The 72,089-nt window shown below is 41.5% G+C and overlaps 3 protein-coding genes across 9 annotated transcripts in view; 2 read left to right on the top strand and 1 right to left on the bottom strand.

Moving 5' to 3' along the window:
* Nucleotides 1–867, bottom strand: part of lman2la (lectin, mannose-binding 2-like a) — a 6,455-nt gene extending 5,588 nt beyond the window's left edge. Inside the window, exon 1 of the mRNA XM_079524121.1 lies at nucleotides 677–867. Within this exon, the coding sequence (XP_079380247.1) occupies nucleotides 677–800 (124 nt within the window). The 5' untranslated portion in view covers nucleotides 801–867. The remainder of the gene's footprint in view (nucleotides 1–676) is intronic.
* An 11,169-nt stretch (nucleotides 868–12,036) lies between these two features.
* Nucleotides 12,037–26,772, top strand: mtfp1 (mitochondrial fission process 1). Of its 3 annotated transcripts, none has more exons than XM_079525145.1 (5): nucleotides 12,037–12,196; nucleotides 15,116–15,243; nucleotides 15,967–16,199; nucleotides 22,967–23,053; nucleotides 24,091–26,772. In XM_079525145.1, the coding sequence occupies exons 1-4, from the start codon at nucleotides 12,127–12,129 to the stop codon at nucleotides 23,031–23,033; spliced, it is 498 nt and encodes a 165-aa protein (XP_079381271.1). In that variant the 5' UTR covers nucleotides 12,037–12,126; the 3' UTR covers nucleotides 23,034–23,053; nucleotides 24,091–26,772. The 3 variants fall into 3 exon arrangements, with proteins under 3 accessions (XP_079381271.1, XP_079381270.1, XP_079381269.1); XM_079525144.1 differs by having other exon boundaries at nucleotides 23,889–26,772; XM_079525143.1 differs by having other exon boundaries at nucleotides 22,967–26,772.
* Nucleotides 26,773–47,145: 20,373 nt separating this feature from the next.
* LOC306939277 (mediator of RNA polymerase II transcription subunit 13-like) overlaps nucleotides 47,146–72,089 on the top strand; it is a 147,252-nt gene continuing 122,308 nt past the window's right edge. For 3 of the 5 annotated variants that reach the window (XM_079523843.1, XM_079523844.1, XM_079523842.1), the window contains exon 1: nucleotides 70,753–70,867. In XM_079523843.1, the coding sequence (XP_079379969.1) occupies nucleotides 70,757–70,867 (111 nt within the window). In that variant the 5' untranslated portion in view covers nucleotides 70,753–70,756. Of the gene's footprint in view, nucleotides 48,700–70,752; nucleotides 70,868–72,089 lie in introns of those variants that run through there. The other 2 variants (XM_079523846.1, XM_079523845.1) reach the window with 1 other exon arrangement.

Raw genomic sequence — 72,089 nt, 5'->3', positions numbered from 1 at the left:
GAGACGGAAATTAAATGGGCTTACAAACACAATGGAATACTGGACGCCTTTTTATTGAACACACATTCGAAGCGAACAATGTATTGTGTGTGTGTGTGTGATCAATCTGATCATATAAGAGCCTGGTTTAGGATTGCATGATTTAGGGAATTTTAGGCTAAATGGACTAGGCCTACTGTCTAAATCGCAAAGCAGGGCAGAGTTAGTAGTCATTAGAATATATTAATGTTACGGGTCAATGGGTTAACAACATTAACAAAGAGAAAACAACCCGAACTATTTATCCATCCAGAATTTGTTCCCTTTTCTTCTGTGGTAACAGCTGGGGGAGATGGTGAGCAAGGTATCTGTTGTGGTGTATCATGTATGTTTATGTAGGCTGTTCGTGTTTTTCTTTACATTTCTGTTATTTTGGTAAGCATACAAAAATAACAAATGTGGGGGAAAAACATGAGCAAAAAAACAAAACATAGGTAACTGTAGAAACCTCTCGAAAAAGCGATTCTGCATCTCAAGGGTCTATAAAGCTTTCAATACATTCTGAGCAAATTATGAGAACAAATAACGCATCGTGCACATCGTGAAATGCATCTTTCTCAAATACATACCCCGTCCTCGCTCACATCGGTTTGTCCCTAAAATAGCAGCCTGGGATATTAGTATTATATGGTCATACCTTGATAAGGCTTCGATAGCGAATATTCCCTCTTCAGGAATTCTTCCATTTCATGATGGTCATCGTTGGAAAAACATCGAACAAAAGCACAAACAAGAAACGCTAATGTCCGATATGATTTCATTCTCTCAGACTCGTTTAGAAATAAAAGGAGATTGTATCCTGCAGCCTATTCCTCCTCGTAATGTGTGCCTAATGGCGGCGGCCATCGTACAGTAAAACTCCGCCTACAAAATCTTCAGTGTTTTTCTATTGGCTGAATATATTGCATGCCGGGTTGGATCGGGTTACATATAGGCTTGACATGTACTAAGTAAAAGTAAGTTACATTTGAAAAGGTCAGGGTCTACTTGTAAAATAAAATGTGTGCCTTTGGTCTACTCTAGACTACTACTGCAAAACCAAACATTTAAAAATATTTCCCTTTTTACACACAAAAACTGGAGTGATGATTGCTATTGGTTTTGATAGCACGCAATTGGTTTTGATAGCACATCAGTGAGCTATGCAATCCTACCTGGAGGGGAGAGAACAGATGGTGGAGGTGAAGGCTCCCATGTGGCGTTCCAAGACCACAAGGATCATACTACTAGGCCCTAAACAAGGCTCCAGACATCCCAAAACAAACTGGTCAGGCTACTACTTGGCCTTACTCCCAGACCCCACCTCACCCCTGCTCATTTTGATAGTCTGAATGGCTTAGGGTTGATGACAGAGTTCAGCAACTTGCAATGGGCCTGGTCTACAAGATCCGCTACACCACAATAGTCATGTACAATTTACACAATTTAGGCATTTAGCAGACGCTCTTAATCCAGAGCGATTTACATTAGGCAAGAACAAAAGCATGGGAATACATCACATATATAAAATGCATTTATCATGAAACATGCGTAAGCTAAGAACGTAACTAGAACATATCTATATAATGACACTATACATATAAACTATACATATATATACTATGCTATACATATACTATGAGGTGCTATGACTACATACAATGCAATTATTGTGCTGCCTACATGACATGTTATAAGTCTGTTTCAAATGCTATCTAAGTCTAAAAAGTGCCATCTAAGGCGGTAGGATAAGTGCTATGGGCCATGATGGAGTCTGAAAAGGTGGGTTTTCAGACTACGGCGGAAGATTGGGAGTGATGCTGCAGTTCTGATTGCAACGGGGAGTGCATTCCACTCCTGTCTAAATACTTCCTAAATGTCAATAAAGTCCACAATCACAACACCAGAGGGAGTTCAACTGGTGCCACGTGCAACCCAGATTCAGCTCAAACAAAGGGTTAAATTAATTTCGCTACTATGCCACTAAAATGTGGAACACCCTACCAACAGCTGTTAAGAAATGTGAATCCCTAGTCTCCTTAAACCGCTCTCAGAGAGCACTTATGGGTGGCTGCAATTCGAAACTGGCCCCTCTAAAAAGTTAAAGTCCCCCCCACCCCCACCCCCCTTTTGAGTGGTGCAACCACTCCTATATACAGCTATGTGTGTCCCTGGGTCCCTGGGACTGTCCGAGCACGAAAATAGCGTTATAGCGTTTGTTCACCACCAAGTGTCACTGTTGCACAGCCTAACACACAGACACAGACACACACAGGCCGGTACAGACACAGTACAGTACAGTACAGTACAGTACAGTACAGTACAGTACAGTACAGTACAGTACAGTACAGTACAGTACAGTACAGTACCACTAACTTCAGACGGGTCTGATTTTTCACTTAAACTGTATATATGATGATTTCCTTTTATTCATGGAAGTGTATATTTGCACGTCTTTAAATGTTCTGATGAATTGAAAATGGAGGACCCTGATGTAGGCTAAACAAGTCTTTTATGGCTTTATCCTCATAGCAGTTTTTGAGTGGTGTAAACCACTCAAAAACAACTGGCTTTGTACCCGTGTCTGTTCGTACCAAAAAAAGCTATGTACCCGTGTCTGTCCGTACCAAAACAAATGAGCACGGTTGCTATGATTTCATTACGTCAGACATTACGTCAGACCACTGCTGATCAGTCTATATAAGACCTTACACTCAGTTCACACAGGTGTGATTTTTGTATTGACCTGTGCTTTCGTTTGAAATGTACCCATTCTACATACTGTGAATACAATTTTCAATCAATCAATCAATCAATCAATCAATCAATCAATCAATCAATCAATCAACAACTGGAAATGTGTGTGCAGTCAGATCTCCGTCAGGCTGAGTTGTCTACAGGCAGCCCCTTGCCCTCTTCTGAGTACTCTGATATATAGCCAATATAAGGCTGTGAAAAACAGGGGCCTATATGGCCTATCATCAGTCCACGAAAATGTGTTTTATTCTATTGGAGGTAAAGTGGGATAACATTCCCCTTGAGATAACAATAATAATATTTTTGTGATCCTGAAAAAGTTACAAGCACAATGTAATGACATAATAATTGATCATTTATTAATTATTAACCCACATTGTAAAATATTTACTTACATAATGTGGATGGATATTTTATATTGTTGACATTTCCTAAATTTTGCTCTAGTACAAACAGGCTCTAAACACAGCTTGTGCAGATAAGTGAAGAACTCGACTGACCTCACTGTACTTAACCTCACCTGAGCCCTAGAAAGTCTGCCTTTTGATTATTTATTTAGTAATTATTAGCCCACAATGTATATAAAATTGTATTTATACTCTCTGTACTAACATGGGGATGGATATTTGATGTTATTGTCCTGTTATTTGAACTAACACTAAAACAGGCTCCAGTGTAAACACAGCCCTCCACTATGGTTTGTCTGGCTAACTGTCGCACATTTGGGCAAGGCTTCAGCCGTCCAACGGCCGACTTCCATTATAAAATCAAAGTTAAATCATCATATCATGAATAACAGTAGCCTATAATTAGCCTACTGCAGGAAATAATAGTGACATGATGCGCAGCCTGATTTACATGATGCGCAGCCTGCTTAGCTAGTTCAGGCAGACAACTTGTGAGCGCGCCTACCTGTTCAGGTGACTATAGTCACGTGCACTCTCTGCCTGATCAGAGCGGCTTATTTAAACTGCTTTGCCTACCTGTTCACCATGGCTTCTCTCTCCTGCTGTGCGGTCGTCGCTGCTGCCTCTGCCTCGCTGCTCATGAAGTTTTGCAAATCCCACTGCCTCCCCAGCATCCACCTGTAGGCTCTGTTTCGGATCCCACAGGGGTCCCACAGGGGTCCTAATTAATTCCCTGTAGCTTAATTTTATTTGGCTTATATCTTATCTAAAAATCACACCTGTGTGAAGTGAGGGGTGCTCTTATCATTATACATCATCATACATCATCTCATGAACAACTGAATTTATGTGATTGGTTATAGCCGATTTGCTCGTCTACATATGACGTAAATTTTCCCTTCATTGTCAATGGCATTTAATGTTTGTATTGCCACACCTTTACGTCATATTTGGCGGACATTTGACCTAATTTCTCCTTTCATTGTCAATGGCAAATAAGAGATGTGTGGGGACAAAAGCTGTATATAGAAGGGGCTAGCGCCCCTCAAAAATGTATATCTACAGGAAATGAATGGGGACAGAGTCCTGACGCCAATCTATGCTTCATATATCTATGCTCAATTATGCTCAATAAATGTATTGATAGTTTCAAGTGAAGACTGACAGGAAAGAGGGAGAGAGAGAGGGAGAGACATGCAGCAAAGGTTGTCATGAACGGGACTCGAACACGTGACACGCTGTCAGACCAGAGCCTATATGTGGCATGGACATCTAATACCTTCTAAGAGTTGTCTGACTGAAATGTGGTTATACGGTTATTACTTGCACAAGCAGAGCGCGCAAGTAACTGTGATTGGCTGTGTATGTCGGTCTTGTCCACCAATAAGGGACCACCATTCTTGATGACATTTCTAAGGTACGTTTGGTGATCGGCTGGGTAAGTACAGTATGTAGCCTATGTATGTATGTCGCGGTAACAATTGGCTGTTGATGGCTAAGGTACGTTTCAAGGTTGGTATAAGGTCAATAACGACTCGAGTCTAAAGGATTTAGAACATCAGTTGTAATAGACAGTTAGTAGCAGTACTTGCTCGCTCTGCTTGCGCACAAAAAGGCCATGTATGGCCTACTTGTTGTGTGCAAGGCGCAAGTTGGCACCTCGACAGAGTGCATTTCTAGTTGTCACAGCCAACAAAAGAGAACAAATGTTTCTAAATGATGGAATGATAGTAAAATAGTAAAATAAGTAATGCACCAAAAAAAATCTAAAGAACTTCACTGTGTTCTGTGAGAAAGGAGGAACTTTATTTTATTTTTTTTAATTTTAATTTTAAGTTTGTGCAAAGTGCGTTTTGAAGTTTGTGCAACCTGCTTTTAAAGCACAAAGCAATGTCCTGTGGTACTAAATGGTGTTCTTCTGATTGAATATATATAGGGTGGGCTTCACACATATCAAGTAAAAGGCATCTACACTTAAAAATAATGAATAAAGTTATCATCTTCATATTTAATCACATTTGTTGCCAGTAGAGCAACTGCACAGGGCTCTGCCATCACTTACAGTACTGGTTGAATGCCAGGAATTGGAAAAAAACAATACTGTTGAACACATTCAACCGAAAGTTAAAACAACTTTCTTTGCTTTCTTTTGCTCTCTCATTTCTATTATCTCTCTTGCCATCTCTACATTTTCCTTGGTGATCATACTGGGCACCTATACTAGTCTGGTGAATTCACATTGTCATGTGTCTGCTACCTCTAGGGCTGTCACTCTTCACTAAAGTCTTGCAGGGACTCGGGTGCTCATCCAATTTGCTCCAGGATCTCCAGTATGGTCTGCACGCGACGGACTCCATCACCCCTCGCCTGATATACATCCACATGCCCCTCTGGGTCTACAGAGTCCAGCACTAAAAGCTCTTCGGTTAACAGTCCCTCCAATTGCAAGTATTTCTTATCATTCTTCTTCCCATCAAAACATTTCACCTTCTGTTCCAGTTTGGCAACTCTTTCTAAAGTTTCCTGCACTTTTGCCAAGCCTGCAGGGTGAGTTGAGCACTGAGCCTTTGGTTCACCTTCGACCTTACCAGTTGGGAGTGGAACAGTTTCTGAGTCTTGGGTATCTGTTTTAGGAGGCATTTGGTCTGTGATGTCCACTGATAGGTGCTGCTGTGATTGCTGGAACTCTTGTTGATGTCTAAATGTCTTTTCACGTTGCTGGGGCTGCTGGAAGTGTTGCTGCAGTGGAGACTGTGGCTGATTGAATGGTTGGGATGGTGGGGACTGTTGGAATGGCTGTTGGTGTTGGAATAACACGTTTTGCCTTGGGTCATTCCAGGTTGTGGTGCGATTATTATGATCTACAAAGTATGGCCATCTTGACCGTGGGTCAATTTTTATTTCCCAACCAGAGGGTAGACTGTTTTCGGCTTCCTTCAGTGACTTGCACCGATACTGATAGTGACTACCCATTGTAACTATTAATACATTTGCATTGCCAGAAGGCAGGTGAGTTATAGGGGGTTGTGAGAAATGTCATAATGATGTGATGCCGTAACCCCATATAAGGAAATATCACGGTATAGTAATAGATTAAACCAGAAACACCTTGCAGTGATTTCCATCCTTTTAACCTGAGACCTTCTACTTCCCGCTGTGTACCCCAACACCTCACGGGAAGAATAAACAAGAATGACTCATGCAGTCATAACTGCCAGGTGCAGAAAGCTCTCGTTTATGAACATCTATAATCAGTTTGTGTGCCGCAGCCTTTGCCTCAGCTCAGGGCATCACGTTGCGGCATTCAGAGTATGGGTTTTATGCCATTCAGACTATGGGTTTTATGGGTAAGTCTCCCATTGGCTTAGAGGCAACCAATCATGAAAAAGTGTCTACGGTCACTATTAGAGGCAGGTGAACATGTAGTCCAGGCGCTTTTCAAGCACCTGGCAAAAATCACACTCGTATGATGTGAGGGGCGGAGGCTAAAGACAGAAGACACCTATGCACCTGTAAGTAAGTCCAGGTGGGCTGGGCACCTTTGGTGCATGACACAGAAATAAATAAATCTATCTTAAAGTTATCTTAAAGTGTTGAAACTTTCAAAGGAAGTGGTGTCCCTGTGTCAACTCAAGTTATTTAGCTCAATGTGCTTCTGGTGTAGTGCAATTAAAGGATCAGTTCGCCACTATAGCATGGCCTTTGTCATGCTTTAGTATGATATCCGTTCATGAAAAAAATATAAATATTTTCATTTGGCGATACAGTGGCTGACAACGGCTCATTTAACGAGCCGAGGCACGGTGCGCTCATTTCCTACATTACCCACAGTGCATTGCGCGACAGACAGACAGGCAGCCCCAGGCCCCCAGGAAGCTGAAAGTTTCTCGTGTTGTTGTTGTTTGGAGTTGAAAGCGATAGAAGTAATAATAATAGCTAATATTTAGCGGTAGTAATAGTAACAGCAGTAGCGGTGGTATAGTAGTTAGTAGTCTCTGGTAGTAAGTAAGTAGCGTAATAGTAGTGATTTTGAACGTGCGCAGCGTCGGACTCGAAATTCCACTGGTTGGCTTTGTTTTTAGAACTCGAGTCGTTATGACGAAAATACAGATGCAATCGTCCAGCTGTACTGTACTCGAACCACTTTGGGTGTGCAGTTAACATTTCACCACCGCAGATATCTTCCAGTTCGACCGCAATCTAATGGAAGAATTGACCGGATCATCATCATCGAAGCAGAACAGAGGTATGTCGTAATAAACTAAAGCTACGACCACATGCATTTCCTTTCAAAATACATGGTTGTTGTTACACGTGGTTGTTGTTGTGATGTCTATAAATGAATTTGACATGCCGAGTGTCTCTGATGCTTACAGCTAAAGACCTTTTTTGCTGTTTGTAACTGGAACACCCTCCACATAAACACCACCATTTTTCCTAGCTCTGGTCCATAGCCCTGCAGAAGGCTATGGACCAGAGCTACATTTTTCCATATCAAGCTTCAAACTACAAACCAAACATAAAAGCATTTACAACCGGGAAAGCATCTGTATTAGCATTGGCTATTCAAAAATAGCAGATATACAAGCTCAGTGCGTCACTTGGTGCCGTGCTGCGAGCTTGTATACATTTGCTATTTTTCAACATTTTTGCAAAAATGAAAAACCTTATATTGTTTACCATATTGTCTCATGATTGGTCAGATAGGCCCATAATTGCATAATACTTTATTTGATGCAGGAGCTGAGGTCTCGGTGGCTGTCTTCGACTCAAGAGATGAAGAAGTGGCTTTCAAGGAACTCCCATGAAGTATACAGTATATTATATAGATACAATTTACTTTGTATGTTGCTGTTGTACACAATCTGGATTGATAAATCAATGTACTACTCCTAAGCCTTTACCAATATTGTCGCGCTTTTACTGAAGTACATTTTAAATTCTGGACTTTTACTTGTAACAGAGTATTTCTATATAGCAATATTGATACTTTTTCTTCTGGGATTCTTGCACACTGTCTGATTTTTGTAATCTGAGTAGAGGACAGACTTTGCCTGTGTGGCCTTGTTTTTTAAACCTTATGTTACAGTACAATAAAACACATTCACTTATTCACTTATTTCCATTGTGGTCTTGTTTGCATTCAGATGTGAATGAGTATTAGGAATTGGTCAAAATGTATAAATACCATACGCCTACATGAGATAAAATAAAACAAACTTGTCATCAAATCAACTATCTTTTAATAGTACTGATTTACATAAATCTACAGATATATATAAAAACAGGGGTCTATGGTTGAACTGGAAACTAACAAACTAGATGTTCTATAGTCAGAGGTCACTGAGGCAGGTGGTTTTTCAGGCTTTCTGCATGATGACACATCACTGGAGCTGCTTCTGGCCGGGACAGGACAGGAGCAGACGCACATGCTGTGGTGAGAGAAGACGTAGAGTCAGTAATGGTGAAAGCACTCAAGGATTACTGGAACGATTGAGTGCTATGTACAGTATGTTTCTTTACTGATCAAATTAGTAGGTAGGCTACAACTGAGTATCACATATCAATCATAATAATAAGCAGACTTGGCAACCTGACTGTAGAAAGTAACAGTACAGTAAATAACTTGGGGGTCATTATTCTGAATTGAATTTTAATTCACACAATCATGTTACCAAGATTGCCTTTTTCACCTTTACAAATATTGTATGAATCAGAGCCTGTCAGTCATTAGATGATGCAAAAACACTGATCCACGCCGTTGTTTTTTCTGGGCTTGATTACTGCAATGCACTTTATTCTGGACTGCCAAAGAAAACTACTGACAGATTACAACTTGCGGCAGCCAGAGTTTTAACTAAAACTAAGCGTGTCACGGCATTGGCTTCCGGTTGTTTTTAGGATTGATTTTACAATTATTGGTCTGCATCTGTGACCTTCCGACCTACATGACTGCCTGCCTAGATATGTCCCAAACCACCCCCTCAGGTCCTCACAGCTGGCTTGCTCGATGTGCCTAACAAATGGCAACAAAAAAACACAGTGAAGCAGTTTTCAGCTTCTACGGGCCGACGGCGACACGGCGTGGAACAAACTCCCACTGTACCTTTGACAGGCAGTCTCTAGACATTTTAAAGCACAGCTCAAGACCACCTTATACACTCTTGCTTTTAGATTTATTCATGTCCTCACTATTGCATTACTGCCATTTCAATGTTTTATGCCTTGCGTTTTTTTTTTCACCATTGCTCTGTAAAGCACTTTGAGCTGCATTGCATGTCATGAAAGGTGCAATACAAATAGTTTTATTATTATTCAGTGCAAGGCACTTTGCTTGTGTAATTTGTACAATGTTGTCATCAGTTTTATAGTTTGTTGATTACTTTTGATGCAGTAATGATCTTTTTTTTTCTTTTGAGATATTACAAAAGGTTAAAAGTAAATTCACCGTCATCTAGTGTGATTTACAGATACAATTCAATACTACAGTGTGAAACCGTCTGTGTGAGACACAGTAGGCCTATAGTATAAATGACAGTATATTTACTACATTTTACAGGACTTTGGTTGACCACTGACTGGTCTTTGTAAAAGCATATATAAATATATGAACCTTTATTGAAAATGATATGCCCTTGAGACGTGTCATCTAGTTTTCTAGGGGGTCAAACAAAATACAGCAAATACAGTAATGTGCTTTATGTATAAAGTTTGAGTTGAGTATGTATGGCTCACCATCAGTCCATCAAAGACATCTTCAGCTTCATCAGCCTTCTGTACCCATCTGGGCTGACCTAATGGACACAGGTATAACACTTGAATGTTTACATTGCTAGCCCTGAAACATACGAGCCCATGGCTAACATTGCTTCAGATGGCATGCCATACAGTTTTGAATTGAATTAATGAATAGTTGAACGAATAGAAGATGTTTGGACCGAAAAGTTGTAGGCTGAAGCCGTGCCTAGCCTCTGACACTTTATGTAAACAATACGGTGTGGCGACACACACGTACACAAATAAGCTGTAAATACATTGAACACTTACTTCAATCTGAATGTCCCTCTTCGTCCATCGGGCTTCGGTTGCAACTTCGAGTTTATTTAGGCATCCTGAACGCAGGTTCCCAGTAACACAGTCAACAAACACTATCTGGGCAGAAAAAAACTTTTCCTGGGCAGAAAGGTTTGCATGTGCGACGCACTGGACCAGGGAAAGCTACTAGCTAGGTCGCTCCAGCAGGCAACAGTCCACACATCCAGATGCAGCAACTAGCAGCTGCTCTTGTCCCCGTCACTGCATTTCTTCCTCCGTATATTTCTGGTTCATATAACGACCCTAACGCAGATTCTGCCATTATGTGTAAGGGAAAAATCCCCTGGAGCAGCCATACTGACTCGTTGTTTTCGTTTGTTGTTGTGTAGACAGGGGTGTCCTTCGCGGCTAGGCTAGCTACGGCAAGCCTACCTGTCCATTGTCCCTGTAGTTTCTGAAAGCCTACCGAGTGTCCACCACCTACGTCATTTTTGGACAAATACGTACATGGTGGACAGCTTTGGAAGTGCGCCCACGGAGCTACAGAACACCAATGATAATAAACGGGCGCATTTTAGCATATATGCTAATGATTAAAAACACACAGACTAGGTTGAATAGTGGCGAAGTGGTCCTTTAATGCCAATTATGTATTGTGTAGAGCCTGGTGTAGAGCACTGGTTCCCAACCTTTTTATACTGAAGAAAATATCAGAAAATATTTGGCTCTCCAAGTACCACCATAATAACAGGATATTTCTAATGTGATTAATCCGTTCTCAAATCTTCTATTAACGGCTATGTGTGCTGTCATGCTCATTTCAGCACGTCTGGATAGCCTATTTCAACCAATTGCTTGGTCAGAAGAACTACTGGTAGCGACCTCGCCCTTGTGCACGCTTCCTCCTGGGTGACAGCAGACTGTCGGGCGATCGCTGGCGGTTTGGCTTTGGGGCGGGCCCGTCTAGAGTTTGAATGGACAGGTATCAGTCAAAAGGGGGAGCATCGAAGAGGAAGGACGGATGGGGAAGGATCAACATATGGAATGTCAGAACAGGTCAGCTCCAATTATGGAGATCTAAAGGTTTGAGGTCAGATGTAGAGTTGCTGGCCGCCTCCATGTATGCAGATCTAGGTGATGACCCAGTCTTCTCCATGTATCCAGGGTTCATCACACCTTGTGATGTCACAAGGCGTGATGGACTGACAACTATATATGGAGGCGTGACCGACTGACGGACAGACGGATGGAAATATTGTGTAAATATTTCATTACACTTTTGTCTTTTTTCTCCTTTTTTGGGTGACTACTCTGTGTACAGAGTAGTCACCCAGTGGTACTACCACTCAAGTACCACCATGGTACTCTAGTACCAGTAGTTGGCAACCTCTGGTGTAGATAGAGTACAATGCAATATAATATACGTTAGAAATTGTCAAAATTACAAAATGCTGTAAAAATACAGTAACATATATACTGTTTTGTAGTAATACAGTTGCTGTAACTGCATTACACTTTCTGAATTATTTTGAACGATTAATTCAATTTGAGTATAGAGGACCCCAATGGAAACAAGCCATGCCTTGTTTTCCTGGGTTTGTATTGAACTTAACTGTACTTTCCTCAGTTTTTCTTTTGCAAACTGCTAATAAAGTATTCAATCAATCGATCGATCGATCGATCAATCAATCAGTCAGTCAATCAATCAATCAATCAATCAATTCAACAAAATTAATCTCGAGAAACCAAAACGTGCACTACACTGCCGCCTTGTGTGGTTTTGTTGCTCAACAGGCCAGGGAGCTTGGCTGCAGTCACCCTGACAGACCCCGCCCCCTGCCGAAACTCGGCACAGCAGCAAAGCAGCAACGGGGGATGTGTTGTCACTGGTGGTGACTGACGAGAAAGCATGGATCCCACTGAAGAGAAACCGAGCCAAGCTGTAGACATTTATCGCGACACATGGGTTCGCTTTTTAGGTACGTTACTGAGGTTATTTTAACATAATGTGTGGCCTCCCAGGTTTAATAGATACAAACCAGAGTGCAGATGCTCGCTAGCTAGTTAGCATAGTTGGAAACCCCAGTCTTAAACCAAAGACAGCTGCTGGGGCTGTTCAAGGACACCTTTTGGTCTTTTTAGAATATCACGCGTATGACAAGTTGAAGCAGGACTCGGGAACAATAAAATGCATTACGCCGCTCTGTATCTGTGTTGACAGTAAGCTAACTATATGGTTATTACTTATATAAGGTTAAGTAAGTTAAGTAAGATAAGAGCGTGTTCCGGGGTTATGATTTATTTAGCGTGAGTCATTCATAAAAGAAACGCCCGGATAGATTCATACACATAACACAACATACCAATCTTTACTGATTGATATATGTGCGCACATTGGTCTGCTGCCAACATACGTCTAGGACGGTACTCGCGAGCTAATGTTTGAGGACTTTTGTCAAAGCTTGTTTTAAGTATTCACTTGGATGTTGTGCTGACTGAATTTACACAATCAGTAGGTCATGCTGACTGACTGCGGTAATGATCAGATTTAAAATTTGTAAAACTTCTTTACACCTGTAAACTTTTGATGTGACAAGCCATTTTTTCTGGATGTCCTCCTATGTTTAGCCTAAAGCCATTTCTTCTGGATGTCTAAAGTTTAGGCTAAACATATGAGGACATCCAGAAGAAATGGCTTGTTCACATCAAAAGTTTAGCAGACATACCTTGTATTGAACTGTACTTTCCTGTGCTTTTTTGTTGTTGCAAAACAGACACTGTCGAGGCCTTAACTCCCTTAAGACCTAAACTTTAGGTCGGCGTAGCCGTGTGTTGCGCCAGAATGACTATTTGGATTACATTTATATATGTTAGGTAGTAAGTGTATTGGAGTTTTGGGGTGCGGATAGATATTCTTCTTTTTAATGGACAGTTGTCACTTACTTGTTTTAAGTGCATTTACGATTTTCTGTAAGAATAGATGTGATGGTCCACTGACTTCACAAACTGCAGTTGTTGTGCCTAAATATAGAGCTGGTCAGCTGTAAAAATAGATGATAGAGCTGTCATGTTTGAGTTGAGTACAGCTAGGGCAGGATTTGAGTCGGATAATAATGTATTGCCTGAATTTGCCTCACTGGAGATAATCTTGTATTTATTATTTTAGACATTTTAGACACAGTTTTACATGAGCAGCAGTTGATTAGGATCATGTGAATGAATACAGCATTAATTAACGTAATTTGCCAGAGGCAGAGGACTTAGCTTAACAGTTCATGTGCAGTCTTTATGACAGACCCATGGTCACTGCCAGAGCAGTCCTTTAATAATGACTCCAACCAAAATAATACAACTGAGTTAATTTGACCATTCATTCACAATTCATTATTTATTTATTTTGATGCATGGCCACGTGGGGCACTAGTAGCTCCTGGAATGCTTTAATGACAGACCAAGGGCATTTTAGTCATTCAACCCTGGTGGAATGGACAGTGCATATTTATCTGCCAGACACATATATATTTTGTATTAGTAGAAGTGAAGGTCAACTGCATCATGTGTCAGGATGATATATGCAATATACAAAATAGTGCTAGACCTGCTCAATAGAATAAAGGCAATGATTGGTCGCGAGTAATTCAAAATCTCTTTTAAATACTTGCAACTAATTTAGTAATTGTCTGCATTTATAATAGCACCTTTCAAGCATTTGACAAGATATGCATTGCATTCATACTTTCACCTATTCACTCTCTGATGGCAGAGGCAGCCATGCAAGGCATATTGCCGTCAGTGCCTTACTCAAGGACACTTTGACCGGGACACTGCACCTCTAGAGCCACTGGAGCCCATGTACACTACAGTAATAGTATGCAGATCTAAATATCAGTTAAAGAAAATCTAAATCATGATAGGAGTTTTAAGAACTTGGAGACAAATACAGGTAGCGTCTTCCAATCATGCACTGTATGAAATGTACTTTTTGTGAGGGCCTCTGCCCCCTCCTATGCATTTACTATAAAATTGTGCATTTCCCGTCAGTCAGTCACAACTTAAGGCATGACCATTATGGTCATGCCTTGTGACATCACGTGTCATCAATATTAAGCCCATACTGTATATGGAGATCCCTGATGTCATCAATATTGGCCAGCAACTCTACATTTGACCTCAACCCCTTAGATCTCCATATATGGAGCTGACCTGTTCTGACATTCCATATGTTGATCCTTCCCCATCCATCCTTCCTCTTCGATGTCTCCTTTTTGATACCTGTCCATTTAAACTCCAGATGGGCCTGCCCGGCTGCCCTAAAGTTTTTAGTGCAGCCGCGCCCAGCAGCCGGCAAAAACTAGAGTTCTCAACAGGCCAGAAAATGTAGGCCCGGCCCTACCGGGGCCCTCATCAAACCCTGTACACTCAAGACACTGCCCCTGCTGCCACTCTTAGATCTCCATATACTGTATGGGCTGACCTGTTCTGACATTCCATATGTTGATCTGACCTCATCAAACCCTGTACACTCAAGACACGCTCCATATGGCCAGTACAGAATCCATTCCATTATGTTGATTCTGACCCCTATGCCAAAGCGCCAGCACTCGCCCAGCAGTCTGCCGTCACCCAGGCGGATGTTCATTGTTGATCTGACCCCCCATTCCAAAGTGCCAGCTTTGCCCAGATCCGTGCACACGACCAGGCGTCTTACTGGGTGTTACTGTATATACATACTCACTCTACCACACATAAACTAACATCAAACTAACACCAAGTTCTGGATTGCAGCTCCATGTAAATTAAACAAGAAAATCAATAGTATTGTTACATTCAAGAAAGTAGGCTGGATATAATATGTAGATGTATCTATGTATCTATGTATTGATTTGTTACCCACACAGGATATGCCAATGAGGTGGGGGAGGCGTTCCGTGCCCTGGTACCAGTGAGCATGGTATGGGCCAGCTATGCTGTGGCCACTGCCTACGTTTCTGCTGATGCTTTGGACAAAGGGAAGAAAGCTGCTGCGGTAAGATATTTGGAATATTTTGTCTACCTTAAAATCCTAGACCTTCAAATCCTATCTGTAAAAATGTGACTAACATGTTAATATTTAGAATGAAGTTGTAGTTCTGAGGTAAATTTTGCCAAAACAATTTTACTGAACATGATTCATAGATTACAGTTAAGCAGATTGAATAGTTGTGCTATGAGTCTACGACCAAGCTACACTTAAGGCAACAAATTACATAGTGGAAGTAATTTATAAACTGAAATTGTTAGAATAGTAGTGTCTCTGAAAAGAATGGTGGCAAAATGGAAACGGAACAAAGCAATAGTTTAGTTACAATGTCTCCATGGCTGACGAAGGTATGCACAAAGGAGATAACAACCATTGTAGGTGCAGAGAAGGGAAGACTGTCACAGTTTGAAAGACCTTTAATTGCTAGTCAGCCCAGGTTCATTCACTAATATAATGTGTAATGACTTTCTTCAGCGTGTTGTGTAGTATAACTTGTGTGTTGGCAATAAAGACATTTAAAAATAAATACATGGACAATAATGCTACCACTGTGTTCAAAAGTAGATCAAAAGTTAAAGTTAGTATAATATAAGTGCTATAAGTCTTGCTGTATGTCTGTCTGTATGATAATGCTATTGCACCACCAACAAGATAGAAAATATTATTTTGTTTGTTGAAAGATAAGCTTCTATATTTGGACACTTACTCTGTTGACCCCTCTGACCCCAGGCTCATGGTGACAACCCAGGGAAGACGACACGGGTAGCAGTAGCAGTGGTGGACACATTTGTGTGGCAGGCTCTGGCCTCTGTAGCCATTCCTGGCTTCACAATCAACCGTGTGTGTGCGGCCTCGCTTTACCTCCTGGGCAGAACTACCCGGTGGCCACTGCCCGTTCGCAAGTGGACAACGACGGCTATAGGCCTCTCCACGATCCCCTTCATCATCTCTCCCATAGACAGGTATGAATGAATTATTATGTATGTGCCTTTATACGTGCTGGATGGTGCTTGTCTTGCAAACAACTACAGTACAATTTGGGGTGCTGTGTTAGTGTGTTTGGATCAAATCTATGCTCAGAACGGCAGCTCTGTGCATACACAGCTTACCCAAAGTAAGACAAGGTCTCAAACCATCAATATAGACATACACCTGCTGTGCTGTGCTGTAACTAACCTATTTTAACACAATCGGTGCCGGAAGTCCTTCAAAATAGGAGCTCTGGGGTGGCGGAAAGACATGGCCGCTTTTACTCGGAAACCCACGACCCGGAAACAATCCACTAAAAAAAGTTTACTTTACATAGCTAGCTTACATTGCGATCGTTTTAATTTATACGATATATGATCCAAAAAGCGTTCAAATTTTGCGGGAGAGACGGATGAGGAGCAGAAATGAAGCGCCAGTATATCGATCCGTTCAACACCACGGAGAGCGCCCTGGATTAGGAGAGACAAGTCATTCTTTCAGCTAAATCAATGGTAAGCTAACAATTGCCTAGAGTGTAGCATACAGTAGCCGAAAGGCGAACTGACAAATAAAAAAAAGGAAAAAATTCAGAATATTCTTATCTCGCCCCGTATCATTGAGGATGCGCTAGGACCTGTGAGGACGTCGGATGTATGCGTCGATTGGGACCCCTAGGATGTGTGGCGATGTCCTATGGACGGAAACGGTTAAACCATTTAGGCCTGACTTCGAAATAAATAAAGTCTTCTGAAAGAATATATATTCAAAGATTTGTGCCACATTTTCACGATTTTTCAAAAATAGCAGACCTACAAGCTCGTAGCGCGCCACTCGGTGGCGCGCTATGAGCTTGTAGATCTGCTATTTTTCAATAGCTAAATAATGCTTAGTTAAAACACCAAAACGGGTTCCCGTCCAGAATGGGTTAATTACAGTTTACAGTATTAGAACTGTATTACAATTATCTAGTGACTACAAAAGTGGAAGGTTGGAGTGGTTTCAGAATTTCCATCCTGTTCTTTCCGTACATATTCAGCTGTTCTTTCATGATGACAAGGAAGTTACCGCCAGCACTTGAGAGCAAAGGTCTTTCAACTTGATCACACCAAAGCATCAAAAACAGCAGATCTACAAGCTTGAAACAAGGCATGAAGCAACGCGCTTTGAGTTTGTCGATCTGCTATTCTTGAATTTTTCACCCAACAGAAACTATTTCCACGTCGGCTTGGAAGTCCAGGACTATTACAGATTTTAGCTACTCAGTCAGTGCAAGTAATTGACGATGATTTGTCATTTGGTGAGTGGTGACGTGTGTGGTATATAGCTATGAGTGTCACCTGAAGATAACTGCTTGGCTTATTGCAGTGCTCCTTAATTGTTTGCTGTTAAATTAAATCCACTGATGTGATAATTTATGGCTCCCGTTTTATGTTGGTCGCATCCTTAACTAGAAAAAGTGCCCTTCTGGGCACAGGTCTCCACCAGGAGGATAGGAGTGTGTGTGTGAGATGTTTGGCAAAATGTTTAGGAGCTGTGTGTGTGTGTGTGTGTGTGTGTGTGTGTGTGTGTGTGTGTGTGTGTGTGTGTGTGTGTGTGTGTGTGTGTGTGTGTGTGTGTGTGTGTGTGTGTGTGTGTGTGTGTGTGTGTGTGTGTGTGTGTGTGTGTGTGTGTGTGTGTGTGTGTGTGTGTGTGTGTGTGTGTGTGTGTGACACGGCTTGGCCTGTTGTAGCGCCACCATGAGGCTGATTTGAAAACTGTCAAGTGGCATTTCTTCCAAAGCCTAGTGGGAATATACATGCACAGTTTCACCACAATCGGACGCTGCGTTGAGTAGTTGTGGCGATTTGTACAAAACGGGTACAAAGCGGGCTACTCCTGAAAAGTTTAGAAGCCAATCGTAGCCAATGAGGGTGGATTATGAGAAATCAAACAAACCCGTCTTGATCACATGACTATGAAGAGCATGTGTACCGATTTGCGTGAAATTTGGATAAAATGGAGTAATATTAGAACATGTGTTTTACATATGTCGGCCTCCTGGTGGCGCTATAAAGAGCAGATGTGAAAAATTCCAGGCAAAGGTTTTTCCTTGGCCTCTAGGGAGTTGGCATACAAAGTTATCCACAGATCCGTGCAGTTAGAGGTAAAACACTTTTCGGCCAGTTATAGCGCCACCATGAGGCTGAGTTGAAAATGTTCATGTGGCATTTCTTCCTTGGCCTAGTGGGAATGTGCGTGCACAATTTCACGGAAATCACACGATGTGTTCATGATTTGCAGCATTTTGTTTGAAACTGAGCACTCCTGCGAACTTTGGAAGCCAATCTTAGCCAATCAGGATGGAGTCTGAGAAATCTGAAAGACCCGTTTCGTTGAATGGCTCTAGAGAGACTGTGTACCAATTTGCGTGATGTTTGGACAAAATCTGTAGGTGTACTGTCCAAAAACCAAAGCGGCCTCCTGGTGGCGCTATAACAGGCCGTTCTGGAAATGTTGGGGCAGAGGTTCATCCTTGGCATCCAGAGAGTGTGTGTGCAAAATTTGGCATCGACCGGGTTAACGGTGCCGGAGATTAGCTGTTCACAGACGGAAGGACGGACGGACACACACGGACGGACGGACGGACGGACGGACGGACGGAGTGCAAAACATACTCTCTCCCCATGCCTTCGGCCTGGTGGAGACAATTATAATTAATAATTAATAATTCTATTGGTCTTGCGCGTCAAAGGCCGCTGTGAGATTGTTGAAGCTGTGTATTGCATGGGGGTTTTAGGTAGTCTTATGTATTCAGGAAACCATGCACTTTAAAGGCACATTCACTGACATTTTATTTCTTATACATCTTATTATAGTGTATATTGAATTATCTTTTTATTTATTTAATAGACTAATACAAATTAAATAAATAAATAAAAACAAGGTGGCCATCAATATTTAAACAGACATCTGAAATTCTAGTCAGCCAATGGTCAGTAAATGCCAGCCAACCTAAAGGGATTGATTGATTGAATTTTTTATTCACAGTTTGTAGAATGGGTACAGTTCAAACGAAAGCACAAGTCCATACAAAAACTGCTACGAGGATAAACCCAGAAAAAGCACTAAGACTTGTTTACATCAGGGTCCTCCATTTTCAATTCATCAGAACATTTAAAGACGTACAAATAATATACACTTGAAATGAGAAATGAAAAAATGAAATCATATATACAGTTTCTAATAGCAGCCGCCCGTAAGTGCTCTTTGAGAGCGGTTTTGAAAGAGTCTAGGGATTCACATTTCTTAATGGCTGTTGGTATGGTGTTCCACATTTTAGTGGCATAAGAGCGAAATTAATTTAACCCCTTGTTTGAGCAAAATCTGGGTTGCACATGGTTAGTTGAACTCCCTCTGGTCCTTGGTCTTGGGGGAGAAGTGCTGGATGTGAGGCTGACAGTAATTTGGCAGCCGGCTGAGCTTCTGTACATGCCTGAAGAAGTATAATAAAATAGTGAAATAACATCAGTTAACTAATGTAATGGGATCAAATAAACTATTAGAGCGTACAGTATTTATTTTGGCATATAGTGATCAACATGTTTAGTACTCAGACACTGCCAAGTATTCTTTTGTTTTGTTTTTAAGATTGATGTTGATGTCTGTTCTAATATACAGTATTTGATAGTGATGGGTGTTTGAGATCGTAGTAATTGGCACCTCATTCATCACAATGAATGAATAATTGATTGAAGAAAGTAAATAATGGCGGTGAATAGTGCTACATTATGTGAGCAGTAACGCTTTCTTGAACACAGTTTTGACAAACGGCACTGCTTAGACATATCCTGACTGAAAGGTGTGTGTGTGTGTGTGTGTGTGTGTGTGTGTGTGTGTGTGTGTGTGTGTGTGTGTGTGTGTGTGTGTGTGTGTGTGTGTGTGTGTGTGTGTGTGTGTGTGTGTGTGTGTGTGTGTGTGTGTGTGTGTGTGTGTGTGTGTGTGTGTGTGTGTGTGTGTGTGTGTGTGTGTGTGTGTGTGTGTGTGTGTGTGTGTGTGTGTGTGTGTGTGTGTCATAGAAAGTAGGGACACAGGGGTTAATGATGTAGTTAGAAATGCACATCAGACCTTAAAGGTAACTTCTGAACAACCAGCCAGGGTTTATTGTGGTTTATTGTGTATTATAAAATGGCTAGCTCAAATCATCAATCAATCATCTGATTGCTGTGATACTGTATAATCATAAAGCACTGCTATGATTCGAATAACTAATCTGTCAGATAAGCCATTTTAATTTATTTAATTTTCATTGTATGTTATGCAATGTCATTGTGTAATGTTTTGTTATTTAAATTGGTTTTATTTATTATAGCTATGACACCTTTTCGTTTGTTTGTGAGAGGACAATCATTCCTGGACTTTATTGTGGGCATCGAACACATTTGGCTTGGTACGAGGATGTGAATCCTGCAGGGGAGAACGATCTGTCATTGCACTAGTGATTCCCACAGGTTGATCTGTTGTCTGTTCAGCAGGTTGTCTGTTCTGTTGATCAGGATTTCTAGAAGACAACATAACATTAGACCACACTGTGTCCCAGCTCCCATAATTAGAATCTAATACAAATGCATACAGACTTAGAGAGTGGAAACAAGACCTCTTGATCTACTAACATCACAGATAGGTCTATGTAAATGCCAAATGGTTAAGTTTCCCATTGGCTTAGAGGCAGCCAGTCATGAAAAAGTGTCCACTACGGTCGCTACTAGAGGTACGTTTAAATGTTGTCCAGCTGCTTTTCAGCCATCCGTGTGTGCACACTCGCGCACACACGTCCTACATTATAATTCTTAGGACATCATGGAGACGTCTTGGGCACAAATTGGGTTAATTAGCTGTGTCTCTAGGTGAGCATGTTTTCATAACCCCAAACACTGTTTCTTTTGGTTGATATCTGCACGTTACTGTGCACCCTCCCAATTCTGGAACACATTGACGAGGAGAACTAATCTAACTACTAACGTGGAATTGGCCCATGTGGTTCAGATACAGTATGTTTTGTTCTATTCCTCCTGCCATTTCACAAGAAGTCACAGTTCCACAATACCATTCCTCTACGTTTCAGTCCAAAAACAACGTTGCAATCGACAAAACCACTTTGCAATCTTCCAGATACGCTCGTAAAAATATGCACATAATGTGTAGCTGGCTAGAAAGGAGGAAGCAGACTTTTACAGAAATTATAAAAGATCTTTGGAGAGCTTTACCTTCATTTGTGCATTTGTGTTTAGCATTAAAAGTAAAGAGTATGCAATGCAAATGCAATATCCTAGACCAGATTTCCTAACCATAACCTCTAAAAGTTACACACAACTAACTGCACCGGTTAAAAAAATATCTTTTTTTGTATTATTATTTTTGTAAGATATTTTTGGGGGCTTTTTGCCTGTTATTGATCACAGTAGGTTGACAGGAAACGGCAGAGAGATGGGGGGGAAGACACACAGCAATGGTAGTCGGGACTCGTCCCCGCGACATAGGCCAGCCCAGGTAAAAAATAATCACTTATTAAGCCTTATCTCTACACTGCCAGGGAGTATAAAGTAAACATACAGTAGGAAAGAGATGCACTTATTGTGTCACAGTTACTCAAGAATGGACTGACTTGATGTAATTATCTAATCTTACTCTTGCACAGCAGGAAATACAAACGAGTGTCTTTCTTCACGTTGGCATAAAATAGGTGTTTGTCACGTGTACAATATGTGATACACAGTTGTGTTATTCTTTTGTATGGTGGTGACTTCAAGTAGCTTTCTTTTTGTGTTTACATCCCCTGGTTCTATGGTGCAGTCTACTTCTCAGTCAATTAGTCCTGGCCTACATATTATCTGCTTCTTTGGAGGGAATGCTCTAGACTTCCCACTAAACCGACAGTATGCCCTCGCTTCCTCCCTATAGTGTGATACTTAGCTCTGATGTTAACTCGGGTCGGTTTTATGTTGTAAATCAATTTTAACTTGTTTGAGGTGCTTGTTTATAGCAGTTTGAGGACTTGTACAGCTGTGTTCCATTCCTTTCATGTGTCATTTATCTTAGCATACACAGAGGTAGAGCAGACAGCTAGGGTTTTATTTTGTTCCTTTCAGCCGATGGCAGCTGTAGTGAGTTAGTGGGGAGCTTCTGGTTTAGGTAGTAAGTTCTGTTTTGTTTGTTGATTTAGCGCCACCCGCAGACCTTACAGTGGATTCTGTCTCATCTATTATGTTGGCTATTTTCATATTTAATTATCGACCAGAGACAGAGAGTCCCTCCTTTTCTGTTTGGTTATATTTGTACTTGAATTGAATATCGTTCAGTATCAGAAAGCTTTGTGTGTCGTTTTGCGTTTAACTGTTGAGCTGACAGCTTGTAATTTCTGTTAAATTGACTGCTAAGCAATAAACGGCAGCGATTGCCTGAATACATCGACAGCTGCTTGCTTCCCTTATTGCTAGACACCTGCAGGGTTTTAACAATCTGTTGGAAGATTGTGTTTTTGGATCATCAGAATTCACAGTGGAACCTTAGGTCTAATTCACCAAAACATCTGTTATTATTGGAGGAGACTTCCAATTGATGTCACAACCCAATAATAAGGCGTTTTCACATTCCCGTCTTTCTGTAAAATGACCCAAATGGATTGTAGTTATTGTATTTATACATAAGTAGTTCAATGATCCATTGTTTCTGAGCCTGTTTTTTTTTCTTCTAAAATATTTTGTTCCCTCTCTGTTTTCTATAGGTCAGTGGATTACCTGCTGGACTCAAGCCTTAGGAAAGTCTATGGTGGGGATGAGAAGCAGGATTAAGGCGGGACCATCCATTAGAGGTCAGTTGTTCCCAGGAAGGAATCCCATCCTGTTCCCTTGGAACTGCGCTTATTAATCACCCCCGTAAGCACAATGATATACAGCAGAGGTGTATTTCACTAAGCAGGGTTGTAATTAATTACCTACTAAGAAATGTACTCCAATACTGTCTCCAAGGAACATCTTGCAGTCATGGAGTTTTATTTTGTAATAACAAAAGCTCATAGTTATGCTATTAAAATAATAATTCTGCTTCTTGAAATAATCACAGGGGAACAGAACCTCTGGTCAGGGCAACCTGGGTTTGCTTTCAGAAAATAATTTATAAATAAGTAAAGTAAGTAAAGAAGAAATATTTAAAATGTAGAAGTATACAAGATAGAATATTCCACTACAACTGGTGGAAATGGCCAAACAACTACAGTAAATTACATTGTTGATCACATTTAGGGCAATTTCCTTGAAAGCAATAGCTTCAAACATAGAAGGTTTTGGCCTGTCACCGACGATATCTAACACATGAGTCATGACCTACATATTCTGTAAGGAACATGCCTTCAATGGTTGCTCTCACCGGCATGTCAACCACTTTGCTGACCTGTAGAGCCTCACCTTAAGCCTGATTCAAATAGAAAATCTACAAATTTGTAGATTGGCTATTTTCGGTTAAGTATAAATCAGGCTTTATGCCCATACCTCCACCAGAGAGATTCAGTGAAACTCACACTTGCTGTGTTCCTTAGCAATATCCTGAGGTGCTGTAATGATAGGTTAAAGTTGAGCATACACTCAATCCAACCTACTTTATTTTTGACCTGGTTCACATTGTTGTTTAATTTCTATATTTTACTTCAGGTTAATATTGTTGTTTCATTTCTGCCTCCAAATGTCACTTTTGGACCAGAGGATTTAAGAGGATCGTCTGATGCACTTTTGCATTGTTTTGTTCTATATGTTGTGTTCATGTTGTGGGGTTGGAACATTTCCAAGGGAAGTTAAACTCTGGAATTTTGGAAAATTACACACAGTTTCATAATCACACCTTTTTATTTTTTAGCATACTGTTTGTGTGGAGGGGGAAGATACATCAGCAGGTCTTGTGGTAATTGTTTTTGTTAAAAGTATGCCTTTTTATTTGAATTATGCATTCAGCAGCTCACTCTACCATCACATGAACTGATAATTTGCCAGCATTCGCATTAAATAGGAATTCAGTAAAATTACTTATCCCTCTGCTATCACGTGTGCACTGTACAGCCCACACCACTGCCAACAATAGGTCACTATACAATAACAATAGGTCACTGTCTGTCTGAGCCAGCACTGTCTGAACCAAAGGACTACATATATTATTTCAAGAACGTATTGTTTATATTACTGGAGTACATATATTTTATACCTATTATGATAGTTAACCAGCAGATTATGGGATTCATTCCACCCTTATCCCTAAACTTATTTGCCCTTTTTTCCTATTTTGAAAATAATTTTAAAATAGTTCAACTAGCCGATCTACATCTACAAGTTGTGAGCTTGTAGATCAGCTATTTGAACTATTTTAAAAGGTTTTTTTAAATAGTAGAAAATAGGTTTAGGGATAAGGGTTAAGGGGTGCCGCAAGATATAGCCCAGTATCCAAATGCAAAGTACTCAGTTTATAGCTTGTTAACACCATCTTTGCTAGCTAGCTGCAGCTTGATTGAGCATGCTAATTGATGGGAGTTTTCATGACTACATCTTTATTGTAGAACATGTCTTTAGTTTCTTTTCATTTATTTTCCCTTTAAATCCATAATGTTTCCATAATCCATACAGCTCGTATTATTGACTTGGAATTCTAAAGTACATTCGTTAAATTGCTGGCTCGATAACTCACCACATGCTACATTTCACATTGTATGTATTTGACAATTGAATGGATTTATTTTACAAAGTAATGGTCAAGTTAATGAATGGAGTTGTATCTATCTGCAGTTAAATACAACCTCAACAAACCCCTATATTTCCATTATTGTTTGTTAATTCCCATAAATTCCCATGGAAAGCTTTCAGATTGAATATTCCCGGAACTTTGCAACATTTTTTTATTGAGGTTTGCATTATTTCACAGCACTCTATTAGTAATGGTGTACAATTGATGTTGAAAGTGAATGTTACATTAGTACTATTAATAATTATTATAGCATTGATTATTATTTTACACTGAGCTCCAAAGTATTTGGGCAATGTCTTTGTTGGATGTTTTGACTCCACTATGTGGTAATATTAGGTTAAATGTCAGCGTACAACTATGCATGGTTTACTCAGTTGAACAATGGTCACCAAGTGTTTGGACCAATTAACTGATTTGGGCATGTAATTATAGGCCAGTTGTTTTCCAAAATATTGTAAAGAAATGTTCAAATATTTGTCAAAAATAGCAGCTCTACAAGCGTGTAGATGGTCTATTACCACTATTTCTGAAACTGGGCTCAATTAGTTATGTTCCATATAGACATCTTATAATTGTTTGTTTTTTTGTTTTTGTTTTGCCATTACCAGACTTCTTCTTCTGTAAGAATCTTGACACACTATTGTGTTTTGTAGTTTAGGTACAGTAGCTACTGGCAAGAAGGGCACAGTGTAGGATAGACACACAGCAGGGATTTAATATCAAGCCAGCTCAGGGTACGTGCGTCTACAGAATGTATGGGCAAAAATACTAGACCATCTTTGCAAGATCTCATTGCACCTTTGTACATTTCAGTGTGTTTCTAAATCTACCTGTGAAACTATTTTGCTTTGTATTTCCAATTTCTCTAAACAGTGGTTGACAATGATAACAGTCTACATGTAATGCAAAATGTATTGCTTGATATTTGTAGTGCAGGATTAACATATGGATGAAAAAGATGTGAATCTGTGCATCAATTTAATAAAAACAAAAATAGTAGTAGTCTCATCACAACAGTTAACACTTGCTGCTGCCCAAAGTTCATTGAATATTGCCTGTGCAGAGAATCTTGAATGATATTAGAGTCTAATATCATGCTCTAAGAATAGCCTTATCAAAAACAGTCTAATTATTAGACTGTTTTTGATAAGGCTATTCTTAGAGCATAAAAAGTACTGTACATTATACTATATGTTTTACTGCACTATGCAAGGGAGACGAGTCATATTCTACACAAACCAGACCTGCAAATTAAAGAGATGCACCAATGTGTTCACATACTGTAAAAGCAGGTCTAGGATTAAGGGAAATCTTATTTTTTAGGCAAATTGTCCCTTTAACTCAAGTAGCATGAGTTAGGAACTATTGATATTGCCAATATTTGTTTACTTACTACACCATTTTCCATAATGGTTTCAAGTAATCTTTTGTTAAACGCTGCTGGATAAGGTTTACTTTTTATTCTCCACTGATTCAAAGGATTGTGCACATTTCAGGTTTTCCATTGCCTGCATGCTGGAAAAGGGAATTTTGTCACAAATCATAATTGTATTAGTGTGTTACATTATTTGCCATAAACTAAAAACGCTGTATTTCATTTTTTTAGTTCCCTGAATGGGACTAGAATTTTGGGACTAAAGAATTTTGAAATGTGAACCTGATATGCTGTGGGGTGTTAAAGCTCTAATGTAATGGGAAGCTATTGTTCAGCTACCCTCCTTCTGAAATGTTTGTTAAACACTGTCAAAAAAGGAAAAAAACATATATAAATCTATATTGAAATAAAATAAAGAATTGTAACAGTTATTTTTGGGAATTTCAAATCTATAATATAGACGGGTGTCTATATTGTGTCGCAAAGCTCTCTCGCTGTAAATTGTCTGAAATGTTGCAGCGCTTTCTGTGTGAGTTTTCTGTCAAGTCGAGACTATCTTTATCTTGAGTAATTGTTTATGGAGTAATCATAGTTTTAATTGAACAGATGTCCAGTACTCTCCAGACACGCATGCACACACGGTCTCACACACACACACACACACACACACACACACACACTAAGCAATATTTACTTTTATTGGATATAGTAAGTACAGTCTACAACAGTCTTGAGTTGGACTTGAGTGCAAACTAACTGAAAAGTGTGTTGCTTTCTCTTTGAGCACACCCAGCATTTATTTTTCCCTTTCCAGCATAGGGAGAGGAGATATCACTCTAGCAGAATGGATATCTAGTGAATAGCCAGTAGTCAAAGCCAATTACATTGAAGAGATTAGAGAGTCAAGTGGCAGTAATTCATCTTGATTCAGTTTTAGGGTTATATCATATGGCTGACACCAATTCTATTGATGAAGTGCATTAACCTACATAAACTACCGTAAGGCAGTTTTGATAATGCGTATAGGCTTATGTTTTTGGGGGGCTTTTTATTAATTTTTATCCCACGATTTTTGCAACCCATTTTTTCACCCAGTGTCAATGATCTAATCATGTAATCCTGGGCTCTACACGTCCTCTGCCAATCTGGGGGGGCAGCGGACTGACCTCATGCTTCCTTCTATGCATCTTCCATGCAGTCCTAGCTGCTTCTTTTCACCTGACGGGAGAGTTTCCCCAGCCGGACGTAGCGTGTGGAAGGAACACGTTATTCCGACCAGTTCCTTTCCCCTCCATCAGGTGCCCCGGCTGGCTAGGGGGAGGTAGTTTAGAGACCAGGATTACTGCATGTTTTTTTGTGAGGGTACCTCTACCCTAGGGGACACGGGGAGAACATGCAAACTCCACACAGAAGGGCCTTTTCGCCAATCCCGCCTTGGGTATGGGCACTGATGACGCGGAGGAGAGAACACGCCCACAGCGTCCCCAGCGGGAATCAAACCCAGGACCTTCTAGCTGTGGTAGCACTACACGGTGGCACGACTGTGCCACCGTGCCCCCCTTTTTGCCTTTTTATTGATAGATTACAGTATAGTCTGACAGGAAATGGGGAGAGAGATGGGGGGGGTGACACACGGCAAAGGTCGTCAAGATCAGGACTCGAACCCACGGATTACCAGCGCAGTGCCCGGGCCAGATTGGCCCGGACAAAGAACGATGTGCGACACCGTTGTACAGCAAAGTAATGTTGTGTTTTGTATCTTTTTAATGACACGGCTCCGCTTCCTTTTTCGACTTGCTTTCCCTACATAAATCCCCACCCCCCCCCCACTTTTTTCTAATACAATTGTTTTTATTTTGTTCTGTAAAGCGACTTGAGTACCTTGAAAAGCACAATATAAATTGTATTTATTATTAGTAGTAGTAGTATTATAAGGGGCTCAACACTACATCCAGAAATGTCCACAGTACAAATACATTAATAAGCAGTCTCTGTAGAAAGATAAGAATAGCATTGTTTGCCAATACTTGCCAACTGCCTCTTTGGATCCATATGTTCTGAAAGAAACCGGGTAGAATATAATCTTTTTTGGATAAACTTTTTTGATTTAATATGAATAAAAGTATTATTGTTTATTTGTGATTATCTTCCACACTGGGATTGTGGCCTTTGATGTTTACATGTCAATCAATCAATCAATCAATCAAAGGCTGAATATAACTATTTTATACTTAGCTGAAAAGGTGTGACGTGTCACTCAACAAGTGTTTATAATTTGTCCAAATCTTTATTACCGGTAATTTATTTTTTACATTCATTTTCTTTGCCAAATTTTGCCATTTGTACACAAATCATATCAAAACGAGGCCATATACTCTCTCTGTAACACTGTAAAGTTTCTCAACCCATTTTTGTCTCCACCAGGCCGAAGGCATGGGGAGAGAGTATGTTTTGCACTCCGTCCGTGTGTGTGTGTGTGTGTGTGTGTGTCCGTCCGTCCGTGTGTGTGTGTGTGTCCGTCCGTCCTTCCGTCCGTCTGTTACCAGCTAATCTCCGGCACCGTTAACCTGGTCGATGCCAAACTTTGCACACACACTCCCTGGATGCCAACGATGAACCTCTGCCCCGCATTTTCCAGAACGGCCTGTTATAGCGCCACCATGAGGCAGCTTTTCACATTTTTTACCTAAAACTGCACCGATCTGCGTGAAACGTTGCATGCACACTCCCTAGAGGCCAAGGACAAACCTTTGACCTGCATTTTCCGCATCTGCCTTTTATAGCGCCACCAGGAGGCCGACTTTTGTAAAACACATTTTTTGATATTACTCCTCCAGATTCTGTCCAAAAATCTCACAAATCGTTACACAGTATCTCTATGGTCATGTGGTCAAGTCGGATCTGTCCGATATTTCATATTCCATCCTAATTGGCTATAATTGGCTTTCACAGTTTGCAAGATTGCCCCGTTTTGAACAAAAGCCTCAAATCATGAACGCAGCATGCAATTTACGTGAAATCTTTCACACATTTTCTTACTAGGCTGAGGAATATATCCCACCCTTTTCACATTGGCCTGTTATAGCGCCACCAACAGGTTGATTTTTGCAAAACACATTTTTGGAACAAAATGCCTCAAGTCATCCAATTGCCATCAAAGGCAAACATGTTTATATTACTCCTAAACATTTTGCCAAACATCTCACACAGTCCTATCCTCCTGGTGGAGACCTGTGCCCAGAAGGGCACTTTTTCTAGTTCATGCTGTTTTTTATAGTTTAGAGTTCCATATTTCCACAAGTAACGTGGAAGATTTAAAATTAAGGCCCTGCAGTCAGTTGCATGTCATCGCCACTAGAGGTCTGCACTAGCATTGATATTTGCTTATTAAAATTATGTTTTTAAATTTCCAACATGATATTGATATTATATTATATAAGTATGTGGCTTTTAGCCAGTAATTTTTAGGGGGCTTTCATGCCTTCACTTGGATGGGGGCAAATATAGAGAATAAATACTACAGTTAGATTCTATGTTACTAGGAGCATTGTTGATATTCTGGGACATACTGTACCTAGGCCTAAACTGTGAAGAAGTTGTAAGAACTTGCATTTGCCAGGAAAATTCATCAGGTCATGTATTTTCCTCTGTAACTGCCAACCCCGTCCTATCACTAAACCTCCCTCTTTCGAAACCACCGTTTATGTTCATGTTTTTTGCCTTCAGCAAATACTTTCCTCTCGTAGCAATTTATCTTGATTGGAATTATGCCACAATTGGCAAGCAAGTTTGGAAGACCTGTATACTTCTAAAGAATTACGTTTTAATTCATTGTCAAGATGGGCAAGTCCTGATTAAATCAACATACTGCAAGTCTGCCTTGAGCAATATATCAGCTGTCATTAAGCCTGACGTATACTTACTTACTGAAAAATGTCTGATATACAAGCTCATGAGTCACATTTGCAATGCGTTATGAATTTGTATATCGGCTATTTTCAGTGAGCGACACTGTCGTACGATGGAGCATAAATTAAGCATTAGGGGGCCCAAGGAGACAAAGAGCTGATGAATTGAATTAATCTCTCCTCCCGTGATGGATGGGCCTGTTCACAGGGGGTGGGAAAATGGGAGCATTGTTCATCTGTCACTCTGATTGCCACGTCCCTCTTTGATTTGTGCTCGGGTTCTGAAGGCCACAAGTGGTCAAAAGACCTCCCTCCTCTCCCTCTGTCTTTTCCAAGAATTTTCAGTCCGTCTATAGCTTGCATTCCCATAACCCCCAATGATAGTATAGTATAGACCAGGAGGAGCATAACCATTTGCACAGTTCGTTTTAATTAAATTGTTTAATTGTGATATGATCAAATATAGAAATCATTTCCCGAGAGAGGGGGGGGGGGGTGTGTGTGTGTGTGTGTGTGTGTGTGTGTGTGTGTGTGTGTGTGTGTGTGTGTGTGTGTGTGTGTGTGTGTGTGTGTGTGTGTGTGTGTGTGTGTGTGTGTGTGTGTGTGTGTGTGTGTGTGTGTGTGTGTGTGTGTGTGTGTGTGTGTGTGTGTGTGTGTGTGTGTGTGTGTGTGTGTGTGTGTGTGTGTGTGTGTGTGTGTGAGATTCAGATGCAGGGATAAAACATACCCCCACTGGTGATGGAAAATGAGTGACCAGAAGGAGTGATATCAAAGGCATGAATCCCAGCCCCATCCCCTCTAGCAAATAAAACCCTGAATATTTGTCACACAATATTTCTACACCTTGTGTTACATCTTTCATTGCATGTATTTACAATTGAATGCAGTGTCAGTCGGTGTGAATTCTCAAGTTCCATGTATAAAAGGGAAGCTATTTGAATGGTGCAGAAAGCAATACTGTATTTGAATGACAATACTTTAGTCAGTTTAGGAGAAAATTGTTTTTGGAGAAAGTGCGAGTTATTCTCTTTACACATGGAAACTTGTGTTCCTTGCACCCAAAATGAGTAGCTGCATAAATGAATTGTAACGATACAGAATTGTATTTAAAAAAATATATATATCTACAATAAAATGTCTTTGACGTAGTAAATGGAGCATTCTCTAATAAATAATGAGTAAAACAGACCTGAGCTTTGAGCGAACTCAAGTGGATTTAGCTGGTAGATCTACTATTTTGAGCATGGGATGCCAACTTCATGTTTTCTTGGTTCTGAGTAGAGAGGGACGGAGTGCCATTCAGAATAGCGGGCTTCGGAATGCCGGTGTGTAACCTGAGTAGAGCACTACAAGGAAAATTCCCTTCATCAAATGTAATGACTAATGCACAACTCCCTACAAATTGATGCTACCCAAATCCCTCAGGATACAATCTTTGCTTTTTAGTCTCATGGCTTTCAGTGCATCGGTGTGCGGTTCATTTTATTGTATTCAGTGCATCAGTTTATGAAAGCTTATTCCTTTCAAGAAAATAGCAGATCTGCAATCTTACAACACAACACAGATCTATTTTTGGCATGCACCGTGTCATACAAAGAAGTATAAATCAGGCTATGCCTCATTTACTGTGTCTTCTCATGGAACAGTGAGCCCAGCACAATAAACAGAACACTAAATATATGAGACCATAATATCTGTCCAGAAGTTCGGTTTGTGCTGAATATCTCTGACAGGACTATTAGTGGCCCATTGTCTCACGGTTCCTGGCCTCCCCCAGCTCATGGAATCGATTCCATGCTAATTCTTTCCTGACTTGTTCAATGTAACAAAGCTAATTTGATTCGTAGGTTTCTCTCTTCAAATGGGTGAACAATTATCTTTTACTCCAACTCTGTGCTGCCAAGGGAATCAGCATTTCTATCAGTCTATCAGTCTTGACTGTATTCTGGACATAATGTCTGTGTCTATGTGCAGAGGGAAGGGGGCTTTCCACTGACTGAATTTAGTTAAATGTAGACAAAGATTATCCATCTTTTGATATATAGGATACAATATTTAACATTTTGTAATATGTTAACATCTATTTTATTTTATGTTTAAACGGGCATAGATGTTAAAGGAGAGGCGTCCAAAGGCGTCCTGTGGCATGGAATGAGTAATAGGGGGAGAGCGTATAGTGACGCGTTCGGTAGGATTTGGGCGCCATCTTCCTGCCTACATGTAGGCTAGTAGGATGCTAGGCTACTTGGCTGCCGGTCTGTAGTTCGTAAGTTTGCTTGTCAGTGACGCTGGTGTGTATACTGTCACTGCAGTACACCATCTTCCATCTCTCCTATCTTTGACTTGTCACAACTCTTCTACTCTATGGCTCTGGATCGACGGTGGTATTATTATTATTCGCCGTTAGAAAATGTTCGGGTGTTCTGATCTGATAGCCGCCTCCCCTCCCCTCACGTCAACAGTTCTCAATGTTTACATCTTACTTGACAAGAAGATATGTGGACATATCCTTATGGAATCAGGGGAAAAACACCACAAGAGTGACGAGTGATCAGTCAAACATGTGTTCTCTCTGCAGTAAATTAATAATCTGTCTGTAGGCTATGCGATCTGACCATTATACTTTTGATTACACTGTCATGCTCGTTTGAGGACAGGTAGAGAGCAGAGCATACATGTGTTTGGGAATGTTGCTGAAGGTTATGTTATTTTGTCAGCTGACACCCAAATCAAAGAAACCATACAGTGTGTATTTAATTATTTAATAATTAAGCAGCAGCCTACTACTATAGCCTACTGGTAGGCAGGAAAATGGCAACCAGAATAACCCGTTCTGAGCAAAACTCCTCCCTACGCTCTGGCCCTATAGTTATTTCTCTATCATCGCCAGAGTTTACTCACTTGTTAATTAGTAGATCCTACCACCCTCTGTATCTCTGCCGAAAAAACTATCAATTGATTTCTTAGCAATTATTCTATCAATAATGTTTTTCAACATGTCGCACAACAGTGTTCCCTTAGGAAGATAGAGGGGCTGATCAAAAACTATAGGTTTTTCATATTTTATACCCCCAACTGTGTGTGTGTGTGTGAGAGAATACAGTACTGTTTTCCACTTTGCACAGCTCAATGTACTGTATAGGCACTTGCACTGTACTGTGTTGTTTATTAATGATTGTGAATATACTAAACCACAGGTTCTCAAACGGGTGTCCATGGACCCACCAGGGATTCTTAAGGGGGTTCCAGCGTTAGGAACTGAATGGACCCTTAACAGGTCTCTAACTCTGACAGAGTACAAATGGGTCCATTTGGACACAGTTAAATTATCACTATTTTACAGTGTCAATTGGGGACCCAGAGATGATTTTTTGTATTTGTGGCCCGAATGCATATGAGCATATCAGTCTTATCAAGGTTGAGAATCACTGCACTAGAGGCTAGACCACTAGAGGCTAGACCACTACTGGATGGATATATCACTGCACTAGAGGCTAGACCACTACTGGATGGATATATCTGCACTAGAGGCTAGACCACTACTGGATGGATATATTTACATGAATCACTGCACTAGAGGCTAGACCACTACTGGATGGATATAAAGAATCACTGCACTAGAGGCTAGACCACTACTGGATGGATATAAAGAATCACTGCACTAGAGGCTAGACCACTACTGGATGGATATATCACTGCACTAGAGGCTAGACCACTACTGGATGGATATATCACTGCACTAGAGGCTAGACCACTACTGGATGGATATATCACTGCACTAGAGGCTAGACCACTACTGGATGGATATATTTACAAGGTTGAGAATCACTGCACTAGAGGCTAGACCACTACTGGATGGATATATTTACAAGGTTGAGAATCACTGCACTAGAGGCTAGACCACTACTGGATGGATATATTTACATGGTATTACATTCACTAGAGGCTAGACCACTACTGGATGGATATATTTACATGGTATTACATCTAGAGGCTAGACCACTACTGGATGGATATATTTACATGGTATTACATTCACGAATGCACTGCTATATATTACTGACTATGCTGCATGGATGGATACTGGATACCGAGTACTGTACACATTTGAGGGCAGATTATAAATTCTGAATAGTTGTATTGACTGTACACTGTGTTTGATAGTTTCATGTATCCACTTTTATGATACATAGATCATAAATCATCAGTTGTATATTGTAACTGCCGCTATAATAACTGCATTTCCCTCTGCTGGGAAATATTGCCATACAGTCTTTGTTATCACAATCTCAGTTTATAAATCACAAATTTAAATCGTTCTTTCATGATACATACATTACTGATTACAATTTAGGCATTTAGCAGACGCTCTTAATCCAGAACGATTAACAGTAAGCAAAAACAAAAACATGGTAATACATCAAATACATAAAAAGAGTCATCATGAATCATACGTAAGCTAAAACAGTCATTACAGTCATACAATATCTGGAGTTGTTTGTGTTGCTTGCTGCACATGTTCTGTACTCTCTTTCTCCATTGCTGTCTTTGTCTAAATATATACACTTGACTTTTATTCTCCACTTCTTGACCTGCACTTAGCAAGAACACACACACACACACACACACACACACACACACACACACACACACACACACACACACACACACACACATGGCGCAGACAGCCCTTTTTATAAAAGATTGTAGATGGGTCACATTAGGGGCAATAATTGAGGTGTTTTACGCTTGCCGGTCGATTTATTGAGGTCAGCTAAAGGCTACATTTTGGGGAAACTGGGAAGGCGGTTTAGATTAGTGTGATTTTCTCTGGCAGCATGGATACATCAAATCACAAAAGCAATAGTGAGAGTGGTGAAAGTTAAAACACAAGAACAAAGGTTTGTCATTGATCATTCACGAAAGTATTTGAATTTCGGTATCTGACCTGACATGATAAAACAAAGCAAATATGAATGGTCAGTCAACACAGCAAAATCCAGTGTTAAAGATTTTACTGTGTTGGCTACTCTGGTTACGGTACTTCATTTGCACAGTAGACTAAAAAGACAATTTAAACGCAAAGAAATGGAAAGGTTAAAATAAACACTACAGTAGACACATTTATCCATGTTGCAAGCATACAGCCATTTTCTGCAGCTGGGCTACACTGCTCAAAGACTTCAGTGTATATAAGATGAAAATGGATTGCATTATTAACTATCCTGCAACATATGCTACATGAAGGACCTAAATATAGACAGAGTGCTACTGGTAATAATTCAGATACATGCGGATCGATACATGTTAGCCTAATACATGTCCTTAGAGGTTACTAGAAAATAACTGAAGGGGAACAAGTCAATACATGGTTTTCTGTTGATGGTTTACCATACAAGTACAACCATTTCCATTAAGGAGAAACCGTAACCCAGTGGCTTTCAGCAGTGAAGTGACAGTGTTGATTCTTGATTTGACCATGAACAGTGTGATAGAAGCTGTGTGCTCTGTATGCTGGCAGTGCTCTCGCTTTGTGAAATGAGTTAGCTGAACATGAAAACTGAGCAGACCATCAGCCATACATTATGTATGAAGAGCTGGGAGGCTTCTGCTGAATTCTGTTCAGGTGGCACCAGAGGGTGCAGCCAACTGGAAATGCCGCCTGGTCACTTAAGGCGCACTATAACCGTATCGTATTTATGCTAGTTGTGCGGTGTCGAGCATTGGAAACATCAGACCTACAAGCTCACAGTGATTTGTTGTGTGACGCATTGTGAGCTTGTAGATCGGCTATGTTTGGTGCGCAACACCGCCTGCAACAAAGTATATCTGTGTATATCTTATCTGTGATAATCTTTCTACGGTACATGAAAGCACCTCACTCAATGCAGGCTATATGATTGTACCTCCTGGTTTGAAATAGCTGCTTGGACTGTTCATGTATGTTCATATGATGGAATGCAATTCAAACCATATTTTCAGTGTCCAATATTCTGGTTGCTGCTGTGACACAGGATTTGAAGAAGAAAAGAAAACATACATATACAACATTCAGACAAAACAATTACTTTCTCTATGAATTCATAGAGAAAACATGTTTGGCTCAACAAGCACACCCATCTACATTTATTTTTTTAAGTCTGGCTGACCTTTATACAGTAAACGGGCCTTAATTTTCACATTTGGGTCCAGAATCTTAAAGACCTCCACCTAGCCTGGGGAGACAGATTGTGGCCTGCTGCCTGTCTAACAAGGATTAAAGGGAAAATATGGAGTAACACTGATGGAGTTGTCTAATCTTAGTCAATATTAAAAGGCTTGGAGTGAACTCAGCCCTCCCAAGTAAGTAGCACATTATACATGTACTGTCCATACTGTACTGGTATGGGCCTTAATGGATGTCATGATGAGTATAATGTTGCTTTAGTGAAACGGAAGATGTAGAACACAATGGAGTTCCCACATTAAGCTTATTAAGTAAATAAATAAATACAATTATTTAATTTACAATCTCTCACCTCAAGAGTCTACCTCATTTAGCCACTTATTTAAAGCCACCCTGTTTAAAAATAATATTGGAATATAGCTCACATTGTGTCACATCGCATTCTTAAATTGAAAAATCCCCTCAAATGCGCAGAATACAGACACCAGGGTAAAAGTGGTTAATGATGACAATGACAGGGATGACTATCATTGATCCAAGTAACCTTGCGGACTATACTATTTTCGAGAAGGTTTTCCAAGGGCTTTGGTCAGACAACTGCATGGTTCATACTGGATTCATCCAGTATTTACTGCATCAAAAGTTAGATATTAATAGAAAATAAAAATTAGGCTGAATATCTCATTCTCTTGAGCAAGTAGCGGAAATAATTCAACTAATCATGGCAAATGCCTGGCACATGAATAGTGGACCCGGCAATTATACCAATTTTGAGTTGTCCTCAGTTCCTGGTACTACATTATATCAATGATTCCAAATAATCATATTTGAACTGTAGAACCCCCACCCTGACCTGGAATTGTAGAAGTTGAGACATTATTTGTTTGTGTTGCAAGATGTTAGATTGTAGATCAGCTATCTTCACAATTTTTGCCTCCCTCTTATATTATTTGACAATTTGACCTTTGATTTAAGTAGTTTTTATACCCTCCCAGGTATAAAAGAAAAGGTAATCTCCTACACAATAATGTGTAGGATTTCATTTAATTTTAAAGGGTTAGTTCAGATTTTTGAAAGCTGTATGAAAATACTTGTATGAAAAACAAATGTGTACATATACAAGCCGCACTGGACTATAAGCCGCATAGAGGCCATAGCCGGCCATAGAGATAGATTTAGAAGGTCTCCTAGTGGCCGTTAGCTGTAAAAATCCATAGATTAGCCGCACCATTGTATAGGCCGCAGGGTTCAAAGCATGGGAAAAAAGTAGCGGCTTATAGTCCGGAAATTACGGTATATTAATTGATTGCCTGAGTCCCGTGGTGTGAGTTCTGGTCTGGTTTTGGTGAATATTAAGTAGTTCCGGGCAATTGGCGGGGGGGCAATTGGGGGCTACGCATTAAAAATAAATGAATCCAGCGTCATTTGTATTGTTGATCTATATTTCTACCATATAGTGCAACTTTTGTTCAACTTTGACCCCTCTCACATGGAACTAACGTTTTGTGCTGCTGCTGGCGTAGTGATACTGGACAAAAGTAGTTCATGTGACAGAGGGTTCTACTTCTAAATTGAACGAAATGCTAGTTTTGTGGATTAAATTATTTTTAATGCGTGGCCCCCAGACCCCCACAAAATGACCCGAACTACTTAATATTCATCAAAACCAGACCAGAACTCTCACCACGGGACTCGGGCAATGAACTAATATATTTGCAACCACTATATTAATGGCAAGTATTTCCTACAGCTTTAAGTCCAAAAATCTGAACTAACCCTAAACCCTTTAAGGATATAGTTTTGGAGATAGTATTTACAAAGGTCTTCAAAATATGCATGTTGTGTATTCTATGAAGTGTATCACCTGTAGCTTGTGTCTGTAACATAAGTATGTTGTAGCAACTTCGTAATAATATACAGTAACATATATTGTCTTACAATGTAACAGGATAAACTCGGAGCACAGTGCTCTTTATGTAAGTGGATCAGTGATTTTCACAGCTCGTCATAATCCCTGATAACGTCTGATTTGTGTTATGAGATCAGATCTCATCTCTAATCATCTTTTGCCATTCTAGTCATGTTAAGACATCTGTTTATCATGAATTCAATGAAGAAAGATTATGAATACCATGATAAATGACAGCTTCTTCACAGCACCTCAGCGTATCATGCCACTGCCAAGGCACAGATGAGCATGCTTTACCAACAACATACATGCGTGTGCACGCACGCACACACACACACACACACACTTTCATCTTCTTACCATGTTAAAACCATCCAAACATGGGGTTGACTGTAAAATCCATAACACTTTAACAAAAGCCCTCTCTAAATCACAGAAGGAGTAATTCTATTTTATATAATTAAATTGTGTTTCAGAGACCAGAGACAAAGCTAGAAAGCACATAAAATCACGTAAGGCAGACCTACCATATGCTGTAAAATAATGCCAGATCAGGATTACTTATATTGGGCACAATGGACTCATACCAAGGGGAAAGAGGACCTTGGCTGGTTGACTACATTATTTACTAACACAGAAACATGCATCACGCTAATTAGTAGCGGTGCCACAGTGCAAAGATGCAACAGCTCTAGGCTCACAAAAGGAGGACAGGCAAAACAAATGATCAAGATGTAGAGTATAGCCTATCATTATCATCTTGGACTGTCGAGTGGGTTTTAAGCACTGATCTACAAAACACTGTATGGCTAATGTAATAACAGAATGTCAAATAAGTTTGAAGCATCTTTGTGGCTATATTGGCATGCCCTAATTTGACGGAAGCTAGATGCACACAATTATTTGTAAAAAGGATTTTGTAAAACATTATTTTGGTATTGTAATGGCAAGAACAAAATGGGTCTTGTTTTTACTGGAGGGAGGTGAGCGGGAATATTTTTAGAGACAACATTGGTTCGATATTTCAGGGAGACGGACTAGGTTTTTAGAGAAGGAAAAAGCAGGAAGAGTTATTTTTGGTGCCGTGCTCCTCAAAGGACTGAGTTTTTCTTGTTTTGGAAGAGATCGTGCACGCCATCATGCCTCCATTAGACTGTTCAAACAGGGATTAAAAGAGCAAATAGAATTAATTTATTTTTGGAGTTATTCTCCTTAAATGTTAGACCATGTACAGTACACAATAAGGATGGTTGTCTGTTAATAACAAGTGGCATTGTCATCTAACTGATTCATCTACTACTCTGGATCTAAACAATCCAGAGTAGTGGTGAGTTAATAGCTGTTTTAGCTAACTGATGATCTGAATCAAATAAATAATGATAGAACGAATATATAATAGGGCTAGAGATTATACATTTAAGGATCAAATCCTATGGAAAAAATACTCTAATAATGGCATGGCTTTGTGCAATCAAACAATTTCAGACACTAATGATCAGTTACTAGCTAATTGCCTTAAACCTCCATGCATATAATAACCTCTTAAAATGTCATGTCAATTTCTTACGTCTTACTGTAGTGAGTCTTAGTGAGACTTGTATTTCTTCATCCTTTTACATTGGGCTACACTGATATGCATATTAAAGAGAGCTGTGTGCTGTGATTGGCGTAGTAAAGTAAGTAGCCTTGCCGAGCCATGAGGCCCATAGGGCAGGAGCCTATCTCCTTTTTCCGTTTCTGTAGCGTGAGGCAGCTTGATGTACAAGTACACCCCCTGGACATGACGCTAGTATGTCGCAGGGACTTACCCCCAATCCAACCCTTGATGCTGAGTGTCAAGCAGGGAGGCACTGGGTCCCATTTTTAGAGTCTTTGGTATGACCCGGCCGGGGATCGAACCCTGACCTCCCAGTCTCAGGGCGGACACTCTAACCACAAGGCCACTGAGCTGGTCAAGTGGTTGGCGTAGTGGTTCTCTGTATTCTCGACGGTGTGAGCAGAGCTGTGATTGGTCTACTTATGTGGGGACAGGGATACGGACAAACCCTGTTCTAGATGGCTGGCCCCTTCGGCGCAACGCCATAAAATAATTCACTTTGTGCCGTTTGGCACTTGCCAAAAATGGTCGTTGTAGGACATCATAAATATGGCTTTGGACGGCAGTTGGATTACAGAATATGAGAACTGAAAGACAAATAAGTAGACAGAAATGAAAAACAACACAGATAAGCAGTTGGATACATAGTCTGTCAAAAATACTGTATACATTAGCATATGAAAGACAGAGTTTACAGACAAGTACAGGCACACATACAGGTATAAACAATCGTGTATTGATAGACTGGCTGAGAGATTGGCAGACCGTCAAACTGATAAGAGAAATAGGTAGGCATGTAATATGAGAGATATACAGGCAAGCACTGAGAACAAACACACAGACAAATAGAGTGGGAGACATACAGCACGCAGGTGGGCAGGCAGACCGACCGACAGAAGAAGCATCCCCAATACACATGGATAGACAGGCAGGGGAAAGACAGACAGACAGACAGAGAGAGAGAGAGCATGACAAATAGACAATAGCCCAAGTGCCAACCCACTGCTGCACTATGCAGGTCTTCCTATGTAATATATGACAAAACAATGAGTCGACGACAGTCTGAGAAAAGCCAGAAACCTGTAGCCTCTCTGGTGTTTTAGTAGAGTGTCTCTCTCTCTCTCCCCCTGTCTCTCTCTCTCTACACCCCCCCCCCCCCCTCTCCCCCCCCCCCCCCCCCCTCTCTCTCTACCCCCCCCCCCTCTCTCTCTCTCCCCCTGTCTCTCTCTCTCTACACCCCCCCCCCCCCTCTCTCTCTCTCTCTCTCTAGCTCTGGTTAGCCCAGCTATAATTTTCCTGGGTGGAATGATGGATGAGGCGGTGTCAGCCCGTGTTCATTATAATGCAGACCATCTATTCTTCTCAGCCAGACGCCCTGCGCTCCAGGAAATGCCAGAGAGGTATTGCAGCCATGAGGAGAGGAGAAACTCTCATCTGGTCTTATGGAGAGAATTTGCTGCTATACTGTGTGTTAACTCACTACACAGTGATCCATCAATCACTAATGAAGATAGTAGCAAGGCTACTGTTCCCAAAAGTCTGTCTCCCAAAAGAAATACATTCCTCTGGGCATGAATGATAAACACCTATCAATGTCCCTGAACATGTAGCTGTGATCTGTTCAATAATGCTTATCATCATATCCTAGACCTAGTTAATTAACACTTTGAGATGTAATGTATACAACATTCAAAAAACCTTTAAGGCAAAGCTGACAGACGGATAATTTAATAAAGGCATTTGAAGCCCACAATAAATCAAATGACTTCCTCCTACACTATTAAATAAAGGTTTATAGTATATAGTTTTATACTAATTTCAGTTTTGATACTGTGCCACGTACACAAGACAGACTTGTGCATCTTTGCATCTTTGAAGAAAGATCTTCTAAAATGCTCAAAGCTTTATGAAAGTCGTGTCTCTAAAAGTTAAACTATTCAAGTAAAATACAATACAGGATTGTTGCTCTTTGCAATAAAGCTACCTTTTTAATATTTTGGAACATCTCAGGAGACTTGAAAGCAGTGAAATAGAAAGTAAGGAACTGTGCCTACACAGAAAAACTTAATTTTAAACTCCTTGTATAAAATGGTACATTTCTACACTGTCATACATTACCATTTTGACTAAGAAAGGAAAGTGGCCGCACAGCTCGTAGTCACGATGCCATAAACTTGCTAAACTAAAGGTTGCCTTCTTCAGGGTCTAACATACCCTGGCAAACAGTTTGCCTTCTTCAGGGTATAACATACCCTGAAGAAGGCAACCTGTTTGCCGAAACGTTGGAAAAATAATGTTTATGGCATCGTGACTACGAGCTGTGCGGCCTCTTTCCTTTCTTAGTCAAAGTTTTATCTCCTGCGGTCAGCACCTCCCCACTACTGGTGTGCGCTCCTACCTTTTTGTTTGTTCGATACATTACCATTTACCTCCAAATGTTTTTATTTTTTTATTTCATGTTTCTGCTACAATATTTCTTTAGTTAACTTTGGCAGTTATGTCAAACTAAACAGTAAACACAGGTTTTAGGAGGCAATTTAACCAAACGCCATAGAATTTAGAAGGTGTGGGTTAATTTATCCTTTTGTAACCCTGGGAGTGTATTTGGTTCCAATTATAATATAATTGGAACCAAATATATATATTTATATTATACACTGACTTAAATGAACGCAGGGGATTTACTGTGTGTGAGCATGCATGTGTCTGTAGTCTGCCTTTATAATACTTACAGTATGTGCTTTAGTATGTACTAATAGCACAGGTGTGGGTAACCTTTTCAGCCACATGTACTGTTTTCAAAAGCTGGCACCCAGTGCCAGACAGTGAAAACCATGCTTTTATGTTTTATAATAATAATAACCTATCTATAAATGCGGCACGTCTCTGTGTGTACATCTGTAATCCACATAACTCCAGAACCGTTTGCCCCACAAACATCTGCATAGACTCCATTTTTGAGCATGCCTGACAAACACTCATATATGGGCATAAAAGGGACACAGAAATAACTAGAAATGCACTCTGTCGAGCTGCCAACGCGCGCTTTGCACACAAGTTTGGCCAACTTGCAGAGTGTGCGACTTATCTCTTACTCTTACTCTAGTTACGTCATCAGCCAATCCCTGATTGGCCGAACAACGCCACCAACACAAGGAGGCAATCCAAAGGGACAAAGGGACCACCGACATACGCAGCAAGCTGCCAACTCACGCTCTGATTGGCCGAGCGACGCCACCAGAAATGCAGAATCCCCGATTGGATTGGCCGAGCGACGCCACCAGAAATACACAATACCTGATTGGCCGAGGGGACCACCAAAAATTCACAATACCTGATTGGCCGGGGGTGTCAACGACATTCGCAGCCGAAAACAGTACTTGCGCACGCTCTGCTCGTGCAAGTAATAACTGAGTGGGGCACGCATTTCCAACTTGCATTGTTCCAAGTAGGCCAGTGCCAAACAGGCACCGCTCTAGTAATAATAATAATAATTAATAACAATAATAATGATAAACTGTATTTATATTGTATAGCACTTTTTCAAAATAAGTTTACAAAGTGCACACAAACCACAACAAAACACAGCGTGGGGAAAACAGAGTGCTATAGGCTGCTAATTGGGATAATACAATGATATAATAAGCCAATCATTAACAATAAAACCTAACGATAGTCAATAATTCAATATGAATAATAAAGGTATTAAAGATCAATTCTGATCTCGGGAAGAAGCTTTTTTGCACGATAACAATAATGGCTAATAATGTTTTTGTTCCACTCAATTGATCACCTCAAAGCGGGTGTCAATAGCCCGTTGCAACTTGCAACACGGTCACCTGGTTAGTCAAAAAAGGGTGGTTCCCCACTGTTCTATAGCGTACTATCCTACTATCTAAATTACTGTATATGAATGGAGACTGAATGGTGCACCCACCCACACAATCACATAAATACTGTACTGTCACCCAATCCAAACAACGTTTTAACCATTTATCTCACACACACGCACATGCATGCATACATGCACGCAATATGTTCACCCCCCATAGGACACATGCACGCACACGCAGACACACTCCAACCCTAACAAGCATAAACAGATAGTCTAGACAAAGGCATTAGCTTTAATCATTACAGTAATGCATCTTTCTCTTCTCATATAGATCAAACCAACTAAATCCCAGTGAGGGGGAATGTGTGGCATATTGGAATAGATTTATTTAAGTGGATAGTACTTCAGTCTATCAACTCGGTTGCTTTGCACCACATACCTGTAAGTGTACAAAATAAAATCATGAGTTGGTGTACAATTTGACCAAATGTTTATACATATTTACCGAAACAGGGTTAGTGTGGCCTGCTATAGTGAGTGGATTTAGGTTTCCCCTAACCTCAACCGTTTTTAGTTTTTTCATACTCAAGCTTAAACGCTTTTGCTCTTATGGGGAGCATAGGTATTTATGAAGTTTTTTCATACCAAGAGCAAACCAACAACCACAGCATTGCAAAAGAAATCCTACGCTAGCCAAAAGGATGCCAGCAGACAGCGAAGATGCCAGGAGAGAGCTGCCCCAGGTTTGGAGAGACAGGTGCCAGCAAATCCATGAGATGCTGGTAGGTTGCTCATCTTCACATTATATTTGTATTTGGAAATGCCATATGAATGTCTGTCTACAACTGAATTGCTAGAATTAGGAACAATACAAGGATTTAGCAGGTTGAAGCATGAACAAGTTTACAGTAAAATCAAAACTCCTAGAAGTTTTGACGAGAAAGAGCTGAGCTAGTAGAATAAGTAGATAATATTAAGACCTGCAGTTCTGAATTGACATTTGATTTAATTTGATGTGATTTTGGCAAAAGAATTGAAACGCTTATTTCCAATGTGGTCCTGCAAACAGTATGTATGGATCTGTCTATATGACATAGTCCATATAGGCAGGATTCAAAACCGTTGTCAAGGAAAAATAGATTTCAGCAACACAAGTCAGTAGTTAAAATCACACCGGTATGTGAGTAAGCGCTCTTATCATCCTACATAATCACATTCCGGCCAATCACTTTTGGCGTCCTCATTTTTCTGTCCTCACTTTTTATCCTCGGTTCCAAACCGGCCAATCACTTTTTGAGTCCTCAATTTTCTGTCCTCACTTTTTATCCTCAATTCCGTGGCTCAGCCAATCAAATCATCGCTATGGGGTACACGTGTACGCACACACACAAAACTGGGCATAGCGCCCCTAAAAAAAACCCAGACTGAACTGAGGGGAGGCTAGATGCACTAACAGTATTGCCTGAGGAGGACTGAAACAGGGTGCTATAAAATGACTGAATTTGATTGGATGATTACAAGGAGAGAAATGAAGGGACAGGTGAGAGGAATGTGGAGTGGCCTGGTGAAGAAAAGGAGTGAGTAGGAATGCAGGACTGATGAACAACTGAGGACAGGTGCGAGTAGTTAATACACTGGCAATGTGGATCGGGTAAGACACTATCTCTGTCTGTCGGTCTGTCTATAGCTACCTTCCTTCCCATTAGGAGCATTGGTCAAGCATTGGACAGTGCCCAGGGAGTAATTGGGGTTCAGTGTCTTGCTCATGGACACATCAACACATCTGCTTCCTGAGACATGGCCACCCACATACTATTTACTGCTATTTGCATTATATGTATATACTTACTGTAAGTCATCGTTCTGCTGCATCAATGTATATTCTATACATCCCGCATGGTTGCTAATTTGTGTGTATGTGTATTCTGTATATTTTTCTCTGGCAGTGGCCGCAACATACTGTAGTTCTGTCTGACTGGAATATGTCTGTCTGACTGGAATACATGAATAGATTGCTAAACTGAATAACAGACTTGCGCTATGCCAACAAGCTGGCATGTGCAACATGTTACATTTTCAATTAACTAAATATATAGCTTTTATTTTGAAATGTTTGCTCACAAGTTAGCATGCTGTATGACAGGAAAAGGTCACCTAAGGATTGAAGGAGTGTACTGTACATGCACACATTTAAATTTAGCCATTACGTATAGCACTCGTTCAGGAATGCACATGAAGTTGTCTGCTGGATTGGCACTGATCCTCCCAGCAATAATAACCTTAAGCAGCTGATCTACAAGCTTGCAAGGTCGCTTATTGACTATTTTCGACAAAGAGATAAGTGTAGAAGGAAAATGGAGGGGGCCAAATATAGACCCCTGGGATAGGATAGGGTTAAAGAAGTGGTTAACAACCTCGTGCAACAAGTCTGTATTTTGGGCTTGTCATTATAGTTTGTCTTATGTAAATGTCTTATTTAAAATAGGACAAAATATGAGTGATCCTAATATTATAATATAGCCTAGTAGAAATACATAACTGTGAAAGGTTTTTATGCCATGAATGAATACAGATAAGATAAGAATGCAAACGATGACAGGGATTGCCTGTCAAATAAATTCCTCCATTCGCTATATATGACATCACTTGTTGTCAGATCACTGTGACACACCATCCATGCACGCATCAGACGCATGCATGCAGCAATGGCAAACAGCAGCAATAATCATTAGGGAGAGAAAAGGAACAACTCCGGTTCTTCAAGCACTTTCATTGATTGTTGCTGCAACAATGAAGCAGCTCGCGCTGCCATGTGTATTAACAATGGAACAGGACTAAACTAAACTGAGGGAATCCATTCCTAGGTGCTTCTATAACAGCTGACTGTCAGTGTGCACTCTATTGCTCTACTCTCTGTGTGTGTGTGTGTGTGTGTGTGTGTGTGTGTGTGCGCGCGCGCGCGGGTGTGTGTGCGCGTGTACGCCTCTAGCGTCGCATCAAAGCGCGTATCAAAGATTCTAAACAACAGTGTACAGTACTGTAATCCCTGACTTTGATCACGTGAGCACTAATTTGGCCAAATAGGAAAACGAGTCTTCCCCTAGACTTGACTGGCGACCGACCGCCATATTACATTGCAATATGCGCGCGCGCGTGTGTGTGTGTGTGTGGGCTGGCGAATAGTGCGCGAAATGGGCTACTATACACAGACACAAAAGTGTGCTCAATGCATATACCCCGCCGTACGACGGTGTCGCTCGCCCGAAAATAGCCGATCTGCAAGTTCACGACGAGGCGCCGTGGGCTTGCAGATCGGCTGTTTTCGGGAGCGCGACACAGCCGCACGACGAAAATCAAGGCTATACAGACAGTGAGAAAGACACACACACTTAAGGCTACATGCACGCATAAGCTCAGTTATGAACGTGACATTAAAGGATCAGAGTTAAACAACGCATGTAGCCTATTCATACTGGATTACTGTGGAATGCCCGCACGTCTCCGAGCCGAGGTTTTTTGTTTTAGTTCGAGGAGATGATCACTTCATCTCATGACTCCGGATGGTTTTATAGTTCACGGTGGTTCTTTTAAAAACGGAGATAACGTATGACCCATGGAGCCAGCGTGCAACATTTATTTAATTATCGTCACGAGAAAAGGACTGTCACCGTTTCTGCGCGGATTCACGAAGCGTGTATTTACATTATTTAACAATAATAATTCATACTAGCTGCCTCGAAGGTAAACACAACTTCTGTTCTGGTTGTTGTAATGCGGGGACACCGGAGAGGATATTTCGTAATGATATCAAACAGAAAGGAAGGAAGGATTTTTTCAAGCCCTGCTGCTGTTTTCCTGGTGATGGAGTGAGAACTACTATTTCGCGTTTGATGAAACAATCAATGATCGATTCGTGCTAAGATCCCCGTCGAGTTTGCGCCTGTCTGGCTTGTGAAAGAGAAAGGATATATTTGTGGGTTTTTGTCTTCTCTCTGCGGTCTGTTTCTTTTTCTTTCTTCCAAGAGCAACATGGATTAAACATTCCAGCTCTTAGGTTGCCTGTTCTGTTCTGTTGTGTGTCTGCGTGAGGAAGACTAGCTACATTGTGACGGGAACGGTGCTGGTAAGAAAGAAAGCTATAAATAGCTCATGCAATTCTCGAAAACTATCACAAGTGGTGCATCAGTTTGTGGAGCAGACAGACAGACAGACGGACGGAATCACGTATCTTTGCATGCCATTTCTCAACTCAAAGTTTTCCTATTTATTGTTCTGCTGTGTCCGCGTGAACGTTTAACTAAATCGGCGTTTTCTCGAGTTCGATCTTGGACTATTCGCACATTTTATGTAATTCTTCCGCTGGAGAAGGGGAACGGGATATATCGATTTTTCCTTTGGATTATGCTTATTTAATCATTAAAGTATCGGCGCAAGACTTGGATATGGAGACGGGCTGACATTTCCTTGCGTGGAATGAAATGGATACACTTTCCATGTCCTCCGCCTTTGACAATGATCGGGTTCGGAATTGCCTGACCTGGATTGTAACAATGTTCTGATCCGCGTACACGCTTGGATTTACAGCCGCGGAACATTAGCCAGACCAAGAGCATATCGGGGCTGTATTGATGCATTCTGCACTTATTTTTTTGAATACGCCCTTTCCTCGCCCCGAGCGTCCCATTTCTATTATTTGGACCTCTTGTTGAGGTTAGCTGCCTGTCTATCCCTATAGATTGAAGTCTTGTGTTCTTGTTTTGGCTGTGGTGTGGCAGACTTGTAAGGGAACCTATTCGCCACCCTTGCTCGGTATTGATACCGATCTACGATTTCGACATGCCCTGCACTGAGGACCCTAACGACGGACGATTATGACTACAGCAGCCAATTGGGTGGCTAACGGGGCAAGCCTTGAAGACTGCCACTCTAACCTCTTCTCTCTGGTACAGTATACACACGTAGTGACATATATATTCCGTGTTTGTAATAGACACATGAGACAGTCGTTTGTGACAAGTCACAGGACCGTGCACGGGAGCCACGCTTAGATGTGTGCCCGCTGTACAAAGGTGAACCAGTTGCCGGTGCCGTTATTAGGCAGTCATTAACACGGGCCAGTGGTCCGGCAAAAGTATAGTATTAACATTTTAACTATGATAACAGATCACACACACACAGAGGCAGCGGCGTATTAAAGTGCAGTTTTAAACAAGCCTCACATGTGTTTTGTAGTAGCTATATGATAATAGATAGCTATAGCCTACTTAGATGATGTAATGCCTACAGGCTATTTAAGATTGAAAAATTACCAAATGACATAAACACATTTATAGTCACGTGTTTGCATATGCTCTGCCTTTATAGACAACAGACTAGAGACAACACTATTTTCCTTTCCAAGTCCACTGTTTGCCAGGTTTCTCCTCCCCTTCTTATTTCACCCCAATCTGGAACTCTGCTGAATTGCTAAGCAACTAACTTGGAAAGAAGGCTTGCTGCCTCTGTCAAATATTTCTCTAGTCACAGGGAAAAAAGAGAGGCATTTCCTGATCTTCTGCAAATAATTTAGTAATTTCATCACGCAATGTGCATAGTCCCAAGACTCCCAACACAACACTGGTATCAGGTTATAACTTGAAACATTAGAGAGCAATAAAAGTGGTATCAATGTGAACTGAGAGGCATTCAAATGCAATTTATCCAACACCTAGACCTGGCTAGGGGAATTAAACAATGTCTTACTGAGAAAGGACATTTGAGAATATTTCCTGAAACAATGGCACATAAACTCAAGCTTATCTGATATTCCAATGAAGCAAACTTTCCATCAAATGTCATCTTGGTAAATTCAGTGTTTTAAGGTATGCTACACAGTCAAATTCTCAGTGTTCATTTATCAATTAGTAATTGATGTAACCAAATTGGACCAGCAAATTGACCCAATTTGGTTACATTTGTACAGTAAAATGGACACTTAAAACTTTCACTGTGTAGCTTGGCATGAGTCGGCATCCATAACTTACTGTATAGTGTGTGTTTTTGGTGAGGGAAACCTTGCGCTGACTGAGTTAACAGTCTTACTACAACAGGCAGCCAAGTGGAAAGGCATGTGGTGGATTGAGCCTAGGCATGGGGCTGAGAACCACAACAACACAGGCGTCCTGAGAGCTTTTTAGGTGATGCAGACTGCCTTGTTCACTAGCAGCAGCAGCAGCAAGCCCCTGTGACATTACACCATTTACAGTAAAGCTCTGTCAACCCAGCTATATAGGTACACATTCAGTTTTTGATTGGAAAGGTGGCAGGTGAGTCATTTCACTGAGCTGGCGCGAGAAGGGAATTACCCTTGCAGGTGGTGTATCCCACACCATTGAAAACATCTCTAAGATGTATTATTTGAAGGAGAATGTACAGGCTGCCCGCTGTCAGTGTTTTGTTAGTTTTGATGCTGAAAAGAAACAGGGAAGTGAGCAACAAGAAACATGACAACATATGACGAGGACTGAAGCCCCTTAATTAAATTTCATTCCCATATAGACTTCAATTTAATTGATTGATTCCCTGGAATACAGCTTGCAGGGGCATCCTGAGTAAATAAATAAAAGCACTAGGATAATGTACAATATCGCTGTCGGGCAGAAACTTGTATCTCCATATTTAATCCTGTCATGTTTTTGAGGGGCTATAGCTAGCACCCAGCTTTGTGTGTTTGTGTGTACCCCATAGAGGACGAGGTGTTTTGATTGGCTGAGGGCTTATAAAGTGAGGACATCAAAATTGATTGGCCGGAATGTATGATGATGTAAGAGCACCCTGCGATTTAAAAAAAATAAATGAATGCCATATTTTATACATTGTTGTACTATAGTGTCATGCACAAGTAGCAGATCTACAAGTTCATACATAATGTGTCAGGCTGGCTGCGATCAGCGTGTTGTGAGCTTGTAAATCTTTTTCTTATGTTTTCGCTTTTTTATATGAAAATGTCGGAACATTTTCTCCTATATTGACACCCAAAATAGGTTGAAAGTGCATTTGATAAATATTTAACCATTGGAAAATATTAACAAGAGCTTGTGACTAAATAACTACATTGGAAGCATTAGATTAGAACACAGTCCCCCCTCCCACCCCTTTTCCTGAAGAATAATGGTTTTGGACATGGGTACAAACGACGATATTCACCAGAATTACTATATTAAACTTCCAAAAGGTCTCTCTGGCTAACATGGTGTGATCCATGTTCTAAACAGTGATTACAGTAGCCTACATATTTATTGACTTTCTGAGCTGAATGTTTTTCCCTCCTGGAAGGTGTCTTGTTTTCCTCCCTGCGGTGTTGACCATCACGCTCGCCCTGTGTGAGCATCCATCTAAAAGAACATCCGTCAGCTTTCTCGTTGTGAATATTTATGACTGGTTAGTGGCACAGTGGTTACTCTGTCGGAGGGCTTCTAGAAAAATCAGAGTCGGAAAAGAATAATGACAAACCCGCGTTCTGTTTAATAGAGGATATGAGCGTGAGAGAATGAGGGAGACGAGAAACAGAGATGCATACTGCATCCTGATGTAAAAGATCAGAGAGCTTTGTGCGTTAAGCTTATAGGAGAACTATAGTATGCTAGTAGAATGGCTGTCGAATTTAATTCATCTCTGTACTATTGATCCAATAAAGGACAAGAGTGTCAGTATTTTGACAATAATATTTGACAACTTTAAAAGTGCCCGTCTGGGCACAGGTCTCCACCAGGAGGATAGGAGTGTGTGTGTGATGTTTGGCAAAATGTTTAGGAGCAATATAAACGTGTGTGTGTGTGTGTGTGTGACGTGGCTTGGCCTGTTGTAGCGCCACCATGAGGCTGATTTGAAAACTGTCAAGTGGCATTTCTTCCAAAGCCTAGTGGGAATATGCATGCACAGTTTCACCACAATCGGACTCTGCGTTGAGTAGTTGTGGCAATTTGTACAAAACGCTTACAACGCGGGCTACTCCTGAAAAGTTTAGAAGCCAATCGTAGCCAATGAGGGTGGATTATGAGAAATCAAACAAACCCGTCTTGATCACATGACTATGAAGAGCATGTGTACCGATTTGCGTGACATTTGGATAAAATCTGAAGGAGTAATATTAGAAAATGTGTTTTACATATGTCGGCCTCCTGGTGGCGCTATAAAGAGCAGATGTGAAAAATTCCAGGCAAAGGTTTTTCCTTGGCCTCTAGGGAGTTGGCATACAAAGTTATCCACAGATCCGTGCAGTTAGAGGTAAAAACACTTTTCGACCAGTTATAGCGCCACCATGAGGCCGAGTTGAAAATGTTCATTTGGCATTTCCTCCTCGGCCTAGTGGGAATGTGCGTGCACAATTTCACGGAAATCACACGATGTGTTCATGATTTGCAGCATTTTGTTTGAAACTGAGCACTCCTGCGAACTTTGGAAGCCAATCTTAGCCAATCAGGATGGAGTCTGAGAAATCTGAAAGACCCGTTTCGTTGAATGGCTCTAGAGAGACTGTGTACCAATTTGCGTGATGTTTGGACAAAATCTGTAGGTGTACTGTCCAAAAACTTGTTTTGCACAAAGCGGCCTCCTGGTGGCGCTATAACAGACCGTTCTGGAAATTTTGGGGCAGAGGTTCATCGTTGGCATCCAGGGAGTGTGAGTGCAAAATTTGGCATCGACCGGGTTAATGGTGCCGGAGATTAGCAGGTCACAGACGGACGGACGGACGGACGGACGGACGGACGGACGGACGGACGGACGGACGGACGGAGTGCAAAACATACTCTCTCCCCAAGCCTTCGGCCTGGTGGAGACAATAATCATGGTAGTTATCGCCTTTTAATGGTGTAGAGCCGCTTGTCATTTTCACAATTACAATTCCATGAGTGACACTTGCTGTAACCTGAGAATCCAGTTACTGAGGTGGAATTTCATCACACCTTGTTCTCTCAGGGTCATGTTGACTATGCTCCTATGTAAGTGGCCCATGGCAAACCTATGAAAGCTCTGTTCTGATAGCTTGTTGAACAACATTCCAGTATGCACTAACCTTGCCTCTCAGCCTGATTTATTGACTGTTATTAAAACTTACATCAATAAAAACCCTAAACAAAGTATAAGGCAGAAGGACATTATTAGACGCATACTGTATTACAGTCATGCACTCACTCAAGAGTCAGTTCTGACAAGAAAAAGCTACTACTGGAAAAAAAGGAGAAAATAATTGGTGAGGTGGTGAAATGATGAAAGGAGAGGAGATGTTGTCTCATTTGAAGTTTTCTTTCTAACGCTTGAGAGAGCAGACAAACAGAGAATTTGACCAAAGCGGACAATCTGTTTTCATTTTAGGAAAAAAAACAAAAACAAAAAAAACATTATGACTGAATGATTTATGTTAGCCACAGCCTCAGTCCATTTTAGAGAAGGAGCCACTGAGAGTGAAGGAGAAAAAGGCGACTGAGGAAAGAAGAATTAGAGGTGAAAATAATGAGAGAGAGACATGGAGAGAGAGAGTATTTTTTATTTGGACTGGGTTCTTCACTCTGACTCATGGCCGAGTCACTGCTGGAATTAAATGAAAGGTGCACACAGAGACTCATAACACAGGAAGCTTCAGTGTGTGTGTGTGTGTGTGTGTGTGTGTGTGTGTGTGTGTGTGTGTGTGTGTGTGTGTGTGTGTGTGTGTGTGTGTGTGTGTGTGTGTGTGTGTGTGTGTGTGTGTGTGTGTGTGTGTGTGTGTGTGTGTGTGTGTGTGTGTGTGTGTGTGTGTGTGTGTGTGTGTGTGTGTGTGTGTGTGTGTGTGTGTGTGTGTGTGTGTGTGTAGTGTGTGTGTGATCCACATAGAAGAAAAACAACAAACACATATTTACACAAGGCTGTCATTATCACACAAATTAACTCGCTCTTTCACACATGCACATAGAAAAACACATTCTTAAAAGATAAATATGATACATATAAGCATGACTGGAAACACATGCTTGCGCACTCAAACATACCTCATATTCTATAGCCTTCATTTGAAGCTCTAATATACTCTCACACACACTCCGAGGGATACAGGCTTGTACAAACATAGGTAGAATTCAGAGGCCTTAATTAAAGGACTTCTCCTGTCCCCTAGACAGAGCTGCTTGGAGTGCAACACTGGTAATTAAGTGTCCTCAAGTGCAGGTCTAATGTGATCAGCTAAGAGGTGCTCATTAGCCAAACTGTATTCCAATGGAGATCTCCCATGTATAATAATGACACTGCTGTCTGGCATGGAAATAAAGAGCCAAGAGATTGGGCGGGGGGGATACCATTAAGTAGCAGTCTCCAGATTTACTGCAGGTGAGTGTCCCTAGCTTGTAAGAAGCAGGTAATCAGGATAGGTGTCTTTACAAAAAATAATGTATTAGGCTATTTTCCATCCATTTCTGCTTTATTATTCAGTATAGGGCAGCATGCCAGCATGGTTTGGGAAAAAGATATGATATATATTACACCAGATCACAGTCGAGTATATGACATATGTTTTAATGTGACACATATTGGTGAGATTGTAATGTGTAGGCTACAGTCAGTGCTACAGTCAGTGAGACATCTGAAGATGAACACAGATGAAACAGCCCATCTAAGCTCACAATACGGCGATATTGTTACACTGGCGACATGCAGCTAAGTAGAAATCGGGCCATGGCTACTAACATAGTTAAAAACAGAAGCCTGCCTATCTAACTAGTAACTACTCTATCCAGTGGCCAAAAGATATGAAGGTGGGTGCAGACGGTGCAGGCTTTTGGTCCGACATACTATTGGTCCGACAACGACAACCGACCTCAAACCCTAACCTAACCATAACCGCAAGAACGGAGCAGCGCCAACCTTAATCCGGTCGCCAACCTTAACACATGTTTGCCAACCTTAATCTGGTCGTTTAGCGCATGTCGGACTCGGTCCTATGGTATGTCGGACAAAAGTGTGCTGCGCTACGTTTAGAGGCCTCTGTCTTAAGTGTCCGAGGGTCGGGCATACACAAAATGTAACAGAAAGGTAGCAGAATCTCTAAATAAGCCCTAACTACATCAAAGGGTCGAGACAGTTTTAGAGTTGTCCCTGCGGTGTGATATGTCCTGTTGCACGTTGACGCGCGTCGTCCCTAGTGATTCAACGCATAGAATTCAATGGCCCAAACCACACCAAAGGGTTGAGACGGTTTTAGCATTAACTCCTTGCAACCGTTTGGACCCAAGGAGTTGCATGGTAACCCTTTGGTGTGGTTAGGGCTTAAGTTTACTCAAAGTTTAACTTAGTTAAGGTCCCTTCAGACTGCTACATTTTTCATATACACAGTCAGTGTATTTTATGTCTTTTCTTTTGGCATAAAACACATCACTACAAATGGAGCAGGTGAAGTGGATGAGATAGGGTGGGCAGTTGCAGATTGGTGGAGGTGGAGTGAGAGAAGCAGGACCAGCAAATTGGAAGGGAAAGCACAATTGGTGGAGGAGTAGATAACAGGTTGATTGGCAGTAGATAAAGTGAATGATCACAGGAGGTGCCTGCACAGATAGAAGGAGAGACAGACAGAGAGGAGGTGCCTGCACAGATAGAGGGAGAGACAGACAGAGAGGGAGCACACAAAGAAACCCAGGCACGACAACGTGGAAATAATGTAACATATTTGTCTGAATTTCAGGTGAGAATGCTTATTTTTTGTCCTCGACAAAGTATGAACTAGCCTTTAGGCGAGGAGTCAATCAATCCAGGAATCCAAGGCCACACCCCCCCTTTGACTTCTGTTGTGTGCCCTGTGGTGCTGCTCCATCTGCTTGCTTCTCTGACTGGGTGATAGTAGACAGTCCATTCTCTACCCCTGGCTCAGTGGCTCATGCTTTGGCGCTCTCTCTCTCTTCTGCACACAGCTAGACAGCCAGTGCCAGTTTCACCTTGAGTCAGTGTGTGGTGCTTACTGCTAATCTGCCGCTGTCACAGGAATCCCTTGTCATCGCAACAGGGCTTGACCCGGCAGTGGCCCCCTGCCCCATGTGGCATTCTTTAGGAGTGGCACCTGAATTTTATGAACCAGATAGTAGTCGAGTGGTTTTGAAAACTGTTCATGTCAAGGCCCCCCATATTGATACGCAATAGACCCCCATTTAAAAAATATTTTGAGCCCGGGATCCCCGTAACTGCCAGACCTCACTTTAAGAACCACCAATATAGACACATTCAGAGACTGGTCCCCTGGTCGCAGCGAACGTATTTCCTGTAGGCGGAGACGACATATCTGCGGTGTAAACAGGCAGGTCTTCTACTACATTGAATGGTAGAGTGACTGATGTTAGTCTGCTCAAACGTTACTCTGTTACCTGTTTTTTACCAACACTAACTTTACAAAAACAAACGTTTGAGCAGACTAACATCAGACTAACATCAGTCACTCTACCATTCAATGTAGTAGAAGACCTGCCTGTTTACACGTTCGCTGCGACCAGGGGACCCGTCTCGGAATGTGTCTATAGGCTGCATACACTTTTATGAAACAAACACAATGCTCCGTAAAAGCGAGAATTGTTATAATGGTATGGGATAAGGTAAGCCAGTTGTGGGTGGGTGGACGGGTGAATAGGGTGACGATGGTGGTGACCAGTGGGTGATGAGGTCAGCGTGGTGGTAAAATACTCCCCTCTGTCTTGCTTTCTCACTTGCTACTACAGCCCTCCTCTCTTATTATCGCTGGCTGATTTGGTCACAGATCTCATGAGCAGTGATTCTGTCAGAACCCTGCCACTAAGGTGAAGAGCGGTTCAAAGACGACTAGGGAGGCTGGGAACCACCATGTTCTGGTCCAGGAGCTGGGAACCAGACGTGATGGGGAGGTGTATTTTGGAGCATGGTGGCTTGAGTGTGAAATATGTAAGCCCTGCAGTGCCAGCTGTGTTCTATTCTTAGCCCCCACTGGTGTTCCTGCCTGCATACAGGGCGACAGCAGGCAGAGTGGGATAGGGGGGATTGGCAGAAATGAATGGGCAGCAGCTAGTGAGGAGCTCCTGATAGTTAGATACAGTAAGTTAAGATAGCTAAGTGGGAAGTCAGGTCACTGGATGGAGAAAAGGATAGATAGATAGATAGATAGATAGATAGATAGATAGATGATATGTATTAACTCAATCCACTATTGTCCTGTTATTTTCATCTCGTTTTCTGACCGGATTCCGACAGGGATGTGCTCGTTATCTTTAGCAGAAAGACCCCAGCTGGCTCAGTGACATTGTTTCTCCTGCTGCTACTGTTTTATCTCCGTTGAGTAATACCACACACCTTCCCTTCTAAAAAAATGTTAAAGATTGGTGTCAATATTGTTAGCGATTGGAATGCAGATATTCACATCAGACTCTGAAGTCACACCATGACCCTTTTTAGGCCAGGTGTGTTAGAGACGGACAAACATTCAAATATAGAGTTAAGTGTGCAGCGATCCTGAAGGTTGCAGTTCCATCAATGGTCTGAAAGGCTCTGTTTTTCGATGAGCATTAGCATTTCACACTGTGTGGTGAAATTAACGAATTAGTTCAATAATTATTTCCTCCTCTGTTTTCTCCATAATAATAGTTTGTAAACTGCTTTATTGACTCAAGTCATCTTGACAAAGAAAAAGATATCACCTGTAACTGGGCTAATATCTTCTGCTAATATCTGTTAACCAGATTTACAGTACAGTCAATTTGATTATTTTGTGAATTGGTTTTCTTATAGCTTTTTTAAAGATCCACCAGACAATTGGGATAAAGGACACTAATGTTGTCTACTGTCTGCAAATTCTAATTATCATGTGGTCATGTTTCATCAAGAGATTATCCCAACAAATCAGACAGGCTCTTGATTAGCCCATTGAGACCTGGAACGCATCCATGTCACGTTAGCGTTTAACCACATTAACCATTAACCCATTTTGGGGCGGGAACCCCTTTTGGTGTTTTAAACATTGTTATAATTTAGCTATTGAAAAATAGCAGATCTACAAGCTCATAGCGCGCCACCGAGTGGCGCGCTATGAACTTGTAGGTCTGCTATTTTTGAAAAATCGTTAAAATGTGCCTCAAATCTTTCCGAAAATTGTCATGATTTAGAAAACTTTTTTTTTTTTTTTTTTCGACGTCAGGCCTGAATGGATTAGAACAAACACACTGAGTCCAGATTGTTTATTTGCGCCCGTTTGCGGTGCATTGATTTTCTCTGCACCACCACAAAGCATGCTCTCTCTCATCTGGAATTAGCAAGACACCCACGCTTTAACAGATGCTAATGAACATTTGTACCGCTCAATCTCAGCCCTGGCTTGGGATCTCTATTATTATATTGAGACTCACTAGTGTTGATATAGAGATTACCTTCTCTAACCCCACCAGTGAAAGTCGAACTTGGTGGTTAGAGCAGGGATGGAGGTTCATATGCAGGGCTGGTCAATATGGACACACACGCACACACTAGAGGTCCAGAGGTTTTGACAGATGAGGGTCCCTGGCCAAACACAAATCAGTTTGGGGGTTACATTTTTTGAGATCCACTGGACTAGAGGGGAGCTACTTGGGTTGGGATTGCGATTATGTGGAAATTGTTATAGGTAGGACTATAATAAGTGTGCAGAGCTTGTAGTGTTGCCGCTCAGATTCCCAACCACTCCCACTTGGTAAGCAAACAACAGATTAGACGAGGAAGGATCCAGGTGGATACTAGCAGGTTGAAACATGTCAAGATGTTGCCCAGATTAAAGCCTGTCGGATTGGCCTGGCCACCTTTGCTGGGCTAACGTATGCAGCTCTCTAGTAATCAATGATAACTAGAAAGTTGCAACTCGCTGGCAATATTAACCCATTTTGACCTGAGATCAGATTCTAAAAATCTTCTTCTGTCTTCTACATCCTGACAGTTTCCTGAAAAAGCTATGTTTCTATGTCAGTCGTTTTTTCAAAAATAGCAGACCTACAAGCTCGTAGCGCGCCACTCGGTGGCGCGCTATGAGCTTGTAGATCTGCTATTTTTCAATAGCTAAAGCATAACATACTAAGAATGATAACTTATCATTCTTAGTTAATATTGCCAGCGAGTTGCAGAACGCAATGTGACAATGTTGTGAAGCTATTGTGAACAAAAGTTTGAATGGCATTTACAACGGTATATATTTAACAAAACCAAGTGTTTAATAAAGAAACTATGCTGTAGAAATGTGAATAAACCAAATTGCCTTTTGGTAGTAGAAACCAATGAGTATAGGAAACAACAAGGCAAATTAGATATATTTTATTGGTCTTTCTCAATTCACCCAGTTTCAGTTCAGTTTTAACATCATTAACTACTTCTAGGCAATTTAGGCCTTCTTGCTGCACTAATTGTACAAATAACCCAGTGAATCATCTTTGAATGAAGTCAAATTATTCTCTTGCTAAAGAAACTCACTCACAGTAATCCTATGTCACAATATTAATGCTTTGCTTCTGGTAATGCTGGGACTTTCCTGTAGTATGTATCCTGTGCTAGATGGTATCTCCTGCTCAAATTGAACTTTCAATCAATTCCAGCTGTGAGGAACTGCACAAATGAAAGTGTTGTTCTGGGCAGAGGAGCAAAGAAAGACAGACAGACGGTGTCTTCTAATTTATAGTCAATGGTAAAGGACCCCTAAACTGCTTGAAATGTTATCTTTTCTCTGTAACCCTGGAGACTGAAATCTCAAACTGAATACGTTGCTGAAGTCCTACAGATGTTGTATGTTGCCTAGCAACTGTTTTTACTTCACCCTCTGTCTTGTGTGTTTCTCTCTCTCTCTCTCTCTCTCTCTCTCTCTCTCTCTCTCTCTCTCTCTCTCTCTCTCTCTCTCTCTCTCTCTCTCTCTCTCTCTCTCTCTCTCTCTCTCTCTCTGTGTGTGTGTGTGTGTGTGTGTGTGTGTGTGTGTGTGTGTGTGTGTGTGTGTGTGTGTGTGTGTGTGTGTGTGTGTGTGTGTGTGTGTGTGTGTGTGTGTGTGTGTGTGTGTGTGTGTGTGTGTGTGTGTGTGTGTGTGTGTGTGTGTGTGTGTGTGTGTGTGTGTGTGTCTTTCTCTCTCTCCCTCTCTCTTTGTCAGTCTCTTTCTCTCTCACTCACTGGCCTGTCACAGTTAATTAAGTTGCACAGGAGACACACTACTAAAGGAGAGTCTGGTTTATTTATTTGCACGTTAATAATTCAGGCTAAGCAGGGCCACTGGTTTTGCTTGTCGCCCGTGCTTAAAAAGCAGCCTGACACTGCAGCTTTGTGTTTTTATTTGCTGTTGCACTGGGGCTGTTGTCAGCGCAGTCTGTCAGATGAAGCATCGCCACTGTACAGGACGTCTCCCCGTCATCATTGGTCTTCTGATGCTGTTGCGTCCCGCCCAGCTCTCTTTGTGTCAGGTGAGAAGTCATCGCTTGATGGTGGCTTTCCGTGGTGTGATTGGCAGGTCCATCCGTCACTCAGCCCTGGAGACTTGTGCTGCTCTAATTAGGTCGCTTGGCTTGCTTGCCTCCCAGGGCCGGATTATACAGCGGAACACTGATCAAATGACGGGCGCTTCTTTTGTAGGGCCGAGTAAAGGTGGCGGCAGGAGAGAGGAAAAGCGTCTGTTTAGTGCCTGAAGCCCCAAAGGCCCTCTTCTACACCTGTTAGGAGCTTTTGTGTGCCTCGTCTCCTTTCAGAGGTCCTGTAATGTGCACTGCTCTCCGTTTTGTGGTGTAAAATGCCAGCAGGGGGAGCAGACTTCCTTGTGGGTTAATTTGATTTTAGCATGTTAATTGATGAACTGGGGAGTCATTGCCTGGTCTGATTTCTGTCATTGGCTTCTTGCGATCTGGTGGCGTCTGACTCAATTGAGAGGCACAGACACCCAGGCATGCTGGCTTTGGCCATGCCAGTGCTTCATGTTCATTTTTCACTATACAATACCTCACACAGATTAAAACACCTTTTAAATAAGTTAATATTATTACAAAAACGTATTATGCAAATGCTCTGTTTGCCTTTGTTCCAGTTTTTTTCTTTCTTTTAAATTGCTTCAAGGCTTCTATTCCTTGCCAAAATGCATTTAATTCTGAATTCCTTATATTTGTAAACCGTTCTTTGATGTTTAATTAGCACTTAATGGCGTCTCTATCATGTTGGACATGCCATTGTGAAAATTGTCAGAAATTGACAAAAAGTTAGAAAATGGCATATCTACAACCTCACAACGCATTTCATCTCAGTACAGCTCGTAGATCTAGCCACATGACACCACAATACAACAAATTGATAAGTGGCTATTAAAGTGGCTGATGAAGATAGTCATCTTGATGAATCAGCCATCTCTAGTTGTCTGAACAAACCACATATTGCCAGCTTGTCAAGAGTCTGAGGTGATTTGATGAGAATTGAGATTGCCATGCCACAGTGATGTGACTGTTGCCAGGATAGGTAAAGCTGCTGATACAAGCTCTCTCTCAATTGCCTAGAGTGCTCTTCTTCGTCAGACTATGGGGCTCTTACATTGTTATGAGTTTCCTAAAGAAGTGGCATCTCTCTCACTCTATATCCCTATATACTAACTGTCAGCTTTGATAGAGCACTCGGCACCTATTCCCCACTCAGAGGCTAACTCAGCCACTCAACTCAGACTGTGATTCTAAAGAGTCTATGAAGTGTATCCTTGATGGATTGACTTTTCACAACCTCAAGCAGGCTCTTTAACTGAGATAACCATAGTGATCCTCAACCTTTTTAGAGGACGACTTCACCCATTTCAACCTATCTTCAAATAATTGGTCCTCACTAATTCTCATTATAATATGGTACCATTTCTGTCTACTCTGTCTGTGTCTCAAACGAGGGCTGTGGACAGTTCAGCTTTCTATTCCTGGCAAGTTAGCGTGAAGCCATTGTTTTCTCTAATAAAAGAATCACACTTGTGTGAAGTGAGAGGCGCCTTCAGCTTGCTTTTGTACATCACGGGGATGTACAAAAGCAAACATAAAAAGTCCATAGAGGTTCCCAGTTCGATCCCGGGCTCCCCCAGTGTTCATGTCGAAGTGTCCTTGAGCATGACTCTGAACCCCTTTGCTCCTGATTGCTCCACAATTGTGTGTGTGTGTGTGTGTGTGTGTGTGTGTGTGTGTGTGTGTGTGTGTGTGTGTGTGAGTGTGTGTGTGTGTGTGTGTGTGTGTGTGTGTGTGTGTGTGTGTGAGTGTGTGAGTGTGTGAGTGTGTGAGTGTGTGAGAGTGTGAGAGTGTGAGAGTGTGTGAGTGTGTGAGTGTGTGAGTGTGTGAGTGTGTGAGTGTGTGAGTGAGTGAGTGAGTGTAATGCACAAACATGCAAAGCTGCCTTGGATAAAGGTGCTATATAAATGCACCATTTATCTAGTGCCCCCCATGTTAGTTGTGTGTATCCTTAATGGAATGAGTCAAGCAGACCCTTTAACTGTTAGATAACCACTAAAGACACACAAATGTTAACATCATAATGCACTGATTGTGTTAGTGCGGTCTCATAGGCATATTGAAAATGTCAATTGTAAGTGTCACTTCCCTGTTGTGGAATGTGTATAAAGACAAGGCAAGAATCGGGGTCTTATTTATGTGGCTGTTCCAGCTGTCAGTTCTGTGCATAAATGAACTTTCGCTAGTTGCTAGCATAGTCATGTCTCCTAATTTGTTGTCATGCATGCCCTCTCTCTGTCCAGGCCTGTTGTAAAGTGTGTGTGTGTGTGTGTGTGTGTGTGTGTGTGTGTGTGTGTGTGTGTGTGTGTGTGTGTGTGTGTGTGTGTGTGTGTGTGTGTGTGTGTGTGTGTGTGTGTGTGTGTGTGTGTGTGTGTGTGTGTGTGTGTGCGCGTGCGCGCGCGAGCGCGAGCGAGCGTGTGCGCGCGCGCGTGCGTGAGCGTGCGTGCGAAAAGACAGTCGACAGATTTATAACACAAACAATCCATTCAGTTTGGTCTTGGGATGCTGGAATTGATGCTACATTAATTTTTCCTTCTCCAGATTCTTGTCTTTTTTCCCCTGTGGTGAGTTGACCTCAAAGGTAAAACATGAGTCATGTGTGTTTTCCTCCCAGACTTTAGTACTTGCCCCTACAGTACATTATGAACAGTCTATACAAGACTTTAGCAAAGTATTAGCATTGAAGAAAGGTGTGTGTGTGTGTGTGTGTGTGTGTGTGTGTGTGTGTGTGTGTGTGTGTGTGCGCAAAAAGTACAAAATCTAGAGTGTTAATATTAAGCTGATAAAATAAATATGTATCTGCTTCTGACACATTTGAAGAGATCACCTAATCTTTCTCGCCGTTTGCCTTTTGATTGCAAACATGTCTGTGAGTGTGTTGGCTGACCTTTTGGTGAGCATGTCAGTGTTTCCAAGGTCATTCTTTCAGCTCATTCTTAATCGAGAAAAAATTTACAAAATATCAGGAACCTGTTTTGAAAAGACTTCTCATTCCCCTTGACTTGCCTCCCTCTATGTGCAGTCTCATTATGCTTGTCATCTCCTGAATAGAGCTCCTTTTAGAGGTATTCAACAAGCACAGATCTTTGACATCCGTACGCTAGACGGAAAGAAAATCCTATGGAAACGGTTAGCCTCTGTCTGGTCTCACTTTAGAGAGAGAGCGAAATAGAGTTTTTACAACTCCTTTATTCCTTAAGTTGTTTACATTCTTTAAAATTATCAGTTACAAACTTTTTCTTCATAGCATGTCATCTACAAAAGTGACATAGACTTTCACTTTCATAAAATGTATACTCAAACAATACTCTTGCTTTAACTACATTCTTAGAAACTACTAAACAGTCACACCTGCCCTCCATCCAGCTTAAATAAATTGCTAACTTTGGGGAGAGAGAGAGAGAGAGAGAGAGAGAGAGAGAGAGAGAGAGAGAGAGAGAGAGAGAGAGAGAGAGAGAGAGAGAGAGAGAGAGAGAGAGAGAGAGAGAGAGAGAGAGAGAGAGAGAGAGAGAGAGAGAGAGAGAGAGAGAGAGAGAGAGAGAGAGAGAGAGAGACTGAGAGAGAGACTGAGAGAGAGACTGAGAGAGAGACTGAGAGAGACTGAGAGACTTGTGGCTACTGCCTATCACTGCGTGTATGATACGATATGCAGCCATGCCACTGAGTAGGAGATGAGAGGAGATTGAAGCAGAAAACAGAGAGATGATAGAGGTGTGAGGTGGGTCACTCACAGCCCTGATTTGACATAACGGCAGCCGGTATAGTTGTTGTCGGTTATGCGATCATTCCGAAATTGAACCCAGCCAATCTTTCCATTTAGGGACCTGGCAGAGAAAGCGCTGCTGGCTTTATTGACGATGAAACAAACCAAAACATTTTTCTTTGACGTGGTTGGGGGTGCAGGTGTTTGAGAGAGGCAGCCTGTTGCCAACCGTAATGATTCCTCCACTATCTACAGCTGATGAAATATTACGTGAACGTAGCTGTCATTATTACCTACCGACATGCTGCATAATACGGATAGATTTTAATCAGCTCCCCTCTCTCCCCCCATTCCATGTTGCTCGTCATAAACCGCAAGCACTCGCCACAAAACACGACAATTTACATAATACATACTCACAAGAATGCACCCGAGTACATATGCACATGAATGTGCTGTGTTTGCACACACACACACACACACACACACACACACACACACACACACACACACACACACACACACACACACACACACACACGTACACTTGTATTTTATCCAAACATCACGCAAAACGGTATAGGCCTACACCATCTCTATAGTCATGTGCTCAACACGGACCTGTCCGCTTCCCCATATCCCCATTGGTTAAGATTGCCTTCCAAAGTTTGCAAGATTGGCAACAAAATGCCTCAAATCATGAACGCAGAGTGCAATTTGAGGGAAATCTTTCATGCACATTCCCACTAGGCCAAGGAAAAAATGCCACGTGAAAATTTAAATATCAACCTTTATTATGGTGGCGCATATTCTCATATTTTTTTATATTATAGTTTTCAGTTGCCCGTTTTGTACAAAATGCCGCAATGCACGCATATTCCCACTAGGCTGAGGAGGGAATGCCACTTGACATTTTTCCAAAAACGCTCCTATCCTGGTGGAGACCTGTGCCCAGAGGAGCACTTTTTGTAGTTTAGATTAGTTTTTTCTTGACACAGATGTTAAGAACGTTATATTTAGATACCAGTAGCTTGATGAAATGCTACTTTTGATCAGGTTTACCTATTATTCTATTTTCTTTGAAGCATTCATTGTTCTCTTTGCACTCTACTTATGTTACTATTTACCTTGTTGTTTGTTGTGTTTTCATGCTTACGGCTTACTCTGATCTCTCAATTGTAAGTCGCTCTCGATAAAAGCATAGACGGCTAAATGCCTAAATTGTACCAAATGCTAGTGTGTAACAGTTGTATCCTGAACATTGGATCTGTATTGTTGGTATTGGTGATATGGTAACTTGAGACTAGTCAACAAACAGAAGGCCACCTTTCTTAGAAGGGCTGTGGAGGAAGTGTAACCTTATGCTTATTTTATACTACAAAAATAGCAGATCTACAATAGCAATAGCATCTGCTACGGCACATGGCACCATTGTATGACAAAGTATAATCCAAGCTTTAGCCATACAAACACCATGTTCTATCATTGCTGTTTGAGACAGTTTTGTTCATTACTTTTTAATTTATTCAGCTCTGCCAACAAATGTAATTCCTTCAGGACTCTTTCGACAAAAATGTTGCTAAGCAACATATAGGCTAATGTACAGGGTACATACTAGCTAACAGTAGACAATTCTGTTGTTGTTACAGTATAAGTACTGATGAAATGCCCCTTTTCCAATCAAATGACTTAACCAGAACTGTTTAATAATATAACATACAGTATATTTACATGGTGGAGGTGGCTGAGTGGGTAGAGATGCCCCTTGGGAATCGGAAGGTTGTCTGTTTGACCCTCGGCTCGGCCCAGTCTACATGTCGAAGTGTGCATCAGAAAGACACTTAATCCGCAACAGCTCTCCCTTTTGAGAGCCATCTGAGCAGCCATCAGCTGGGTGAAGCTGTAAAAGCAATCCCCCCCCCCCCCAGAAATGTTTCTGGTCCCCGGGGGTCCCCTGTGCCTCCCTTTCCTTTGTAATATACAAGACAAATGTGCCTGTATGGGGAAAAACGTCTCTCTCCTCCTATGCACTGCTGATTCAGCAACAGAAGAAACCCTTGGTGGCGGTTGTGACATTGACACGGAGTGACTGGGCAGCACAAACAGATGTCTTCCCCTTTGCTTTGGGAGAAATAGCATCCTTGACCTCGTCATGGCTAATTTTAGAGCCGGGCTTATCGATGTGCCGATGTTTATATCTCCCATTACGCACACTATCATTACAGGAGGGATGCGCTTGTAATTACAGAGTGCATTTTCTCTGGGTCCGTTCCAACGGCACAAGTACAGTACGTACGTAATCACACATACATGGACTTGCACTATACGGTGCTGCATTGTGTATGCGCATGCGTCCACTACATTTTATGCATAATGTCTACGTACTCACACATGCACACATGCTACAGCTCATGGAGCACAGAGCATACGCTTGCAGACACACACAGACACACACTATGCAGTAAAATCCTTAGTGTAATTTAACTCCAATTTCATGGATTTGGTTCCATTTGTACACTCTTTGGAGTTAAATGAATGCCGGGATTTTAATGTGTAGCAGCTGCAGAAGGCTACAGCCTCCCACTCAGGCGCATGGTCACATGTTGGCAGGAGTTTGGGTCCTGCTTGGACAGGACCCACTGACACACACACACACACACACACACACACACACACACACACACACACACACACACACACACACACACACACACACACACACAGCGAAGCACATTCCCTCGTCATCAAGCCCACGGAACTTCCACTTCTTCACCACAAAGACACATCTATTTTTCTACAAGGTGCCCCTAATGCCTGTCCACACCTAACCTTGTTTTTCCACCCGGCTCCAATGGGACAGACAGTATTATTATCTCCAAGTTGGTGTACTGTGGCATGGGGCCAAGTCCAGAGTGCCAAGTATGGCCCTCACAGCTGGGTGAACATGGGAGTGTGGCACTCCAAGAGAGGTCTCCCTTCGGCCTGCCAAATCATAATCATATTCAACAGGACTTTTGGGTGCTGCTGTGCTCCTCCTCGAGGCCCTTCCACACAAAGTCTGATGCAATGTTTTATTGGTCAGAATGTTTTTCACACATAAAAACAAAGAATAACGGTGATTTTGGAGTAGGTTTGCAAGAGATCAGAGAGAAGTGTGTGCTCATTTTTTCGTATGCAAAATAATCTGCCTCTCTGTCCTAGGGCCTTACGGCATCACTGTGAATGAATATACAAAGAACTCGCTTTCTCTCTCTCTCTCCTATGGTAAATCCATGGGAGGAGAACCATTTGTATAGTAATAATCATATGATTATTCAAATTTTAAAGTGAGAATCTAATTATTCTAAGCAACCACCTGACTGACTGAATCACACAAACTGCAGAATATGATATATGGCACACACAACTATATCCTTTCCATGTTGTCTATGCAACACCCACAGGCACACAGGAAATCATACAGTACATGCAAAGTATATGGCCTGCTGTTTTGCCATAATTGTCCATATTTCATTACATTAGACCATTAGCAACTGCTCCTCTTACTTGTTGACAGGCTATTGATAGAAATGAACTTTAACTGTACATGACTTAAATATTCTGTTCAACCAGATGGCAGGTTGTCTGGGAAATCTATCTGCTTGTCCTTGGTGTGATTTCGTATCTGTTTATATTCCTCCTGCGTTGGTGGAAGAGAGCATTGCCCTATTTACTAGCCCATCGATAGATTGAACAAATGTCCTGTTTGACAAGGTTGTATGGTGGCAATGTGTCTCCAAAGCCCACCCCCACTCCCACACACCAGCTCCATAGACCCTGATAGGCAACATAAACGCCTTTCATTCCATTAGATGAAATGGAGAAGATGTCAGTTGCTGGGCTGGGCTCCAGCCATTGACCCTGACATCGTTTCTCTTCCTTATTTCTCTCTTCTACATCTCCCTGTCTCTCTCTCTCACTATGGGTAGCCGTGTCTATATTTCTGTCCCATCTCTCTCTTTAGTTTAGTCCCTATATTTTACTCATGGTCATCGTTTATGTCTGGCTTCCACTTGCCAATTTGTTTTCTGTCTCTCTCTACCATAGCAGAATCCAGTGAAAGCAGCATTTAAAGCTGCAATCCTGGACTTAACTGAGTGAATGAAATGTTATTTTAGCCAATCTGTCTGTATGATATAGTGCAGGGGTTCTCAACGTTTTTGGCCGGGGACCCCCGAAAATGCTTTGGCAACGTCTCGGGACCCCCGCCCCGCCCCCTCCCGACCCTCAATATAAATTGACTGCTACAATAACCTTAAACCATTTTGGGCGGGAACCCCTTTTGGTGTTTTAAGCATTGTTATAATTTAGCTATTTAAAAATAGCAGATCTACAAGCTCATAGCGCGCCACCGAGTGGCGCGCTACGAGCTTGTAGGTCTGCTATTTTTGAAAAATCGTGGAATATTTATTTTTAAATAATTTGGGGACCCCCTAAAATAATTTGGCGACCCCCCGAGGGGTCGCGACCCACGGGTTGAGAACCCCTATACTATATTATATTATAGTGTATGCTGTTAATACAATGTGTTAGACTCTAGCACATCTGCAGTGGTTGGAGGTGGTCCTCCTATACTCTTTGAGAAATCTAGACCCTGTCGTCGGGTAGTACAGTTCAATTTCTCCTGGCCAAGCAGGGATTCCCTCTTGGGTGCAGGATAGATTTTTGGTTAAACTTACGGATTGTAGCTTTTAATAGGGTTATACCAGCATGGTGGAGTCTCGGACGGTAAATGTGATCACTTTCCATTCACACACATTTCCTAGCCATGTAAACAGGAAGCTGGTGAAAGGATAACATAATTGAACAACCTCTGTGCAGTTATTGATTGAATTAGCATTGTGTATAGCTCTGTTCCATGTGAAACACAAGCACACCGCAAATACTGTTGGGTGCATCATTGTCATGCTAAAGAGGTAACTGATAACAAGGATGAAATCAAGTTATGGGTCTATGCATTCTATGCCTCTTATCGTTTCATATTAGTGAATTTTAACAGAAATGCTAAGTAGTGAGTATACACTTCTGTGCCTTTTCATGTGGAATATCATACATTTGATTTCTATAATTGGAGTAGGCCTAATAATTGTCACAGCACCTTTGACCTGGCCTACAGAGCCTGTGTTGTGTCTGTGGCTGCGTTCGAATTCATTCCCTATGCCCCATATAGTGCACTACTTTGGGGTTCCGCCATTTTGTTATAGTGTCCGAATATGTAGTGAGCATTTTTGCACCCTAATGTAGTGGACTGAAGTATCCCACAATGCACCGGGAATTGTAGGGACCATCCGATGGTCACTACAAAAACACAGCGAAGCAAATCTGCCCCATAATGCATTGCGCAAGCTCGCCCTTGAGCGCACATGCACGCGTTTGCGCGCACGTGCGCTGCTTCTGCATGCATGCGCTCATTGCGCTCCAACTCAGAAGAGTCAGAAATTGAACAAATCAACACAAATGTACTTTTAAAACTTTCGTTTCCCCTCTCTTTTCTTCCCTGGCGGATCTCGAAGCTACAGATCTCGAGACAAATGATCTGTGCATTTATTTGCAATTGTTTTATTTTATTTATTTATAATAAAACAATTCATTTGCAATAGTATTACTAATCTGAACCCCTTTCTGACAGCTGCCCTGCTGGCATATTTGACTCCTATGCTGCCTCAGAACCCTGTTCTATCAGCTCCCTCGTTAGTCTAGTGGGCTGTTACGCCGCCTTTCAAACCATCGTTCATCGGTTCACGGTTTCGCGCCCTGCTGCCGACACTATTTTTACAACCGCTGACTTTTTTAATAGTTTTTGGATTAAGGTTGGTGAGGTTGTCATTTGTGCTAAAGTCAAATATATATTTTGTACATGCGTGTGAGACATATTAATTGTGTCTCCGAACATATGTTTTATTAATATTAATTAATTCCTGCCATTAAAACATATATGTTATCTAACATTATTTCATTGAATTGCGCTAAATACATTAAAACTTCATTATGTAGGCAGCAATTTATTGGACTGCTGTTTCTGTTAACGTCCGTATTGTGAGCAGAGCTTGTAGATCGGCTACTTTTGGTAATTCTTTACCAAAAGTACCCGATCTACAAGCTCACAACATGGACGCGTTGCTTATAGATCGGCTATTTTTGCCGTATCCCCCCCCCCCCCCCGCCCCCCCAGGATTAGCGGGGTTCATAATCATGCTGCTGATATTTTCATATTGTCAAGGTGGTGCACTGTTTTCATATTGCTGGATAATGGATATAATATTAATTTATTGATAATAATCATAGGCCTATGTTATTTTAAAAGAACAACCTTTTTTATCATCATTTCAGCAGCAGCGTTTTGACTGGTGTCAGTTGATTCTTCATATCCAAATGAGTGAAACGGCGGGATGATTTGTTTATTTTTCATACAGTTCTTTATGAGGCGATCTGAAAAAACCCTATGGGGATTACAATGCAAATAAAAAGTACATGAACCCGCGGACCTATAGCGCCCTCTACCGATATTGACGTCAGAGTCGGTGCTCCCCATACAGGGAGCATTGTCCAAATTCATCACTATTTTAGTCCACTGAGTCTGGGTCCCCGTATGGGGAGTAGGGAGTAGGGAACAACCCTAGCAATTCGAACGCAGCCTGTGTATTGTGTCACAGGCCCCTTAAGCTAGGCTAAAGCAAGGGCTTCAATTAGGTGCATTGAGAGCACCTGGCTTGTGCTCCCAATGTGGGATGCTTGGACAGTCAGAGATCTCCAGCACTGTCGATCTTCTGCTGTGCAAAGCAGGATTTGATGTTGTCCATCCAGGACTTCTCTGCCTGCCTCTTCTTCGCTTTCCCTCTACTGTCCCCTGTAGGATGCTCTACACTACAGGGATGTATGTCTTGTGACATGACCATACAGGTCAGTTTGCTGTTTACTGTTGCACTGTTGCAAGTAGAGGCTCCTGTTCTCTAGCATGGGTGGTCTAACTATATAATTTGTCCGGTGTTCTTTATATGATATATGTAGCATCCTTCTGTAGCACTTGTTTTCAAAGGACTGTATCCTGCGGTCAGTGTCTGTGAGTGTCTAGTTCTCAGAGCGATATAGTAGGGTCGAGACAGTACAAGTGTCTTGTAAAGTCTAACCTTCAATGAACGAGATGCTTCTCCTTACTCTGGCTAGTCTTGTCATGACTGATGTTGCTATGCCAGAGCTGCCATCCTCCCTCACAAAGGACCCGAGATATTTGAAATCCTTTTTACTTCCTCCAGTGTTTGCTCGTTCATTGTGATGTTGGTTGTTGTTAGATGGTTGTGGTGGCTGTTGACCAGGATCTGGCTTTCCTCTTCACTTATCTCTGTGGCATATGCTCTCGCTACCTCCTCCAGTCTGGTGGCCTTGAGTTAATTCGGCTTCATTATTATTATTATTTTTAATTTTTTTATCCCACGATTCTGCAACCCATTTTTTCACCCAGTGTCAATTATCTAATGCAATCCTGGGTGCTACACTTCCTCTGCCAACCTGGGGGAGCAGCGGACTGACCTCATGCTTCCTTCTATGCATGAGGAGTCCAAGCTGCTTCTTTTCACCCGACAAGGGAGAGTTTCCCCGGCCGGACGTAGCGCGTGGAAGGAACACTTTTTTTCCGACCAGTTCCTTTCCCCTCCATCAGGTAGTTTAGAGACCAGGATTACTGCATGTTTTTTGTGAGGGTACCTACCCTAGGGGACACAGGGAGAACATACAAACTCCACACAGAAAGGCTCTTTCGCCAACTCCGCCTTGGGTATGGGCACTGATGACGCGGAGGAGAGAACTCCCAGCGCCCACAGCATCCCCAGCGGGAATCGAACCCAGGACCTTAGCTGTGAGGCAACAGCACTACCGACCGTGCCCCTGGCTTCATAATTAAAGATCAGGTCCAGTTGTGTGCTCCCATGGTGCTAGTGCAGGGGTTTAACTGATTGTGAACGAGGGACCACCACCCTGACTTAGAATCAACCTGGGGACCACTGTTGTGTTGGGTGGGGATATAGGATAAGATTAGTGCTTTAGTAACACTTGCTATGCAATGCATCCCAGGTGTATACATCCCACTGTTTCTCAACCAATGGTCCATTAACTACTAATAATTTCC

This window comes from Electrona antarctica (genome assembly GCF_951216825.1).
Source record: "Electrona antarctica genome assembly, chromosome: 16".
NCBI lineage: Eukaryota > Metazoa > Chordata > Actinopteri > Myctophiformes > Myctophidae > Electrona > Electrona antarctica.
This window is presented reverse-complemented; position numbering and strand designations above follow the sequence as displayed.

Coding starts and splice junctions, on each gene's coding strand:
- mtfp1 (XM_079525145.1), top strand. CDS start 12,127: ATGGATCCCACTGAAGAGAAACCGAGCCAAGCTGTAGACATTTATCGC. Junction 12,197..15,115: donor CACATGGGTTCGCTTTTTAG/GTACGTTACTGA, acceptor TTACCCACACAG/GATATGCCAATGAGGTGGGG. Junction 15,244..15,966: donor AAGGGAAGAAAGCTGCTGCG/GTAAGATATTTG, acceptor CTCTGACCCCAG/GCTCATGGTGACAACCCAGG.